Source organism: Oryctolagus cuniculus, chromosome 13, assembly GCF_051225735.1.
Source record: "Oryctolagus cuniculus isolate XC-2025 breed Fujian yellow rabbit chromosome 13, ASM5122573v1, whole genome shotgun sequence".
Lineage (NCBI taxonomy): Eukaryota > Metazoa > Chordata > Mammalia > Lagomorpha > Leporidae > Oryctolagus > Oryctolagus cuniculus.
The window spans coordinates 80,870,815-80,942,903 of NC_142879.1; the positions used below are offsets into that span (position 1 = coordinate 80,870,815).

The 72,089-nt window shown below is 42.8% G+C and overlaps 1 protein-coding gene, 2 long non-coding RNA genes and 1 pseudogene across 3 annotated transcripts; 2 read left to right on the top strand and 2 right to left on the bottom strand.

Moving 5' to 3' along the window:
• Nucleotides 1-19,579: 19,579 nt before the first annotated feature.
• Nucleotides 19,580-19,647, top strand: LOC138845109 (U6 spliceosomal RNA; annotated as a pseudogene).
• Nucleotides 19,648-32,012: 12,365 nt separating this feature from the next.
• LOC149122696 (uncharacterized) lies at nt 32,013-45,990 on the bottom strand. The gene is made up of 3 exons (XR_016219347.1): nt 44,963-45,990; nt 44,346-44,478; nt 32,013-32,678 (listed from the first exon to the last, which is right to left on the bottom strand). It is a non-coding gene; the product is annotated as an uncharacterized LOC149122696 (long non-coding RNA).
• LOC149122697 (uncharacterized) lies at nt 45,986-47,413 on the top strand. The gene is made up of 3 exons (XR_016219348.1): nt 45,986-46,373; nt 46,472-46,638; nt 47,052-47,413. It is a non-coding gene; the product is annotated as an uncharacterized LOC149122697 (long non-coding RNA).
• Nucleotides 47,414-57,786: 10,373 nt separating this feature from the next.
• LOC138844880 (AN1-type zinc finger protein 5) lies at nt 57,787-60,141 on the bottom strand. The gene has a single exon (XM_070054970.2). It carries the CDS (start codon nt 59,925-59,927, stop codon nt 59,286-59,288), a length of 642 nt encoding a protein of 213 aa, XP_069911071.1. The 5' UTR covers nt 59,928-60,141; the 3' UTR covers nt 57,787-59,285.
• Nucleotides 60,142-72,089: the final 11,948 nt, after the last annotated feature.

Here is a 72,089-nt window from a genome sequence, read left to right on the forward strand (position 1 = left end):
AATACAAAATTTGGGAAGGAAGAAGGCAAAGCCAACTCAGACCCAGAAAACATTTGGGAAATTGCCACACAAGAAACCACAAATCAGCTGAGGCACTCAAAACAATGACAGCAAGCCAGAAGTGGAGCAAGCCAACAGCTGTGCCCTGATTGAAAAAGAACCATCCTCTTGTGCCCTGAACTCAATATGCCAGCCTCAAAACCAAAGCTCACATCAGAAAATTCATGACAAACCATGATAAATAAGGGAAATGTGAAAAAGCCAAAGAAATGCAAGAGTCCTTTTTGCTATTTGGCTGGATTTAGACACAAAGAAACTGGCTGTTTCCAGATTCATCCCGCCCTTCCACAGACTGACTTTGGAATTCTGATTGTATTCACCTCAAAATCGCTCTCACACTCCATTTGGAGGGAATTAGAATCTGTCACCTCAGCAGAAGCGTTCCATGTCATTTTCCAAAACACAGAATCTCATCTTGGTTGTGTTGCCTATGGATTTCTAATCCTGAAAGGGCAATGCGCTGTGTTTTTTTTTTTTTTCTTTCATAATGGCTACTCTGTCCAAAATCTTGCTTGTATTGCATCAGAATACAAAATTTGGGAATAAGAAGGCAAAACCGACTCAGACCCCGAAAACATTTTGGAAATTCCTGTTAAGAAACCAAAAGTCAGCTGAAACACCCAAAACAATGACAGCAAGCCAGAATTTGAGCAATCCAACAGCTGTGCCCTGATTGAAAAAGAACCTTCCTCTTGTGCCCTGAACTCCATATTGCAGCAACAAAACCAAAGCTCACATCAGAAAATTCATTACAAACCATGATAAATAAGAAAAAAGAGAAAAAAGCCAAAAAATTTCAAGAATCCATAATGATATTGGGCTTGATTTATTCGCAAGGAAACCAGCTGTTCCCGGATTCATCCACCCCTCCAGCTGACTGCCTGTGGAATTCTGACTGAATTAACCTGAAAATCGCAGTGAAACTCAGTTTGGAGGCAATTAATATCTGTCACCTCAGTCAAAGTGTTCCATTGTATTTTCCAAAACACAAAAACTCACCTTGGTCATGTTACCTATAGATTTATAAGCTTCAAATGCCTATTTGCTCTGTTTTTTATTTCATAATGGCTACTCTGTCCAAACTGTTCTTTGCATTGCATCAGAATACAAAATTTGGGAAGGAAGAAGGCAAAGCCAACTCAGACCCAGAAAACATTTGGGAAATTGCCACACAAGAAACCACAAATCGGCTGAGGCACCCAAAACAATGACAGCAAGCCAGAAGTGGAGCAAGCCAACAGCTGTACCCTGATTGAAAAAGAACCATCCTCTTGTGCCCTGAACTCAATATGCCAGCCTCAAAACCAAAGCTCACATCAGAAAATTCATAACAAACCATGAAAAAAAGAAAAAAGAGAAAAAAGCCAAAGAAATGCAAGAATCCATAATGATATTGGGCTTGATTTAGTTGCAAGGAAACTGGCTGTTCCCAGATTCATCCACCACTAAAGCTGACTGCCTGTGGATTTCTGACTGAATTAACCTGACAATCGTAGTGAAACTCAAGAAACCAAATTTCAGCTGAGGCACCCAAAACAATGACAGCAAGCCAGAATTGGAGCAAGCCAACAGCTGTGCCCTGATTGAAAAAGACCATTCCTCCAGTACCCTGAACTCCATATTGCAGCCTCAAAACCAAAGCTCACATCAGAAAATTCATTACAAACCATGATAAATAAGGGAAATGTGAAAAAGCCAAAGAAATGCAAGCCTGTGGAATCCTAACTGAATTAACTGAATTAACCTGAAAATCGCAGTGAAACTCAGTTTGGAGGCAATTAATATCTGTCACCTCAGCCAAAGTGTTCCATTTTATTTTCCAAAACACAAAAACTCACCTTGGTCATGTTACCTGTAGATTTGTAAACTTCAAACACCTATTTGTTGTGTTTTTTATTTCATAATGGCTACTCTGTCCAAAATCTTGCTTGTATTGCATCAGAATACAAAATTTGGGAAGGAAGAAGGCAAAGCCGACTCAGAACCAGAGAACATTTAGGAAATTGCCACACAAGAAACCACAAATCGGCTGAGGCACCCAAAACAATGACAGCAAGCCAGAATTGCAGCAAGCCAACAACTGTACCCTCTTTGAAAAGGACCGTTCATCCAGTACCCTGAACTCCATATTGCAGCCAAAAAACCAAAGCTCACATCAGAAAATTCATTACAAACCATGATAAATAAGGGAAATGTGAAAAAGCCAAAAAAATGCAAGAGTCCTTTGTGATATTTGAAAGGATTTAGACACAAAGAAACTGGCTATTTCCAGATTCATACCCCCCTTCCACAGACTGACTTTGGAATTCTGATTGAATTCACCTCAAAATCGCTCTCACACTCCATTTGGAGGGAATTAGAATCTGTCACCTCAGCAGAAGCGTTCCATGTCATTTTCCAAAACACAGAATCTCATCTTGGTTGTGTTGCCTATGGATTTCTAATCCTGAAAGGGCAATGCGCTGTGTTTTTTTTTTTTCTTTCATAATGGCTACTCTGTCCAAAATCTTGCTTGTATTGCATCAGAATACAAAATTTGGGAAGGAAGAAGGCAAAACCAACTCAGACCCAGAAAACATTTAGGAAATTGCCGCTCAAGAAACCACAAATCGGCTGAGGCACCCAAAACAATGACAGCAAGCCAGAAGTGGAGCAAGCCAACAGCTGTGCCCTGATTGAAAAAGAACCATCCTCTTGTGCCCTGAACTCAATATGCCAGCCTCAAAACCAAAGCTCACATCAGAAAATTCATTACAAACCATGATAAATAAGGGAAATGTGAAAAGCCAAAGAAATGCAAGAGACCTTTGTGATATTTGAAAGGATTTAGACACAAAGAAACTGGCTGTTTCCAGATTCATACCCCCCTTCCACAGACTGACTTTGGAATTCTGATTGTATTCACCTCAAAATCGCTCTCACACTCCATTTGGAGGGAATTAGAATCTGTCACCTCAGCAGAAGCGTTCCATGTCATTTTCCAAAACACAGAATCTCATCTTGGTTGTGTTGCCTATGGATTTCTAATCCTGAAAGGGCAATGCGCTGTGTTTTTTTTTTTTTCTTTCAAAATGGCTACTCTGTCCAAAATCTTGCTTGTATTGCATCAGAATACAAAATTTGGGAATAAGAAGGCAAAACCGACTCAGACCCCGAAAACATTTTGGAAACTCCTGCTCAAGAAACCATTAGTCAGCTGAAACACCCAAAACAATGACAACAAGCCAGAATTTGAGCAGGCCAACAGCTGTGCCCTGATTGAAAAAGAACCTTCCTCTTGTGCCCTGAACTCCATATTACAGCCACAAAACCAAAGCTCACATCAGAAAATTCATTACAAACCATGATAAATAAGAAAAAAGAGAAAAAAGCCAAAAAATTTCAAGAATCCATAATGATATTGGGCTTGATTTATTCGCAAGGAAACCAGCTGTTCCCGGATTCATCCACCCCTCCAGCTGACTGCCTGTGGAATTCTGACTGAATTAACCTGAAAATCGCAGTGAAACTCAGTTTGGAGGCAATTAATATCTGTCACCTCAGTCAAAGTGTTCCATTGTATTTTCCAAAACACAAAAACTCACCTTGGTCATGTTACCTATAGATTTATAAGCTTCAAATGCCTATTTGCTCTGTTTTTTATTTCATAATGGCTACTCTGTCCAAACTGTTCTTTGCATTGCATCAGAATACAAAATTTGGGAAGGAAGAAGGCAAAGCCAACTCAGACCCAGAAAACATTTGGGAAATTGCCACACAAGAAACCACAAATCGGCTGAGGCACCCAAAACAATGACAGCAAGCCAGAAGTGGAGCAAGCCAACAGCTGTACCCTGATTGAAAAAGAACCATCCTCTTGTGCCCTGAACTCAATATGCCAGCCTCAAAACCAAAGCTCACATCAGAAAATTCATAACAAACCATGAAAAAAAGAAAAAAGAGAAAAAAGCCAAAGAAATGCAAGAATCCATAATGATATTGGGCTTGATTTAGTTGCAAGGAAACTGGCTGTTCCCAGATTCATCCACCACTAAAGCTGACTGCCTGTGGATTTCTGACTGAATTAACCTGACAATCGTAGTGAAACTCAAGAAACCAAATTTCAGCTGAGGCACCCAAAACAATGACAGCAAGCCAGAATTGGAGCAAGCCAACAGCTGTGCCCTGATTGAAAAAGACCATTCCTCCAGTACCCTGAACTCCATATTGCAGCCTCAAAACCAAAGCTCACATCAGAAAATTCATTACAAACCATGATAAATAAGGGAAATGTGAAAAAGCCAAAGAAATGCAAGCCTGTGGAATCCTAACTGAATTAACTGAATTAACCTGAAAATCGCAGTGAAACTCAGTTTGGAGGCAATTAATATCTGTCACCTCAGCCAAAGTGTTCCATTTTATTTTCCAAAACACAAAAACTCACCTTGGTCATGTTACCTGTAGATTTGTAAGCTTCAAACACCTATTTGTTGTGTTTTTTATTTCATAATGGCTACTCTGTCCAAAATCTTGCTTGTATTGCATCAGAATACAAAATTTGGGAAGGAAGAAGGCAAAGCCGACTCAGAACCAGAGAACATTTAGGAAATTGCCACACAAGAAACCACAAATCGGCTGAGGCACCCAAAACAATGACAGCAAGCCAGAAGTGGAGCAAGCCAACAGCTGTGCCCTGATTGAAAAGGACCGTTCATCCAGTACCCTGAACTCCATATTGCAGCCAAAAAACCAAAGCTCACATCAGAAAATTCATTACAAACCATGATAAATAAGGGAAATGTGAAAAAGCCAAAAAAATGCAAGAGACCTTTGTGATATTTGAAAGGATTTAGACACAAAGAAACTGGCTGTTTCCAGATTCATACCCCCCTTCCACAGACTGACTTTGGAATTCTGATTGAATTCACCTCAAAATCGCTCTCACACTCCATTTGGAGGGAATTAGAATCTGTCACCTCAGCAGAAGCGTTCCATGTCATTTTCCAAAACACAGAATGTCATCTTGGTTGTGTTGCCTATGGATTTCTAATCCTGAAAGGGCAATGCGCTGTGTTTTTTTTTTTTCTTTCATAATGGCTACTCTGTCCAAAATCTTGCTTGTATTGCATCAGAATACAAAATTTGGGAAGGAAGAAGGCAAAACCAACTCAGACCCAGAAAACATTTAGGAAATTGCCGCTCAAGAAACCACAAATCGGCTGAGGCACCCAAATCAATGACAGCAAGCCAGAAGTGGAGCAAGCCAACAGCTGTGCCCTGATTGAAAAAGAACCATCCTCTTGTGCCCTGAACTCAATATGCCAGCCTCAAAACCAAAGCTCACATCAGAAAATTCATTACAAACCATGATAAATAAGGGAAATGTGAAAAAGCCAAAGAAATGCAAGAGACCTTTGTGATATTTGAAAGGATTTAGACACAAAGAAACTGGCTGTTTCCAGATTCATACCCCCCTTCCACAGACTGACTTTGGAATTCTGATTGTATTCACCTCAAAATCGCTCTCACACTCCATTTGGAGGGAATTAGAATCTGTCACCTCAGCAGAAGCGTTCCATGTCATTTTCCAAAACACAGAATGTCATCTTGGTTGTGTTGCCTATGGATTTCTAATCCTGAAAGGGCAATGCGCTGTGTTTTTTTTTTTTTCTTTCATAATGGCTACTCTGTCCAAAATCTTGCTTGTATTGCATCAGAATACAAAATTTGGGAATAAGAAGGCAAAACCGACTCAGACCCCGAAAACATTTTGGAAATTCCTGTTAAGAAACCAAAAGTCAGCTGAAACACCCAAAACAATGACAGCAAGCCAGAATTTGAGCAATCCAACAGCTGTGCCCTGATTGAAAAAGAACCTTCCTCTTGTGCCCTGAACTCCATATTGCAGCAACAAAACCAAAGCTCACATCAGAAAATTCATTACAAACCATGATAAATAAGAAAAAAGAGAAAAAAGCCAAAAAATTTCAAGAATCCATAATGATATTGGGCTTGATTTATTCGCAAGGAAACCAGCTGTTCCCGGATTCATCCACCCCTCCAGCTGACTGCCTGTGGAATTCTGACTGAATTAACCTGAAAATCGCAGTGAAACTCAGTTTGGAGGCAATTAATATCTGTCACCTCAGTCAAAGTGTTCCATTGTATTTTCCAAAACACAAAAACTCACCTTGGTCATGTTACCTATAGATTTATAAGCTTCAAATGCCTATTTGCTCTGTTTTTTATTTCATAATGGCTACTCTGTCCAAACTGTTCTTTGCATTGCATCAGAATACAAAATTTGGGAAGGAAGAAGGCAAAGCCAACTCAGACCCAGAAAACATTTGGGAAATTGCCACACAAGAAACCACAAATCGGCTGAGGCACCCAAAACAATGACAGCAAGCCAGAAGTGGAGCAAGCCAACAGCTGTACCCTGATTGAAAAAGAACCATCCTCTTGTGCCCTGAACTCAATATGCCAGCCTCAAAACCAAAGCTCACATCAGAAAATTCATAACAAACCATGAAAAAAAGAAAAAAGAGAAAAAAGCCAAAGAAATGCAAGAATCCATAATGATATTCGGTTTAATTTAGCTGCAAGGAAACCGGCTGTTCCCGGATTCATCCACCCCTCCAGCTGACTGCCTGTGGAATTCTGACTGAATTAACCTGAAAATCACAGTGAAACTCAGTTTGGAGGCAATTAATATCTGTCACCTCAGCCAAAGTGTTCCATTTTATTTTCATAAACACAAAAACTCATCTTGGTCATGTTACCTGTAGATTTCTAAGCTTCAAACGCCTATTTGCTGTGTTTTTTATTTCATAATGGCTACTCTGTCCAAACTCTTGTTTGCATTGCATCAGAATACAAAATTTGGGAAGGAAGAAGGCAAAGCCAACTCAGACCCAGAAAACATTTGGGAAATTGCCACACAAGAAACCACAAATCAGCTGAGGCACTCAAAACAATGACAGCAAGCCAGAAGTGGAGCAAGCCAACAGCTGTGCCCTGATTGAAAAAGAACCATCCTCTTGTGCAATGAACTCCATATTGCAGCCTCAAAACCAAAGCTCACATCAGAAAATTCATTACAAACCATGATAAATAAGAAAAAAGAGAAAAAAGCCAAAGAAATGCAAGAATCCATAATGATATTGGGTTTGATTTAGCTGCAAGGAAACCGGCTGTTCCCAGATTCATCCACCACTAAAGCTGACTGCCTGTGGAATTCTGACTGAATTAACCTGACAATCACAGTGAAACTCAAGAAACCAAATTTCAGCTGAGGCACCCAAAACAAAGACAATAGCCAGAACTGGAGCAAGCCAACAGCTGTGCCCTGTTTGAAATACACCATTCCTCCGGTGCCCTGAACTCTATATTGCAGCCTCAAAACCAAAGCTCACATCAGAAAATTCATTACAAACCATGATAAATAAGGGAAATGTGAAAAAGCCAAAAAAATGCAAGAGACCTTTGTGATATTTGAAAGGATTTAGACACAAAGAAACTGGCTGTTTCCAGATTCATACCCCCCTTCCACAGACTGACTTTGGAATTCTGATTGAATTCACCTCAAAATCGCTCTCACACTCCATTTGGAGGGAATTAGAATCTGTCACCTCAGCAGAAGCGTTCCATGTCATTTTCCAAAACACCGAATGTCATCTTGGTTGTGTTGCCTATGGATTTCTAATCCTGAAAGGGCAATGCGCTGTGTTTTTTTTTTTTTCTTTCATAATGGCTACTCTGTCCAAAATCTTGCTTGTATTGCATCAGAATACAAAATTTGGGAAGGAAGAAGGCAAAACCAACTCAGACCCAGAAAACATTTAGGAAATTGCCGCTCAAGAAACCACAAATCGGCTGAGGCACCCAAAACAATGACAGCAAGCCAGAAGTGGAGCAAGCCAACAGCTGTGCCCTGATTGAAAAAGAACCATCCTCTTGTGCCCTGAACTCAATATGCCAGCCTCAAAACCAAAGCTCACATCAGAAAATTCATTACAAACCATGATAAATAAGGGAAATGTGAAAAAGCCAAAGAAATGCAAGCCTGTGGAATCCTAACTGAATTAACTGAATTAACCTAAAAATTGCAGTGAAACTCAGTTTGGAGGCAATTAATGTCTGTCACCTCAGCCAAAGTATTCCATTTTATTTTCCAAAACACAAAAACTCACCTTGGTCATGTTACCTGTAGATTTGTAAGCTTCAAACACCTATTTGTTGTGTTTTTTATTTCATAATGGCTACGCTGTCCAAAATCTTGCTTGTATTGCATCAGAATACAAAATTTGGGAAGGAAGAAGGCAAAACCAACTCAGACCCAGAAATCCTTTAGGAAATTGCCGCTCAAGGAACCAAAACTCGGCTGAGGCACCCAAAACCATGACAGAAAGCCAGAATTGGAGCAAGCCAACAGCTGTGCCCTGATTGGAAAAGACCATTCCTTCCGTGTCTTGAACTCCATATTCCAGCCTCAAAACCAAAGCTCACATCAGAAAATTCATTACAAACCATGATAAATAAGGGAAATGTGAAAAAGCCAAAGAAATGCAAGAGTCCTTTGTGATATTTGAAAGGATTTAGACACAAAGAAACTGGCTGTTTCCAGATTCATACCCCCCTTCCACAGACTGACTTTGGAATTCTGATTGAATTCACCTCAAAATTGCTCTCACACTCCATTTGGAGGGAATTAGAATCTGTCACCTCAGCAGAAGCGTTCCATGTCATTTTCCAAAACACAGAATCTCATGTTGGTTGTGTTGCCTATGGATTTCTAATCCTGAAAGGGCAATTTGCTGTGTTTTTTTTCTTTTCTTTCATAATGGCTACTCTGTCCAAAATCTTGCTTGTATTGCATCAGAATACAAAATTTGGGAAGGAAGAATGCAAAACCAACTCAGACCCAGAAAACATTTAGGAAATGGCCACACCAGAAACCACAAATCAGCAGAGGCACCCAAAACAATGACAGCAAGCCAGAAGTGGAGCAAGCCAACAGCTGTGCCCTGAATGAAAAAGAATCTTCCTCTTGTGCCCTGAACTCAATATGCCAGCCTCAAAACCAAAGCTCACATCAGAAAATTCATTACAAACCATGATAAATAAGAAAAAAGAGAAAAAAGCCAAAAAAATGCAAGAATCCATAATGATATAGGGCTTGATTTAGTCGCTAGGAAACCGGCTGTTCCCGGATTCATCCACCCCTCCAGCTGACTGCCTGTGGAATTCTGACTGAATTAACCTGAAAATCACAGTGAAACTCAGTTTGGAGGCAATTAATATCTGTCACCTCAGCCAAAGTGTTCCATTTTATTTTCATAAACACAAAAACTCATCTTGGTCATGTTACCTGTAGATTTCTAAGCTTCAAACGCCTATTTGTTGTGTTTTTTATTTCATAATGGCTATTCTGTACAAACTCTTCTTTGCATTGCATCAGAATACAAAATTTGGGAAGGAAGAAGGCAAAGCCAACTCAGACCCAGAAAACATTTGGGAAATTGCCACACAAGAAACCACAAATCAGCTGAGGCACTCAAAACAATGACAGCAAGCCAGAAGTGGAGCAAGCCAACAGCTGTGCCCTGATTGAAAAAGAACCATCCTCTTGTGCCCTGAACTCAATATGCCAGCCTCAAAACCAAAGCTCACATCAGAAAATTCATTACAAACCATGATAAATAAGAAAAAAGAGAAAAAAGCCAAAGAAATGCAAGAATCCATAATGATATTGGGTTTGATTTAGCTGCAAGGAAACCGGCTGTTCCCGGATTCATCCACCCCTCCAGCTGACTGCCTGTGGAATTCTGACTGAATTAACCTGACAATCACAGTGAAACTCAGTTTGGAGGCAATTAATATCTGTCACCTCAGCCAAAGTGTTCCATTTTATTTTCATAAACACAAAAACTCATCTTGGTCATGTTACCTGTAGATTTCTAAGCTTCAAACGCCTATTTGCTGTGTTTTTTATTTCATAATGGCTACTCTGTCCAAACTCTTGTTTGCATTGCATCAGAATACAAAATTTGGGAAGGAAGAAGGCAAAGCCAACTCAGACCCAGAAAACATTTGGGAAATTGCCACACAAGAAACCACATATCAGCTGAGGCACTCAAAACAATGACAGCAAGCCAGAAGTGGAGCAAGCCAACAGCTGTGCCCTGATTGAAAAAGAACCATCCTCTTGTGCCCTGAACTCCATATTGCAGCCTCAAAACCAAAGCTCACATCAGAAAATTCATTACAAACCATGATAAATAAGAAAAAAGAGAAAAAAGCCAAAGAAATGCAAGAATCCATAATGATATTGGGTTTGATTTAGCTGCAAGGAAACCGGCTGTTCCCAGATTCATCCACCACTAAAGCTGACTGCCTGTGGAATTCTGACTGAATTAACCTGACAATCACAGTGAAACTCAAGAAACCAAATTTCAGCTGAGGCACCCAAAACAAAGACAATAGCCAGAACTGGAGCAAGCCAACAGCTGTGCCCTGTTTGAAATACACCATTCCTCCGGTGCCCTGAACTCTATATTGCAGCCTCAAAACCAAAGCTCACATCAGAAAATTCATTACAAACCATGATAAATAAGGGAAATGTGAAAAAGCCAAAGAAATGCAAGAGTCCTTTTTGCTATTTGGCTGGATTTAGACACAAAGAAACTGGCTGTTTCCAGATTCATCCCCCCCTTCCACAGACTGACTTTGGAATTCTGATTGAATTCACCTCAAAATCGCTCTCACACTCCATTTGGAGGGAATTAGAATCTGTCCCCTCAGCAGAAGCGTTCTATGTCATTTTCCAAAACACAGAAACTCATCTTGGTCGTGTTCCCTGTAGATTTCTAATCCTGAAAGGGCAATGCGCTGTGTTTTTTTTTTTTTTTCTTTCATAATGGCTACTCTCCAAAATCTTGCTTGTATTGCATCAGAATACAAAATTTGGGAATAAGAAGGCAAAACCGACTCAGACACAGAAAACATTTAGGAAATTGCCACTCAAGAAACCACAAATCGGCTGAGGCAACCAAAACAATCACAGCAAGCCAGAAGTGGAGCAAGCCAACAGCTGTGCCCTGATTGAAAAAGACCATTCCTCCAGTGCCCTGAACTCCATATTGCAGCCTCAAAACCAAAGCTCACATCAGAAAATTCATTACAAACCATGATAAATAAGGGAAATGTGAAAAAGCCAAAGAAATGCAAGAGTCCTTTGTGATATTTGAAAGGATTTAGACACAAAGAAATTGGCTGTTTCCAGATTCATTCCCACCTTCCACAGACTGACTTTGGAATTCTGAGAGAATTCACCTCAAAATCGCTCTCACACTCCATTTGGAGGGAATTAGAATCTGTCACCTCAGCAGAAGCGTTCCATGTCATTTTCCAAAACACAGAATCTCATCTTGGTTGTGTTGCCCATGGATTTCTAATCCTGAAAGGGCAATTTGCTGTTTTTTTTTTTTTCTTTCATAATGGCTACTCTGTCCAAAATCTTGCTTGTATTGCATCAGAATACAAAATTTGGGAAGGAAGAAGGCAAAACCAACTCAGACCCAGAAAACATTTAGGAAATGGCCACACAAGAAACCACATATCAGCTGAGGCACCCAAAACAATGACAGCAAGCCAGAATTTGAGCAAGCCAACAGCTGTTCCCTGATTGAAAAAGACCATTCCTCCAGTGCCCTGAACTCAATATGCCAGCCTCAAAACCAAAGCTCACATCAGAAAATTCATTACAAACCATGATAAATAAGAAAAAAGAGAAAAAAGCCAAAAAAATGCAAGAATGCATAATGATATAGGGCTTGATTTAGTCGCTAGGAAACCGGCTGTTCCCGGATTCATCCACCCCTCCAGCTGACTGCCTGTGGAATTCTGACTGAATTAACTGAATTAACCTGAAAATCGCAGTGAAACTCAGTTTGGAGGCAATTAATATCTGTCACCTCAGCCAAAGTGTTCCACTGTATTTTCCAAAACACAAAAACTCACCTTGGTCATGTTACCTATAGATTTATAAGCTTCAAATGCCTATTTGCTCTGTTTTTTATTTCATAATGGCTACTCTGTCCAAACTCTTCTTTGCATTGCATCAGAATACAAAATTTGGAAGGAAGAAGGCAAAACCAACTCAGACCCAGAAAACATTTGGGAAATTGCCACACAAGAAACCACAAATCAGCTGAGGCACCCAAAACAATGACAGCAAGCCAGAAGTGGAGCAAGCCAACAGCTGTGCCCTGATTGAAAAATAACCTTCCTCTTGTGCCCTGAACTCAATATGCCAGCCTCAAAACCAAAGCTCACATCAGAAAATTCATTACAAACCATGATAAATAAGAAAAAAGAGAAAAAAGCCAAAGAAATGCAAGAATCCATAATGATATTGGGCTTGATTTAGTTGCAAGGAAACTGGCTGTTCCCTGATTCGTCCACCCCTCCAGCTGACTGCCTGTGGAAATCTGACTGAATTAACCTGAAAATCGCAGTGAAACTCAAGAAACCAAATTTCAGCTGAGGCACCCAAAACAATGACAGCAAGCCAGAATTGGAGCAAGCCAACAGCTGTGCCCTGTTTGAAAAAGACCATTCCTCCAGTGCCCTGAACTGCATATTGCAGCCACAAAACCAAACCTAACATCATAAAATTCATTACAAACCATGATAAATAAGGGAAATGTTAAAAAGCCAAAGAAATGCAAGAGTCCTTTTTGATATTTGGCTGGATTTAGACACAAGGAAACTGGCTGTTACCAGATTCATCCCCCCCTTCCAGAGACTGACTTTGGAATTCTGATTGAATTCACCTCAAAATCGCTCTCACACTCAATTTGGAGGGAATTAGAATCTGTCCCCTCAGCAGAAGCTTTCCATGCCATTTTCCAAAACACAGATACTCATCTTGATCGTGTTGCCTATAGATTTCTAATCCTGAAAGGGCAATTTGCTGTGTTTTTTTTTTTTTTTCTTTCATAATGGCTACTCTGTCCAAAATCTTGCTTGTATTGCATCAGAATACAAAATTTGGAAATAAGAAGGCAAAACCGACTGAGACCCAGAAATCATTTAGGAAATTGCCACTCAAGAAACCACAAATCGGCTGAGGCACCCAAAACAATGACAAAAGCCAGAATTGGAGCACGCCAACAGCTGTGCCGTGTTTCAAAAAGACCATTCCTCCGGTGCCCTGAACTCTATATTGCAGCCTCAAAACCAAAGCTCACATCAGAAAATTCATTACAAACCATGAAAAAAAGAAAAATGAGAAAAAAGTCAAGGAAATGCAAGAGTCCTTTGTGATATTTGGCTTGATTTAGACACAAGAAAACCAGCTGTTTCCAGATTCATCCACCCCTCCTAGCTGACTGGCTGTGGAATTCTGATTGAATTCACCTGAAAATCGCACTCACTCTCGATTTGGAGGAAATTAATATCTGCCCCTCAGTGGAAGGTTTCTATGTCATTTTCCAAAACCCAAAAACTCATCTTGGTCATGTTGCCTATGATTTCTAATCATCAAAACCCAGTATGTTCTGTTTTTCAATTTCATAATGGATCCTCGTTCTAAACCCTTGTTTGTATTGCATCAGAATACACAATTTGAAAAGGAAAAAGGCAAAACCAACTCAGACCAACAAAACATTTGGGAAAAAGTTGCTCAAAACGAAAAATTGGCTGAGGCACCCAAAGCAATGACAGAAAGCCAGAATTGGAGAGAGCCAACAGCTGTGCCCTAATTGAAAAAGACCATTCCTCTGGTTCCCTGAACGCCTTAAGCCAGCCTCAAAACCACAACCCACATCAGAAAATTTATTACAAACCATGATAAATAAGAAAATGTGAAAAATGCAAAAAAGAAAAAGAAATGTAAGAGTCCTTTGTGATATGGCGCTTGTTTTAGTACAAGGAAACCAGCTGTTTCCGGATTCATCCACCCCTCCCAGCTGACTGACTGTGGAATTCTGATTGTATTTACCTGAAAAGAGAGAACATTTATAAGTATATTGGGACTGTGGAACCTGTCATTTACCAATCACATGTTAGACTGAATCATAGACCAAATATAGGGAAGAAATCCTATGCATGTAAACCTTGTGGGAAGTCATTCAGTATTAAATTCTGCCATACCCTCCATCACAGCACTCATATTGTGGAAAACCCTCATGTGTGTAATGATTGTGTGGAAACCACTCACCAGAAGTCAGATCTCATTAGACATCAGAGAATTCACACAGGGTTGAAATCTTACAAATGTAATGACTGTGGGAAGTTCTTTGGCCAGAAGAAACACCTCATAAATCATCAGAGAATTCACACAGGTGAGAAACCTTATGAATGCAATGACTATGGAAAATCCTTTGGCCAGAAGGCAAAACTCATAAATCATCAGAGAATTCACAGAGGGGAGAAACCTTATGAATGCAATCATTGTGGAAAAGCCTTTGCTGAGAAATCAAAGCTCACAAAGCATCAGACAATTTGTACTGGGGAAAACCTTATGATTGCAACGACTGTGGAAAAACCTTTGCTGAGAAGTCAAACCTCAGAAAGTATCAGAGCCTTCACACCATGGAGAAAGCTTATAAATGAAATGACTGTGGAAAAGCCTTTGGTTCCATCCTTGCATACCAAGGATAAATCCCACTTGGTCTGGGTGGATGATCTTTCTGATGCATTGTTGGATTCAATTGGCCAGAATTCTGTTGCAGATCTTTGCATGTATGTTCATCAGGGAAATTGGTCTATAATTACTTTCTTTGTTGCACTTTTTTCAAGTTTAGGAATGAAGGTGATGTTGGCTTCATAGAAAGAATTTGGGAGAATCGCCTCTCTCTCAATTGTTTTGAATAACTTGAGAAGAATTGCAGTTAGTGCTTTAAATGTCTGTTAGAATTCAGCAGTGAAGCCATCCAGTCCTGGGGTTTTCTTGGCGGCGAGGGTCTTTATTACTGATATCATTTCCATCTGGTTATGTGTGTGTGTACGTTTTCTATATCTTTGTTGCTCAATTTAGGTAGGTTTTATGGATGGAAGGATGGTGGAAAGCCTCTTTGCTGTACTTCATAACTCATAAGATATCAGAGTATCCACACAGGGAATTTTCTACTTGACCTTTTTGTGCAAGTTATATCTCATGAAATATTAGAGAATTCACCAAGGGGAGAAATGCATGAATGTAATACATGTGAATAAGCCTTTGTGGTGCAAATCAGACCTCATCAAACATAAAAGAATTCTCATGGGGAGCAATTTTATGAATGTAATGACTCAGAGCCTTTTACCATAATTCAGCCCTCATTGTACATCATCAAATTCATATAGGGAAAAACTCCTTTGAAAGTAAAATCCCTTTAATTAGAAGCCATACCTCATACGACAACAGGGAATTCACGTGGGAGAGAAACCTTATGGGTGTAATGAGTGTTGGAAAGCTCTGCCCAAATCTCTCCTTATATCAGAATGCACAACATATATATCTAATGAATGAAATAAATGTGAGAAAGTCATTTCACATAGGTAATGCCTCATAATCCATCATGGAATTTGAACAAGGGAGAGACCTTAACAATATAATGAATGTGGAAGAGCTTTTCTCCAAAATTCATGTAAGTATTGTGACAAAACCTTTTGCTGGAAATCACATCCTATCCAACAGAGACTCATGTAAAGGAGAAAGCTTATAAATATTATTAGAGTCAGAAGTCAATGGTACATCAGAGAATTGACACAGGTGGTTTCTTAGGCGTATACTGATTGTGCAAAAACATTTTCTTTATTTCAGGCTTGTATAGATACAGAATTCACAAAAGGTGATAGTCTTTGCATGCTGTAAATACAATAAAACCTTTAGCCAGAAATTAGACATCAACAGACTTCAGAGAATTCATAAGGAACAAAAGTCTATGCAATGAATTTGGAAAATGTATTTCTGCTGTAAATCAGTTTTCAATTCCCATGAATAGACTCACAAATGAGAAAACATGCATGCATAGAAAAGTTTTGTACCATAAATTATCTCTAGATGGTAAACTAATATATCACACAAAAGAAAAATCATGAGTGTAATGGAATTGGGAAACCCTTTGCTATAAGGCAGATTTCCAGAAAGCTTAGCAAGATTACAGAAAAGTCTCTGAAAATGTAACATGTCTGAAAGATTTGTTGGCATCACAAACTGGAGGATAGCTCAAGTGCATGTGTTTTTGTGCCTGGCATCCAAATTGATATCTCTTTTTCTTTGATGAATTCCATGTTTATTTATTTAGCAGATTTAGAGACAAAGGATTCCTGTCCATTGATTTACTACTATATGCCCACAATTGCCATGGTAAGGTATATGGCAAAAACTGAGTGCTGGGGTCTGTGAATCTGATTCATCACTGATAACATTGAAGACATTGGTTCCTGGTTCTTATGCTGCTATGCATGGAAATGTTTCTCTAATTTCATTTTCAAATAGTTCATTGTTAATATAAAGAAATGCTTCTAATTTTTAAAATTTCATTGAAATAATTTGTGATGAATGTGTCCTAGTCATGCATTATTACAGGGTGTAGTGCAATATTTGCACACATTTATGCAGTAAAAAGTGATCAAGCTAAGCAACTACAGTTTTATTAAGTTTTTAAAGAGTTATTTATTTGAAAGACAGAGTTACAGAGAGAAGTAGCAGCAGAGAGAGAGAGAGGTCTTCCTCTGCTGGTTCACTCCCCAGATGGCCGCAATGGCCGGAGCTCTGCCAATCTGATGCCAGGAACCAGGAGCTTCTTCCAGATCTCCCACTTGGGTGCAGGGACCCAAGGACTTGGGCCATCTTCTACTGCTTTCCCAGGCCATAGCAGAGAGTTGGATCAGAAGAGGAGCAGCCAGGACTAGAACTGGTACCCACATGGGATGCTGGTGCTTCAGGCCAGGGTGTTAGCCCACTGTGCCACAATGCTGGCCCCCAAGCAACTACAGTTTCTAATTCTTCTCCATGATTTGAGACTACCAGCTCCTCTCCTTCAGTTCTTTACACAGAACCTAATATGGTTGAATGTAGTCATCTCATTATATTATGGAACACCAGAAGTTCTTTCTGCCTCTTTGATTTTTGATACCTATTATCCAATCCCCCTCTATCCCTAGCTGCTTCCCTTCTCAGCCTCTAGTAATCACAGTTCTGTGTTCAGATCCATTATCTTCTTTCACTTCCACATGTGACAAGGACCAGGTGACATTTGTGTTCCTGCTTCTGGCTTATTTCAATTAATTTAATAATATTTTGTTCTTTTTTTGTATCTAAAAGAGGTTGCCCTGTCCATTGTTTTTCACTGATGGACAGCTAGATTGGTTTCAAATCCTGGCTGCAGTGAACTGTGTTATAGTGGCTGTGTTATGGGAAAATTGCTGTATCTTTGATATGCTCTCCTCCTTTCCTTCTAATAAAATTTCCTTATTATATATAGCCAAGAGCAAGATAACTCTCACATGGTAGGTCAATTTTTATCTTATTTGAAATTTTTGTTATTTATTTGAAAGAGTTACAATAGAGGTAGAGACACAGAGAGGTCCTGCATCAGCTGGTTCACTCTACAGATGACTACAAAGGCCAGAGTTATGCCATTCTGAAACCTGGAGACAGGAGCTTCCTCTGGGTCTCCCACATGGGTGCATGGGCCCAAGGACTTGGGCCATCTTCTACTGCTATCCCAGGAGATAGCAGAGAGCTGTATTGGAAGAAGAGCAGCTGGAACTAGAACTGGCACCCAAATGGGATGCTGGCCCTTCAGGCCAGGGCTTTAACTCACTGCACAACAGCGCCGGCCCAATTTTTATCCTTTTTAAGAAATGACCATACTGTTCTGCATAACATCTGTACTAACTTGTGTTTTCACCCACCATATATGACGGTTTTCTTTTCCCATGTGCTCTCTAGCATTTGTTATTTTTTATCAGTTTGGCATAAAAATGATATAGTATTGTTCACGTTTTTGTGTATTTTGAAATCAGTTAATTTGTTTATTAAATCTTTATTATTTGAAAGGTGGATTTAGAGAGAGAGGGAAAGACATAGATAGCTTTCATCTGCTAGCTCACACCCCAGAGAGTTTCAACAGTTGAGCCTGGGGCATGCTGGAGTCAGGAGCTTCATCCAAGTCTCCCACATCAGTGGCAAGGACCCAAGTCCTTCGTCCATCTTCTGCTGGTTTCCCAGGTGTTTAGCAGTGAGCTAAATTGGAAGTGGAGATTCCTAAACTCAAAGTGGAACTCAGATGTTATGCTGGCCTCACAGATTGCAGCTTTCCCCACTTGGCCACAATGCCAGCCCCTCTATCAATTTAATTCCTCAAAAATAGCTCAGTAATGTTGGCATCTATCTCATTTTGTTTTTTCTCTGTTATTATTCAACTTATTGATGTCTTATTTTTGTTCACATTATTCCTCTCAATTGCTCTACCTGAGGTGAGTAGGGCTGCTGTGTTGCTTAAATGAAGTGTATGCTTTAGATTACTCATTTAATGAGTGCATGTCATTCACATAGCACTTCACTGAAGTTCTACTATGTCCCAAATCCTCTTCTAGGCACAGAATTTAGACCACTTTTCTCTTAGGCCCAGATCTTGCCTTTAACATACTACTTGGAATTTAGTAGCTCATGAAATCTGCAGACTGCATAAATGAATGAATATCTTAAGGGCTGTGCTTTTGTGGAGGAACTTCATAGGAGACTGAAGGAATAAAATAAATCAAAAGTATCCACAGTATATAGAATGTATACTATTTTACAAGTCACAGAGAAGAGGAAGAAGAAGGAAAGTAGTAAGACTAGAAAGTTTGTAGCAAGACTAACAGGCGCTGGTCAAGAACTTAATAAGCACATTAGGAAAGCAGTAAGGTTTCTTTTTTTTTGAGGAAAAGTTTTTATTTCTAGTGATGAAATTGGCAACAGAACATTATGAAAGTTTAAAATTACAAAGAGAAATTGTCTATAATTAATAGATTCAAAATTTGACAATCAGTGAATATCATTATTAGTCATTACCAACAACAGTTATTGATTTGAAAGGCAGAGTGACAGGAAGAGGGAACCACTGTTTCACTCCCCAGACACTTGCAATAGCCAAAGCTTGACCAAGCCAAAACCAGGAACTGGGAATTCATTCTGGATGTCCCATTTGGGTGCAAGGACCCAAGCACTTCTGCCATCCTCCGTCTCCTCCCAGGGTGCACACTAGCAGAAACTTGCCTCAAAGCAGAGAAGCTACCACTCAAGCCAGGCATTTGTATATGGGATGTGGGTGTGTGGTGCTGATAGCAAGCCCTCATAGATAAAAAAAAAAAAAAGACAAAGTTATTTCTATGCCAAGGAAATTACTCTGTAGTCTTTCTCTTATAAACTACGTATTGCTGAACCTAGATAATTTTTCCTTTATTTAACAATGACATGAAAATGTCAGTTGAGTTGGCTTTCCTGAAGACCTTGTTTCTTGAATATTAGTGGCTAGCTGAGATAAATTCTTTTCATCTCTTTCTCGCTTCGGCAGCACATATACTAAAATTGGAACGATACAGAGAAGATTAGCATGCCCCTGCGCAGTAAGGTTTCTTTACCTCCCTGTAGACTCTGCTCTCCAGAGGTGAACAGGGTCCTCTAAACCCACTTGCTGCACACACAAACACCTGAGTGTTGTATTCTCCCACAGGTGTTGGAGACTGATATGGTGCTCTGATTTATATTTACATAATGGCTAGTGACATCGGGCATATTCACATGTTTTGACCATTTACATTTCTTCTGAGAAATGTCTATTCAGATGTTTCTTCACTGTATTTTTTGGAGTTTTTCCAATTCATGTAAATGTTCTGGAAATCTGTAAACATTCAGAGTTTTAATTTTTCCTGCCATCTGTTCATTGTATCTACACTCTGATGTTTACTTTGTTGTGAAGAAGTATCTTAGTTGGATATACTCAAATGTCTCTGTTTTTATTTTTGTGACTATTGCTATTGGAATCTTACCCAAAAGCTATTGTGTGTTGACAATATTTAGAGTTCCCCTATGTTTACTTGGGTTTGGGTCTTATGATTACATTTTAATTCACTATGAGTTCACTTTCACATAGTGTAAGAGATGTTGGAGTCTCTTTTCAGGCTTCTACATATGGATAATCAAGTTCCTCTGCACCACTTGTGAAAGAGATTCTTCTTTCTCCAGTTCATTTTAGTTCCTTTGTTAAATATGAGTTGCTGGTAGAAATTTGGGTTTATTTCTATGCTACCAAGTCTTTTCCATTGAACTATGTGTCTGTTATTATATCAGTGCTAACACTTCTTCTTCTTTTTTTTTGCAGTTTATTTATTTGAAAGGCAGAGTTACAGAGAGGTAGAGGCAGAGAGAGAGAGAGGTCTTCCATCCACTGGTTTACTCCCCAAATGGCCACAATGGCCGGAGCTCTGTTGATCTGAATCCAAGTGTCAGGAGCTTCTTCCAGGTCTCTATGCAGGTGCAGGGGCCCAAAGACTTTGGCCATTTTCTACTTTTTTCTCAGGCTATACCAGAGAGGGGTATAAGAAGTGGAGCAGCTGGGAAACATACTGGCACCCATATGAGATGCCGGCACTGCAGACAGTGACTTTACCTGCTTTGTCATAGTGCTGACCCCTGTAATATGTCTTAAAATATGGTGTGATGTCTCCAGCTTTTTTTTGCTTTATAATATTGCTTTAGATGTTAAGCATCTCTCATGTTTCTATGTGAATTTTAGCATCATTTTTTCTAGCTCTGAGAACATCGTTGGTATGTTGATTGGGATTGCATTGAATTTGCAAATTGCTTTTGGTAGTATGGATATTTTGGTATTATTCTTCCCATTCACAAACATAAGTTTTCTGTGAGACTGTCAAAAAGCCTTGACAAAAATTGGACTTTATTACACAAAAATTCATCACTTTTTGGGATCATTTAAATCCATAATTTTGCACTAATATTTGATAAATCATTAAAGACTTTGAGCATTTTAGTAGGAGAAATTAAAATATTTATCAATTTCTTCAAATATTGTTTAGATGTGATATTCAAATATTGTTTAGAGCCATTGTCTGTATTCCCTCTAAATTAGGATCTTTTTGCTTTTTGCCTGTTAAACTTGTCCCTTGACTCAACAACCCTTTTTAATGTAATGTAAACTGAAAATGTCATTTCATAAGCTAAAAAAAATGACAAAGAAGGAAAAAGAAGGGAGGGAGGTTGAGTATATAATTATGTTCTCCGAATTTTTTCTATAAAACATATTGAATCATTTAAAAGCTAATTAAAATTAAACTCAAAATTGGACCATTATGACCAATATTTAAAACAAGTGATTAAAAACTGTAGATGTCTTCAATTTTGATTATCATTCTTCTTTAGAATATCTGAAAGAAATCCGGTTTCTCACTTTAAAATATACCAGTGTGTTAGAATTCAGTATTAAATCACTTTGTTTAAAAGTGTTATTTAATCTATTGCTTTAAGTAGTAATACTATGGCCATTGTAAAACAAAATCCTTATCATTTTTCATAAAACAGAAAGGGCCTTTAAAACATCATCACTAAAAATATTAAGAGACCTAAAATATAACATTCTTAAAACCCAAGTGATACCATTCAAAATTTTCAAATATGCAGGGATAGTTCGTGTCAAGTAACTAAATAATTGTTAAGTGTATATATGGAATAGCTTCTATAAATTCTTTTGGCAAGGGCTGGCACTGTGCCATAGTGGGTGAGGCTGCCACCTGCAGTGCTGGTATTCCATAGGGGCATCAGTTCAAGACCTGGCTGCTCCACTTCCTATCCAGCTCTCTGCTATGGCCTGGGAAAGCATTATAAAATGGTCCAAGTCCTTGGGCCCCTGCACCTGTATAGGAGACCAGGAAGAGGCTCCTGGCTCCTGCCTTCCAGTCAGCACAGCCCCAGCCATGGAGGCCAACTGTGGAGTGAACCAGTGAATGGAAGACCACTCTCTCTGCCTGTCCTTCTCTCTCTGTGTAATTCTGACTTTCAAATAATATAAATAAATCTTCAAAAAATTCTTTTGGCAAATAGATGAAGCTACTTGTTATACATTTCAAATAAATAGCAAACATACTAGAAAAATATATTGAATAAAATTTAAGCAACTCATAGCTATACACAGAAATTTCTCACCATAACAACATAGCAACCACTAAATTTCCAAATTCAATTTTCCACAACTTAGAATCTTTAACTCCAGAAGGAGTACAAAATTGACAGAACAGTGGCCTATGTATCAGGATACCTAATGCTAATACAGAATTATCCCTGCCACAACTTACCTATGTGACCTTGAACAGTTCACTTAACTTCTCTGGGCTTGGCATTTAGCATCCTCATGTGATAAAGGAGGCTTGGATAAGATCAGTTGTACTCTATCTTGAGACTTCAATGATCTCTCAGTTTCCAAACAGGCACCTTAAGGGAAAGTAAACCTTTAGATCAAAGCTTACATTTTTAAATATAAATATATTTTAAACTGTTTCTACAACTAGTACAAAACAACACATTCAAATGTGTACCATGCCACTTTTCAATATTTGGGAATAATTAATGCATCATTTTAGAGCATTGTCTTGAGGCCAGTGCTGTGGTGTACCTAGTAAAGCCACTGCATGCAGTGGGGGCATCCCATATGGAGGCCGGTTCAAGTCCAGGCTGCTCCACTTTCCATTCAGCTGTCTGCTATAGCCTGGGAGAGCAGTAGGAAGTTGGCCCAAGTCCTTGGGCCCCTGAATCTGCATGGGAGACCCTGAAGAGGTCCTGGCTCCTGGTTTCAGATTGGCATATCTCTGACCTTTTAGGCCATCTGGGGAGTGAACCAGCAGATGGAGGACCTCTCTCTCTCTCTCTCTTCCTCTTGTTCACTATCTGTGTAACTCTGACTTCCAAATAAATAAATAAATAAATCTTTTAAAAAATCAAAAGAATATTGTCTGGCACACAGTGAACCACTAAGTACAAGATATTATTAGTAATATTAGATGGAAATGTTGAAATAAACTAGGCAATAAGCCTTAAGATGCAAATTAATACCAAGAAATATAATCTCAAATTTCTGTGTTCAACAAGGTAGTCTCTTTTCACTACTAACTTTATACTAAATAAGATATTTTGATATTTTGTTAAGAGTAAATTTATCGGGGGCCAGCGCCGTGGCTCACTTGTTTAATTCTCCACCTGTGGTGCTGGTATCCCTTATGGGCAAAGTGTTCTAGTCCTGGTTGCTCCTCTTTCAGTCCAGCTTTCTGCTATGGCCCAGGAAGGCAGTGGAGGATGGCTCAAGTGCTTGGGCCCTGCACCCGGATGGGAGACCAGGAGAAAGCACCTGACTCCTGGCTTTGGATGGGCACAGCTCCAACTGTGGCAGCCATTTGGGGACTGAACCAATGGAAGGAAGACCTTTTTGATTTCTCACTGTATATAACTCTACCTGTCAAATAAAAAAATTATTAGTTTTTCATAAAAACTGCAGTATTGAAAAAGTTCCAAAATCACTCTAATTCTAAATGTCTGTGACTGCTAACTCATTAGCACATATTGCATTCTTTACATCTGGGTAATCATGACAATTCACTTTTAAATGATTAACAGATCTGCTGTTATATATAAATGCATGCTTTTCCGAAAATCATACAATAAGCAGGCTACATACTGTACTTCAAGTAAAACTGCCATATCCAGTCCTACAATTGTAAATAAGACAGTTTCAATTGTTCAGCATTATCAATTATAAATTCCAATCGTGTAGCAATACTCATAAGAATTTAGGGGGCCGATGCTGTGGAGTAGCAAGTAGAGCTGTGGCTTGCAGTGCTGACATTCCAATTGGGTGCCAGTTCAAGTCCTGGCTACTCAAATTACTATCCATCTTTTTAGGCAAGTAAGACTTACTATCCAGCAGTAGAGGATGGCCCAGGCCCTTGGGCTCCTGCACCTGCATAGGAGACCCAAAAGAAGCTGCTGGCTCCTGGCTTTGTATTGGCAGAGCTCCAGCCATTGTGGCCAAATGGGGAGTGAACCAGTGGTTGGAAGACTGCTCTCCCTCTCTCTCTCTCCTTCTCTGTGTAACTCTGACTTTCAAGTAAAATAAATGAATCTTTTTTTAAAAAGGATGAAATAAAAAGGAAGATGAAGATTACAAAATTGTTTAATTTTTTTAATAAATATAAATTTCCAAAGTACAGCTTTTGGATTACAGTGGCTTCCCCTCCCCAAAACATCCCTCCCACCCATAATCCTCCTATTTCCTGCTTCCTCTCCCATCCCAGAAGATTACAAAATTGTATGAAGGACATTTGTACAGTAAACAAATATACTGATTTCCAATGCAATATTTGAATACTTGAAGCCAGAAGGCTAAGTACTTCTTAGCCAAAATAACATGTTTTCTCCAGTGTAAAACCCATTTGCCATCCCAATACACAAAGGGATTTGGGGCAAGAAGGAAAAAAGAAGTCCACACATGCAGAAATTTTAAGCAAAACAAAATAGAGAATGTATTTAGTTTCATGAAAATCACACAAGAATTAATAGTATTCCACCCATTTGCAACAAATATTTTTAAGTTTAATGAATGAATGAATTTTCAGTTACATAGCAGAAAACTTCTACCCTCTCCCATAAAACTGAAAGAGAAACTTTTTAAAAGTAAAAACTGATGAAAGAATTCTGCAATACATGTTAATGTTAAGTAGCCCAGCAGAGTTTATTTAGAAATACAAACACACACACAGAAAATAAATACATTAAAATCTTACTGAATAGTCCAGTAATAGTTCAGGATCCAATATGTGTGCAAAAGATTCTGGATTTCCCAGTCACTTTGTATAGGAAATGATGTGCTTTGCTATGTAGCATGTACCTTTAGATTCCTGAACACCTCCACTTTGCTTCTTACCCTGAGTCCCAGCAAATACAGGAACACAGCTGTTGAGTCATTCATTTTCTGGATTTGGGAATATCAAAGAATTAATGAGTATAGAAAGTTGTACAGCAAAGACCAAGAATGTCCAAGGGAGGTCACGTAAATCAATTGAACAAGTCAAAATACTATGAATGTATACTGAATGCTCTGTTTTTAATATGTCTTACTTACCTAAAAAGACATGAGGGCTATTGCTCTCTCTCTTAATACAACTAAGGAGAAGATATCACCAATGCTCAAGAAAAATGAATACACAGCAGAGCTAATACAAAATCCCAAAATTCCAAAATAGAAAAACTGGATATGCACTCCTTACACACACCCTGAAGTGGCAATGAAGTAGAACAAATCTAAAATTAGAAAAAATTCTTTTTTTAAAGATTTATTTATTTATTTGAAAGTCAGAGTTGCACAGAGAGAGGCAGAGAAGAGAGAGGGGTCTTCCATCCACTGGTTCTCTCCCCAGTTGGCTGCAATGGCCAGAGTTGTGCCAATCCAAAGCCAGGAGCAAGGAGCTTCTTCCAGGTCTCCCACATGGGTGCAGGGGCCCAGGACTTGGGCCATCTTCTACTGCTTTCCCAGGCTTTAGCAGAGATCTGGATCCATATGAGCTGCCAGCACTGCAAGTGGTGGCTCTACCCACTATGCCACACCACTGGCCCTGAAAATTCTTGTCAAATTAAGAACATTTAACCTTTGTTTTAGAGTGCATTATTAAAATATCTAAACTGGGGGAATACATAATTTCTTTCTTTAGAAATCAGAAGAGAAAAAGAACACTTCAAGCCTACTGTGACACCACACAGAAGGAATGGAGAATCATGACCTCAATTAGCCTAGGGACAGAATAAAAGGGAGGGAAATAGGAACAACAGAATTAAGATGAATAAGCTTTGAGAGCTGAGGGAATCTGAATGTAAAGAAAAGGCATGCAGTTAACTGAAACAATAGAGATAAGTCTGAGAGGAAAAAACATTGTTAAGTCATATTAATGGGGCCAGAGCTGTGACTTAGTAAAGTAAAAAAAAAATCTCAAATTTGTTTTTAAATTATATAATTAAAAAAGATTAAAAAAAGATGTTCAATCTTAAGTCTCTACAGCATAAGATATACATCAATTTTCCCAGGTTCTATTTGCATTTATTAACAAAGTTTCATGGGTATAATCACTAAAGTGGCTCCAATAAGTCTTTTTATAAAAATTATTTTTTATTTTGACAGGCAGAGTGGACAGTGAGAGAGACAGAGAGAAAGGTCTTCCTTTTTCTGTTGGTTTACCCCCTAGTGACCGCTGCCGCCAGTGTGCTGCGGCTGGCACATGGCGCTGATCCAAAGCCAGGAGCCAAGTGCTTCCTCCTGGTCTCCCATGCAGGTACGGGGCCCAAGCACTTTGGCCATCCTCCATTGCACTCCTGGGCCATAGCAGAAAGCTGGACTGGAAGAGGAGCAACTGGGACAGAATCTGGCTCTCCCAGCAGGACTAGAACTTGGTGTGCCTGCACCGCAGGTGGAGGATTAGCTTATTGAGCCATGGCGCCTGCCTCCAATAAGTCTTAACCTGGGATGCAACTAAATTTAACAAGGATACTCAATAGGAATTTTAGAAGAATTCCAAAATATGTATCAGAATAAAAATACTTTACTTGGTACATCTCATTTTAACTATACTATTGTCTAAATTTCCAAATGTCAGATGTACTAAAAAAATCCCCAAAGCAGCAGAGTTGGTCCGACATGATGAGGAATAAAATAAAGAAAATGAGAATTCGCAGATCCCAGATTAAAATAACCAAGAAGGCCCAATAACAGAAAACTCAATGTCTTCATACACTAACATTTATTACCTCAGATTTATTTAACAAAAAGGTGATTATTCCAGCTACATCCCATTAGGTAGCCCAATTTTACCTGCTAAATCCATTTAAAAAAAGCACCTCATGATATATTACTAAAATCATATTGCTATATGCCATCCACCATGTCCACTGTACCTTATACCTAATGTTAACAGATTTGATGAAAATCAGTAGATAAATGATGTGTTTTAACCAAGTGTGGGAAATGTCTTTTGTTCAACGTTTTTCCAAAAACCCCTCAGTCTCAGTTTGCCTTCACATTGAAAAGACACTTCTGAGGTTTACTAATCAGTCCAGCTTCTTCGGGCCTCCCTCCAATGAAAGGGGCTAAAATCCATCAAAATAAACTCTAGGCACTGTCCTTGTGCTCCCTGTGACTTTTTCACTCTAGGGGCTCACAAACCTTCTAAATTCTTTAGATCACCTGTGATGTCCATTAGTTCTCAAAGACTATGATGCAAGTAATTTCCCCTCTTGGAACCTTGTTATTAACTGTGCTGTATGAGAAATGAAGTCTCCTACACACCTTGTGCTTACGATTCTCCAAACCATGTTGTCTGCTAGGACTTTGGCCATGAATATAGGACAGCAATACCTGAACATGATTACTGAGATCTCCTTAATAAAGGATAGACTGGGGCCAGCACTGTGGTGCAGTGGTGTAATCCTTTACCTGCAGTGCTGGCACCCCATATGAGCACCAGTTCTAGTCCCCATTTCTCCTTTTCCCATCCAGCTCTCTGCAATAGCCTGGGAAAGCAGTAGAAGCTGTTCCAAGTGCTTTGGTCCCTGCCAAAATGTGGGAGACCTGGAAGCTCCTAGCTCAGATTGGCCCAGCTGCAGACATTGCAGTCATTAGGGGAGTAAATGAGCATATGGAAGACCTTTCTCTCTGTCTCTTCCTCTCACTGTCTGTAAGTACACCTGTCAAATACGTAAATAAATTCTATATATATATATTTACATTTATTTATATATATTTATGTATATAAATATATTCATATATAAAATATATTATGCTTTATCATATAATATATTATATAATATATAATAATTATAAACAGATAATATTATATAATTTACTATAACTATTATATATATTATATATATATATATATATTATTGAGATGACTTCAATAGCCAGAGTGTGGCCAGGTTGAAGCCAGGAGCTCCTCCTCCAATGTGTGTGGCAGCAACCCAGGCACTTGGACCATCTTTCACTGCTTTTTCAATCCATTGGTATGGAGCTGGATCAGAAATAATTATATATTTATATATAAATAATTTCATATATAATATTTATATATAATTATATATTATATATTTATGATAATTATATGTAATTCCATATTATGTATAGAAATATATAATATATATTATAATATATAAATATATATACGATGGATCAAAATGCGGCATTCTCCATTTGGCAGAAGAGACAGGCTCCAATATCTACTGTCTATGTCAGTATGTCAGTATAATGCAGGAGGTAACCCCTCTACCAAATAAGAAAAGCTATTTCAGTTCAGCTGGACATCATTCTGCTGACTGTTGACCTTATTACTGTTAGTCTGGATGCTTTCATTGGTTGCAATCCAGAGACCCAATTTTCCCATAGATATAAACATCAGCAAACATGAAAATTTGGTAAGAAAAGCTTAAGCTCAGAGTTATGATTAATAACTATTTTAACAAAATTTCTCAGAACCCATCTAATCCAAACCTTGGACAATTGGGAGCTGTTGTACTTAGCCCACCCATAATCAAAATGGATTCTAAATCCTTCAACTGCAAGGAGAGTATCATAGACATTAATGCTCCAAACGGATCCAGTTCCCTGCTAATGTGTCTGGAAAAGCAGCACAGGGTGACTCAAATATTGGGGCTCCTGCACCCATATGAGAGACCTGGAAGAAGCCCCTGGCTCCTGATATCAGTCTGTCCTAGCCACAGTCATTGCAGCCATTTGAGGAGTGAACAAACCAGGAGGAAGATCCATCTCTCCCACTCTCTCTTTCTAGTGCTGCCTTTCAAATTCATAAATAGACCTTTAAGAAAGTCGATCACTTCAATAAATTTGCCATTGCTCAGTCATGATGACTTTTACTACCTTAAATTCTTTTTCAAAAGATTTATTTATTGGAAAGGCAGAAAGAGGAGCTGGTGGTCGTGGTGCAGTGGACAAAGTTGCTATCTGTTACATTGCCATCCTGTATGTGCACCAGTTCAAGTACCAGCTATTCCATTTCTGATCCAGCTCCTTACCAATGGACTGAAAAAGCAGGGAAAGTTGGCCCAAGTGCTGGGATGCTGCCACGCACATCGGAGGAAAAGCTCCTGGCTTCAACCTGGCCACACTCTGGCTATTAAAGTCATCTCAAAAATGAATTAGGTGGTGGAAGATTTCTGTCTCTCCCTCTCTCTGTAACTCTTTCAAATAAGTAATTAAATATTTTAATATGATAAAAAATGGCAGAGAGACACAGAGACAAAGAGAGAAGGAAAGAGAAGCAGAGAGATATCCCATCTGCTGGTTCACTTTCTATATGGCTACAACTGTGCAAGACCAGGTTTCAAGTCCCCATTGAGGTTACAGTTCTCCAAATTAGATGACAAGAAGGAAAGAATTTGAGCTATTATCCATTTCTTCCCAGGGATATTAACATGAAACTGATTTGGAAGTGGAGTACCCAAAACTCAGATTAGCACTGCAATATATGATGCGGGCACCTGTTGTGATGGCTAACAAATTGGAAAACCTAGAGGAAAAATCAACAGATTCCTGGACATACACAATATACCAAAATTGAGTCATGAAGACACATAGAAAAGCTAAACAAATCAAAAACCAAGACAGAGATTGGATGAGTAATAAAGACCCTCCCAAGAAAGAAAAGTCCAGGATCAGACAGCCTCACTATTGAATTCTACAAGTCTTTTAAAGAACTAATGCTTCTCAAACTATTCAACACAATTGAAAGAGAGACAATCCTCTCAAACTACTTCTATTAATCTGACAATGACTGATTCTATCATTTATTTATACATAATGTTGAGAAAATCAGAAGTATTTGTTAGGACTTCTGCTAAAATGCACTAGATTTATAATTTTTAAATACATCTTTCCTAGATGTAATGCAGTCCTTTGCTACTTTAGAGTATCAGAAATTCTAAATGTTGGACTGGTGCTGTGGTGGAGCAGGTTAACACCCTGGCCTGAAGCTCCAGCATCCCATATGGGGGCCGGTTCAATACTCAGCTGCTCCACTTCTGATCCTGCTCTCTGCTATGGCCTGGCAAAGTAGTAGAAGATGGCCCAAGTCCTTGGGCCCCTGTACCGATCTGGGAGACCTGGAACTAGCTCCTGGCTCCTGGCTTCGGATCAGCACAGCTCTGGCAGTTGCAATCAATTAGGGAGTGAACATCAGATGGAAGACCTCTCTCTTTCTCTCTGGCTCTCCTCTCTGTCTGTAACTCAACTTGTAAATAAATAAATAAATAAATCTTTAAAACAATTAAGAAATTTAAAAAGGGAAAGATTTTTAAAAGATGTATTTATTTATTGTGAGGCAGAGTGACAGATATAGAGAGGAAGAGAAAGAGAGGTCTGCTATCCACTGGTTCACCCCTAAATGGCCAGAATGGCTGGAGCTGGGCCGATCTGAAGCCAGGTGCCAGAAGCCAGGAGTCAGCAGCTTCCTCCAGGTCTCTCACATGGGTGCAGGGGCCCAAGCACTCAGGGCATATTCCACTGCTTTCCTAGGCCATTAGCAAAGAGCTGGATTGGAAGTGCAGGAGCAGGGACTCAAACTGGTGCCCATGTGGGATGCTGGTGCTGCAGGTGGATGCTTAATCTACTATGCCACAGAGTGGGCCCAGGGAAAGGTTTTAGGAAGACATCTTTCATGTAGACTAGGCTGCAATATTGCAAGGTAAGGTTTAGCTTTTATTTCCACACATCAGTATTCATCTTTTAGCAACTATAAATACTGAATATCATACATATAGACATAAATATAGGTAACTGCAGATTTTGTTGTCATTCTTTCTAATTCTCTTTTAATGTCTGCTAATAGGCCATCTTATGGATTATTATATTGATGTTACCTTTACACAACCATCAGGCATTTCCACTGTTGAATGTGTTTATGTGTACAGGTAGTTTTGTTTGTGTGTACATGAATGCACATTTGATGGAGATAGCACTGACAGTAATACTGTGAGAACTCCTAATGCTGATTTCAAACTTTCTGTCCTCCGCAGAGATGGCTGTCATTGAAGTAGACCACAGGGCCCCTTTGCTGTTGTGGACTGAAATGTGCCTCCCTAAAACTCAAACACTGAAGTGCTAACCACCAACATAACTCTACCTGAACAAAGTGCTTTTAAGCAGATCAAATGATAGATGTGTCTGTCACATCAGAGAATGGCTTCTGGAAAAATCGAGCCTATTAGCATCTTGATCTGATATTTTCAAACTCTACAACTCTGAGAAGTAAAATTCCATGATTTAAATCATATTCTCTGTGGTATTTTCTTAGCAAATTAATATATCCTCATTTCTGCTAGCATTTTCTGCTGTCATCTAGAAGGTCCCTGTGATTAGCAGAGAAATATAGAAAGTAAAAACTATGATTTTAGATTACCAAGTATCTACTAACATAAAAAAGATATCCCAGAAGCAACCTACTACCATCCTCCAGGACCCAGAAAAAAAAAAAAAAAAAAAAAAAAACAGGAATGAGTCAAGTTGTGGGGCAGTAGAAAAGTGAATAATGAAAGATCACAGCAGAAGTAAATAAGGAAGGGTTTGATGCTGTGGTGTAGTAGGTTAATGCCTTGTCCTGCTGTGCATGCATCCCATATGTTGTTGCTAGAAGACCAGGTTCTCCACTTCCAATCCAGCTCCCTACTAATGCACCTGGGAAATTGGTGGAAGATGGACCATGTTCTTGGGTGCTGGCACCCACATGAGAGACTTGGAAGAAGCATCTGGCCTTTCAAATAAAGAAATCTTAAAAAAATAGAAGCAGTGTTAGCACTGTTGGAAAAACAGACACATAGTTCAATGGAAAAAATAGGCAGCTGAAATAAACTGACTTTTCTACAGCCAACCCCTATTTAATAAAGGAAATAAAACAAACAGGAGAAAGAAGAATCCCTTTAGCAAATGGTTTAAAGGAAAGTGATTATCCATATGTAGAAGCCTGAAAAGATACCCCAACACCTCATACACTATGTAAAAGCAACTCAAGGTAAATTAAAAGTCTAAATATAAAACCAAAACCTTGAGAGCTTGTTTTGAGGTTCTAGCAGGGGAGCGCAGCTACTCGTATACCCTTGACCGAAGACCGGTCCTCCTCTAGCGGGGAAGGTCGTCCTCTTCGACCGAGCACACAGCTTCAGGAGGGACGCACGTGGATTGGTGAGGGAGGAAGGGGACACCCGCCTAGCCAGCCAGATCAGCCGAAGCAACCCTGGCGATCAATGGGGTGACAGATGTCGCAGCCAGATCGCCCTCACATCCTGAGTTCATGCCGGAGCTGAGGGAAAGAAGCAATGCCGTCGGATCTGGCCGCTCTGCGGGAGTCTGAGGAACAACTCGCACCAGGTGGCCGCCGTTCCGTTGTCATGGGTAAAGGAGACCCCAACAAGCTGAGGGACAAAATGTCCTCCTATGCCTTCTTCGTGCAGATGTGCCGGGAAGAGCACAAGAAGAAACACCCTGACTCTTCGGTCAGTTTCACAGAATTCTCTAAGAAATGCTCGGAGAGATGGAAGACCATGTCTGCAAAGGAAAAGTCCAAGTTTGAAAATATGGCAAAAAGTGATAAAGCTCATTATGACAGGGAGATGAAAAATTACGTTCCTCCCAAGGGTGCTAAGAAGGGAAAGAAAAAGGATCCTAATGCTCCTAAAAGACCACCATCTGCCTTCTTTTTCTTTTGCTCTGAACATCGCCCAGAGATCAAAAGTGAACACCCTGGCCTGTCCATTGGGGACACTGCAAAAAAATTGGGTGAGATGTGGTCTGAACAGTCAGCCAAAGATAAACAACCATATGAACAGAAAGCAGCTAAGCTAAAGGAGAAATATGAAAAGGATATTGCTGCATACCGTGCCAAGGGCAAAAGTGAAGCGGGAAAGAAGGGCCCTGGTAGGCCCACAGGCTCAAAGAAGAAGAATGAACCTGAAGATGAGGAGGAAGAAGAGGAAGAGGAAGAAGATGAAGATGATGAGGAAGAGGATGAAGATGAAGAATAAATGGCTATCCTGTAATGATGAGTGTGGAGTGTGCGTGTGTGCTCAGGCAGTTGTTTTGCTAAGAATGTGAATTCAAGTGCAGCTCAATATTAGCTTCAGTATAAAAAAACTGTGCAGATTTTTGTATAGCTGATAAGATTCTTTGTAGAGAAAATACTTTTTTTAAAAAATGCAGGTTGTAGCTTTTTGAGGGGCTACTACATACAGTTAGATTTTAAAGCTTCTGATGTTGAATGTTCCTAAATATTTAATGGTTTCTTTAATTTCTTGACTTGTGTATGGTAGCACAGCAAAGTTGTAGGAATTAGTATCATTTGTAAATTTGGATTTTTTGTTAGGATGTTGCATTCTGTGTTGTTTTTTTTTAAAAAAATTTGTAATAAAATTATGTATGTTAAAAAAAACCCAAAACCTAAGTAAACATATGAGAAACTGTAAAACATTAGCATAGACAACAGTTTTGGGTCAGATTCCAAAAGCACAAGTAACAAAATAAAATATACAAATTTGAGCATATCAAATTAAGATACATCTTCATAACAAAGTAATCAACAGAGTGAAGATACAATGGACAGAATGGCAGGAAACATTGAAAACTCTGACTATGACAAAACATTGATAGCCAGAACATACATATATAGAACTGGAAAAACTCCAAACAAGAAGCAAAATGTACACGTAAGAAATGGGCAATGATCAGAATAGATGTTTCTCAGAAGAAGAAATCTCAATGGTCAAGACATAGATGAACATGCCCAATATCACTAGCCATTAGGGAAATGTAAATCAAAACCAATAGCAGACTCCATCTGTGGGAGAAGACAATGCTTGGGTTTTCATTTGTGCAACAAGTGGGTTTAGAGGACCCTGTTCACCATTAGAGGGCAGAGTCTACATGGAAGTAAAGAATCCTTAATACTTTCCTAATGGGCTTGTTGAATTCTTGACTAGTGCCTATTACCTTTGCCACAACCTTTCCAGTCTCACTACTTTCCTTCTTCCTCTTCTCTATAGCTTGCAAAAACAGTATATCTTCTATATACGGAGGATACTTTTGTTTTGTTTTATTCCTTCTGTCTCATGATGTTCCTCTAAGAAATCACAACCCTCCAAATATTCATTCATTTATGCAGTCTGCAGTTTTCATGGGCTACTACATGGCAAAGTACTAGGTTAAAGGAAAGGTATAGGTCAGGAACTGAGCAAAGTTCACAATGATGTAGCCATTGGGGAAATGAACCTGATGGAAGACATCTCTCTCTCTCTCTCTCTCTCTCTCTCTCTCTCTGTCTCTCCTCTCTCTGTGTAGCTCTGATTTTCAAATAAATAAATAAATCTTTAAAAACTAACTAAATAAATATACTAATAACCTGGTGGCAACACCTTTCTATCAGAACATGTGAAGCACTCAAACACAGTTTGTCCCAGAAAGTCAGCCATAGTTTTCAAGGGCACATCTTCTACTCCATTTGTGGACACCTCTGTGTGGCGTAAGGGGTACTTATTTCTTCCATTCTTCTTTCTTACCACTCTCACAGTTATAACTTCTATTGATGCTTCCACAGAGCAGTCTTTATGAAATTGTAGAACTAATATCCTCCCATTTCAAAAATGTCATGGGTTTAACCACAGAACCCAAAATAAGACAAGTAACTGGCCTTCTTAATTACACAGTGTGGAATGTAAGATTCTCAGTGGATCACTGGGTAACTGTAAAGTACTGGGCAGAGAAAAAGATGTTACTTATCTGTATTTATGATGTTGTAATTCTCCACTTTATGCAAACTCAGATTAAAAGGGCTCCAGTTAGTGGGCAACACTGTTGCATAGTGGGTAAAGCTACTGCCTGCAGTGTCAGCATCCTATATGGGTGCCGGTTGGGATCCTGGCTGCTGCACTTCCCATCCAGCTCTCTGCTGTGGCCTGGGAAAACAGTAGAAGATGGCCCAAATCCCTCATCTCCTGCACCCACCTATGAGACCTGGACAAAGCTCCTGGCTTCTGGTTTTGGATCCAAACAGCTCCAGCCATCCATCTCTGCTTCTACCACTCTGTAACTCTGCCTTTCAAATAAATAAATAATTATTTTAAAAACCAGCTTCATCCCAGAAGAAGCTCCTGGCTTCAGACTGGCACAGCTCCAGCTGTTGCTGCCAATTGGGGAGTGAACCATCGGACAGAAGACGTCTCTCTCTCTTTCTCTCTCTCTCCTCTCTCTGTGTAACTCTTTCAAATGAATAAATAAATCTTTAAAAAAGTAGCTCCAGTTATTGACAACACAGTAGACTTGCATTAATTTTAGTTCTCTTCTTATTTTGCAAAGGGATCAGTGGCAGGTCAAAACAGTTGACAGCCTTTCTAACAGGAGAAGAAATAGCTGAAGACAGAATATGAAAAGCAGCCAAATACATCATCAAAGAAAGAGAAGTGGACCCCATCCAACACAAACCTTTAAAAGTGGATGCTCACAATTAACGAGTGAAACAGCTGCCCACTGAAATCTTATCTAGGGAGGGAAGATGTCCTAAGTTCTGCTTCTGTAAACTCCAGTCATAAAGCTATCCTAATAAATCTGTCCCTGGCATCTCTTTTACAAACATACTGGACCCCCTGACCATTGGAAATGTGGACCTAAGTCATGAAGGCTGCCATTTAAACCCACCAATGCTGTAACAGCTAAGAAACTTGAATTTGATGCTCAGTTCTCAGGAAATCATTCCAGCTGAGCCTAGGTCCATTAATAGAAACTCCTTGGATCCTCCACTGTCTCTGTGCCTGTTTGAAAGAAGGGAGTTTTCCCACCCCAGGTTTCTGGAACAGCTTCAAATTCCACATTGGAAAAATCTGATAATTAATATGAGAGGGATCAATGCACACTTCACACTGCTCCCCACCAGGAAGATGAGGTGCAAGATGAGAGCAGTGGGGCAGATCCTAGTCAGATCCTCCTTCCCACCCCTCTGCTGCCCCAGGCTCCCTGCTGAAGGCCACCCAGCCCCACCCTGCAGGAACCAGCCCAGGAAACATCAAGAGGCCTGGCCAGACTGCATTCTGAGACCACCCACAGTGGGAACCCAGCTTATTTAACTGTGGAGAGCCGGAGTCTTTCTGCCTTCCTTCCCTGTGTGTGCATGTTCCCAGAATGCTTCCCCCTCTCTCCTGTAACCACTAAATAAAGCACATTAGGGACAGTTTGGGTGAGGTCCTGCAGGAGAGATTCCAGGCACTGGGAGCCTGGGAAGTGGAGGTGGGAGACAGAACAGCCCAGGTCCCAGTCCTGACCTCGGGGGAAGCTGCCATGATCGATGGCACCCTGGCACCCACCCTTCTCCCACACATGTCCCCGCCCCTTCCTGCATGCCAAACCTGCAGCAGAAAGTCCCTGGAGCAGGTACCCTTTCTTCCGGACACGCGGGGAGCGATTCGGGGAGTGGCGGGAAGAGACTCCCTGGTAAGTGGGACCCACAGGTGGAGGATGAAGAGGGAAGACGCAGCAGGAGGCAGGCTTAGGGTGAGCACTTGGAAACTGCCTGGGATTGCACGTGCAGAGCAGGAAATGGAGTAAATGCCAGAGAAGGAGAAGCACAGCCCCCAGGGCTGACCCTGATCAGGGAATGAACTCCCTCTGTTCCAACTCAGGCCCCAGGGAATGGCAGCAGCATGCGCATGTGCACAGGCATTCAGAAGGCATAATACATCCTAGCTCCTGGGAACTCTGGGAAATGGAGTACAGGCCGCAGCATCCCTAGAGACACCAGCTGACCCTCCCAAAGGCTGTAGTCAGGGCTGGGTGCCCACAACCAGAGGGCCTTTGCTTTTATTCAGTCCCTCCTTCCTTTCCTTCCCCCCACCAAAATCTCAGGGATCAGTTGCTTTCTTCCTTTCCTGAATCAAATCTGAAAGAGTGACACTCACTGCTGCTAACTGACCCCAAATCCTGGCTCCCTCATAACCTCTGTCTCTTCCAGAAAAATCTTATTTACTACTTTGGCCCTAGAAATCATAAATGACTATGATAGAATGTAGCTTTTAACAGAGGTGTAGAAGGCATGGTTTAATATCCAGTTTTGAGAATACAATTTTCATTTGTGTTTTATTGATGTTTATAGTTCTTTTAAGATTTATTGATTTATTGGGAAGTCAGAGTTACAGAGAAGGAGAGGCAGAGACAGAGAGAGAGAGAGAGAGAGAGAGGTTTACCATCTGCTGGTTCACTCCCCAATTGGCAGCAGCAGCACAGCACTGACCCCTTATAGTTCTTTTCAAATCATTTTAAACTGTCTTTTTATTCATCTAGTACAGAGACAGAAGAATGGACACAGAGCTAACATAGCTGCGTATTCAGAGACAGGTTAAGGGGTTAAATGCCTTATATCATAGCATTTATACCTTAGATTAATTCTGGGGACAGTATTATCTGGAGTTTACAAAATAGAAACTGAATGGAAAGAGCTTAGAAAAGCATGGTGTTTTTTAATATCATAAAAAAGTCTAAGTTAAGGGCCAATCAAGGGGCCAGCACTGTGGCATAGCATGTAAAGCATTGACATTCCATATGGGTGGAGGTTGAACCCGGCTACTCTGCTTTCGATCCAACTCTCTGCTATGGCCAGGGAAAGCAGTGGAAGATGGCCCAAGTCCTTGGGCAGCTGCATCTGTGTGGGAGACCCAGAAGAAGCTCCTGGCTGCTGGCATCAGATCAGTACAGCTCGAGCCATTGTGACCAATTGGTGGGTGAACCAAAAGATGGAAGATGTCTCTCTGTCTCTCTCTCCCCTTCTACTCTGTGTAACTCTGACTTTCAAATAAATAAATAAATCTTTTTTAGAGAGCCAATCAACATATAACACTAGCTTAAAAATCTTTTCTCTTGGGTCTCAGTTTTTAAAATCTGATTTATCAAAAGGAAAAAATGTGAGTGAGATGAAGAGTACCTACAAAAATAATTTACTTTAATTATTTACTGTAATAATTTACTGTAATGATGTACTGTAATTTACTGTAATATTTTACTATAAAGAACCACATAGGATTATAACTTGTCTAGAAAACAAAGGAGATTCAAAGTTGCTATTATTTCATGGTTATTTTTTCTTATTTTTAATATCAAGATAGTATATAAATATTATGCACTCCTAGGTATTTGTGTGTTGTTTGATATGTTTTATTTTTTAATCAGAAATTCAAAGAGATAACTGGGTAACATGGAGTTCTGTGTTTCTGATTACTTCTCTCAATTAGAGATCATGGGATTAGAGTTAGTGCTAGATTAAGAATGCTTCAATCTTTATCCACTGACTTCACACCAGCATTTACTATGTTAAACAATATTCTTTGGGTAGATGGCTCTTTCTTGCCAGACTGTAAACTTCATGGGTTCTAGAAACATATTTGCTTTGACACTAAAACTCAGCATCTTGACAGTCAGTCTTTTAGTTGAATAAATACATGATACACAAAATAAATATTTCTGCCCCTCAAGAACTGCCTAAGAGAGAAGAAAATAGAAATCAATTTGATGACTCTCAGTATTAGGTGAATATATAATTTGTCATTCTGACATAAGCCTTGTCATAAAAAGGGCATATGAATAATCACACAGAGTTGAAGTGTATGAACACCTAGGGCCAAGTGGATTAAAAGTTCAGCCTAGCTATGTAAGGCATTCCATGTCAATAGGAGAGGAAGGAGGAAGAGGGGAGGGAGTGTAGGTGGGAAGGTGGTTATGGTGGGAAGAATCACCATGCTCATTACTTAGCAGCAAAGAGAGAATCTGTGATCATTTGTTGCTTAAGAAAGGGTGATAGGCATTATTTAATTAAAATGCAGGCATCACTGTTCTCCTGTCTCTGAAATAGGAAGTCTATAACTCAGAATTCCTTGCTGTTTCATCAAAAACAATTCAAAACAAAAACCTAATTAAGCATAAGTGGAAGTTGTGCATTAGAAGTCTATTCTAATCTCTAGGAGGTTCAGGGGTTGGAAAATTCATCTAAAATCTTGCTGCCAAATGTCCCACACATTTTCCATGAACACTACCCTTAAGCATAAGCTTTTTTTAAAAAAAGATTTATTTATTTGAAAGTCAGAATTACAGAGAGAGGAGAGGCAGAGAGAGAGAGAGAGAGAGAGAGAGAGAGAGAGAATCTTCCATCTGCTGGTTTACTCCCCAATTGGATGCAATGGCCAGAGCTGAGCTGATCCAAAGCCAGGAGCTAGGAGCTTCTTCCAGGTCTCCCATGTGGGTTCAGGGGTCCAAGGACATGGGCCATTTTCTACTGCTTTCTCAGGCCACAGCACACCTGGATTGGAAGTGGAGCAGGCTGGACTCCAACCGGTGACCGTATGGGATGCTGGCACTGTAGGAGGCAGCCTTACCTGCTATATCACAGCACCAGCCCCCATAAGCCCTATCTTCTGCAGAACCAGCACCCCAGACACCAGCCACCACATAGCATCCCATGGCACATTCAACCCTGGCAATGTTCTGCAGCTCTTGCTCCTCTCCACTTTCACTGGAAGAATCTGCAACTCCTTGTTTTCATGCAAGTAATTCTGATTCAGATGATGCCCCTGACACAATTGGCTGGTAAGTGCCATGGCATGTGTCCACGGCCTAGCTAAATGCAAAGCTGGAACATTTTAAACTTTTCACTGCCATGGTGAGACACGGACTCCATCTAATGAAGTAGGGGATTTTTCAGGGAGTCTAGAGAATCAAATATGACAAAATGACAAATCTTAACCAAAGAGTGCCATGGTACAGATGAAGAGAACCCCAAATGTATTTTTCTATCTTTTCTTTTCTGAGTTAAGTGCCTAAAAACAAAGCCAATGAGGGTTAAACAGACCCATTCTGAAAATTCCTTAACAACTTCATTTTCATCCAAATTAATATATTGCTTGAAGAAAATAAATTTTACATAAATGAAAATGCAGTACCACAGACAATTGTACAGAACATAGCCCTTCAGTTAGCTTCACACCATCTGGGTCCATTAATGTGTTCTTCCAGAACCCAAGCTGCAGTACAATAGAACCACAGCCTCTGACATTCCTCCTCCACCCTGATGGATCTTGGGTTTTCCTCCCACCTCCCCTCTCCTGTGAATACATCAGTAGCAGGATAAATGGAATCCAAAGATATGATGATGTTATTTAACATGGAATAAACATAGTGTTTTAGTCAGTACAATCCTCAATACTACAATAATAATTCTGAGTTCACTGACTATGAAACTAAGTATATGAAATCTATTCCTAAGTAATCGTACTATCGAGAGCTGAATGTAGACTTTCAGAGGGAAAGAAACAGAGAATTGTGTAGACATGTGTATCTCTATAATAGAGATTTACCGCTGTACTTTATAGACAGTACACTATGTTTGTATTTTCTTTTTTTTTTTTTTTTTTTTTTTTGCAGTCTGGAATAGTTTATTACATCCAGCTTTTCACTTTGGAAATTTTATGATTAGACACTAATATACAACAAATTTTGAATCCTTACAGACAATATAGAGCACCCTAGGCCCTCCCAAGCGCAGAAAACAGACCAAGAGCTCATAGACTAGCTGCAACTGCAAGAAGCAGATGAAGATATCATCAGAAAGATACATATTCCTGCAGTGTGGCTGCTGAGCAGTTCTGCCCTTATGGATCTCCTCTCTGTTTCAGATCATTAAAGAAAGTTACATGCTTTCTGACATTTCTAAAGATTTCAATAATGAGAATCTAATATATGTTCACTATGCTAAGAGCTTCAGAACAGTCCAAAGATGTGGGCCATCTATTGCTTTCCCAGGCCATAGCAGAGAGCTGGATCAGAAGAGGAGCAGCTGGGACTAGAACCGGAGCCCATATGGGATGCTGGCACTTCAGGCCAGTGCTTTAACCTGCTGTGCCACAGCACTGGCCACAACGTAGTATTTCTAATAGAAGAGATGGTTAAGTCATTAACTCCTCTAAAATACAAGTTAAGTATTAGTTTTGAAACTCTGATTCATTCATGAGAAAAACAAAAGGTTAATTTTCACTCTTTGCTTCTGGGTATGTAAATTTTCTTCTAAGAAATTAATCATGACTTTTACATCTCAGACCCTATTATGAGTAAGTAGAGAATATTGTGGGGTCATACGCTCATTCTATCAAAGGAACATTTCTCCAATTAAAGAAAACATTATGGGCATCCCATATGGGCACTGGTTGGAGTCCTTGCTGCTCCACTTCTGATCTAGCTCCTGGCTATGTCCTGGGAAAGCAGTAGAAAATGGCCCAAGTGCTTGGGCCCATGCACATGCATTGGAGAACTTGAAGCTCTTAGCTCCTGGCTTCAGATCAGGGCAGCTCCAGCCATTGCAACCAGCTGGGGAGTAAACCATCAGATGGAAGACCTCTCTCTCTCTCTCTCTCTCTCTCTCTCTGTGTGGGTGGGTGTTTGTAACTCTTTCAAATAAATAAACAAATCTTTAAAAAAAAAGCCAGGGGTCAGGGAAATTTCATCCAGGTCTCTCACTTGGGTGCAAGACTCAAGGATTTCTACCATATTCTACTGCTTTCCCAGTATGTTTTCAGAGACCTGCATCAGAAGTAGAACATGCAATGGGGCCCATAGAGGATGCCAGTGCTGCAGGTGTTGCTATAACCCATTTTGCCACAGTGCTTGCCCCGTAACAATTTTTAATTCCTAGGAATTAACAGGGAAGAAAGAAGTATGGCAGGATACCTTTTTTAAAAAAATATTTTATTCATTTGAAAAAGTTATATGGAGAGGTAGAGAGTGAGCTGATCAGAAGCCAGGAGCCAGGAGCTTTTTCTGGGTCACCCACATGAGCAAAAGGGCCCAAGGACTTGGGCCATCCTCTACTGTTTTCCCAGGTGCATTAGCAGGAGGCTGGACTGGAAGTGGAGCAGCTGGGACTCTACCAGCACTCATATGGGATGCCTGTATTTCAGGCCAGGGCTTTAACCTGATGTGCCACAGTGCTGGCTCCAACAGGTGACCTTTTACTCTCAATAATCTCTTCTTGGTATTGGCAGCAGTTTGTAATTTTTTGTTTATTTGCCTTCTTCTTAATCTATATTTTTAAAAAAATTACAAAAAGTTCCAGCACCCTGAGAACCTCCATCACAAGGGCATACAATCAGATGTTTGTCCAGAAAAGGGTGGTGTAGATGCAAGGTGGAAAATGCAAGGTGAGTTGATTCATCTTTCTCAGGCTGTGGTTTCCATGGGCAACTTTTACAACCAACTGCCTTATTTGTTCCTCTTCCACAGAGTGGAAAACATGTTAAGTCATCCTATTTAGCCAAAAGCCAGTGGCAGCACTTCAATACGTCATCAATCCAGGGACAGCATTGTGGCACAAAGGAGTAAGTTGCCAACTGCAACAGCAGCATGCCTTATGGCACTGCTTTGAGACTCACCTCCTTCACTTCTCGTCCAGCTCTTTGCTTGGGAAAGCACCAAAGATTGCCCAAGAGTTTGGGTTCCTGCACCCACATGGGGGACTGGGACAGAGTTCCAGGGTCTTGGCCTCAGACTGGCTAGCCCCAGCTATTGTGGCCATCAGGAAGTGAGCCAGCAGATGAAAGATAGAGATCTCTCTCTCTCTCTCTCTCTCTCTCTTCCTTTTACCTAAACATACATTACATACATAAATGAAGATGCATCAATGTAGCAACTTTTTGAGGAAAAGTCTTCTGATTATTGCAGGTATTGTCTCAATGCATAAAAATATTCAGACACAAAAATTATAAACTGGTTTATATTTATATTTCTCAACCACATACTTTTCAGAAAAAATTGTCTGCCACTCAGCATCAGGTATCAGTCTGAAAGCATTCATTAAAAAATCAAGTAATTTTACTAAGCACAAAAACCTCTAGTATAGACTGCATATAAACCAGTGGCTTCCATGGGTATACACAGATTGATTTTTGTTAATTTACAGGGATCACTGCACTTCCCTGGCACGGAGCTGTCTGAAGAGTTTAAACGCTGATGGGTGTGGCATTATTTCTGATATTTGCTTATTATCCAGAGTGCATTTATTCAATATCTATCATGAACTCCACACTCTCTATATAAATCTATTTTAAATATGTTGATATTTAATGGTACTTACACACTTACAAACTGAGCTAATCCTCCTAACTTCTCTCTGGAATAGCTATGCCTTTGGCATTGCCTTTTTTCACACATATGGAAATGCATAATATGCTTCTGTATGGTACTTCAGAATTTATAAAAGGCTTTTCAGGTTAGATTTACATAACATCATGTGAAAGTGGCCAAAGGACACAGTCTTCTCATTACAGAGGGGAGAGGTATGAAGTCACTCTCCGAACAGTTATTCAGATTCTGTCAATCAGGTTCAGAACCTTCTTAGGTATCAGATACACATCTAGATTTTTTCCCTACTGTCTCTTTGTCAGAATTCCCAGCTTATGAGTGAACTTCAGTCTGAATGAATGCTATTATTCAAGGTTCTAAGTGAAAAAGTTACTGAGGTTTGTATTGGTGAGTAAAGCATGTATCTAAATGTTACTTGTATTTAATAATAAGTATTGAATCATGAAACTGAATATAAGATCATGCAAAATTTTAAGATGAAGAGCATATATTTAAAACCACATTCTTACATTTTGCAAACCTGTTGAAACACCTTACTGGAGCATGTGTTTGGCATAGTGGTAAAGCCTTCCACATCCCAGTCAGAATGCCCAGGCCTCAAGCCCTAGCCCTGCTTCTGCTTCTGGCTTCCTGCTAACAGAACCCTGGGAGGCAGCAGCTGATGGCTCAAGTACTTGAGTCCCTGCCACCTGTGTGGGAGACCCACACTGAGTTCCTGGCTTCAGCCTGACCCAGCTCTGGTTGGTGCAGACATTTGAGGAATGAGCAATAAATGGAAGGGCTCTCTCTGCCTTGCAAATAAACAAAAATAAATATACAGACATTTACTTAAGGTGTCTTGTTCACATCTAAATGATTTCCCTTTTCACAGTAAAATGCCTAACTGTCCTCTTTAGTAACAATGCATGTTTTGCTCTCCATGTCCACTCCTGAGCTCCAAGTACTGGCAGCTCACCCTAACATGCTGACTGGTTCCAATGTTCAAGTACTCATCTCCCATTCTCTTTTGGTGGGTCTACCGGAAAGAAAGGAGAGTATCTACAGTAGTTAATATCTTACTGTTGCTCTTGCTGTCCACCTGCAGGCCTGAAGGATGATCAGCTGAATACACACTGTGATGTTCTGGACGTAGTTTCCAAACTTCAGTCACTTTGCAGCGGAGGGACTCTGTCCTCGTCAATCACCTGATAGCCTGCAGGAGTAGGGAGAAGCTGTGTTTGAAGAATTCACAAATACAGTGCATTGAAGCCAACCACTACCACCCCCACCACACCCCTACTTCAGGGTTCTGGCAAATCCCAAACCAGGAGTTTGGGACCAGCAGTGGTTCAGGAGGTGACCTCAACTCCTTACTCTGAACAGCTCCAAAGTGCCTGGTGCACCCAGCGGGAGCTCAGCGCCTCGACCTCCCGCCCTCCTGCCCTTGCCACCAGGACGCCCGGGTCCCAGAGCCTCCAGGAGGCCTGCAGCAGACCCGCAGGTCCAGGCGCACTGGGTTGTGCATCCAGAGCAAACCCAAAATACAGGCCCAGCTCAAGTGTCACCTCCCCACAAAGTCTCTGTATCCTACTCCCTCCCGGAAGGCTGTGGGCCAGCACTCAGAACTGGGAGTCGCGGCATTTGGGGTTCACTCATGCTCCCATGAAGGAAGATGCCCCATGGGAACCCCGCTCCACCTGTGGGCAGGGCTGGGGAAGGAGGGCCGAGTCAGCCTCCACCCTAGGACTGCAGCCTGGGAAAGTCCAGGGCCCCAGCGCCCTTGCCGGGCATGGGGTCTCACTAAGTGTGCTCTGAGCCAGGGCCTCAGCCATCAGCAGCTCTCTTGCTTCCAGAATCTGCTGCAGGACAGCTCAGGCTCCGCCCAGCGGGGGAACCTCGGGCCAATCCTTCCTGCCCTGGGGCAGGACCAGTGCTGCCAGACCCGCCCCATGTAGGCTGGCTATAAAGGCGGTGGTCATTGTTGGCAGCTGGTAGTTGCGGTGTAGGCCGGTGATGTGGGTCGTTTAGCTTCTTGGCTGTTTTGTACCTTGGGGCTAGAATGCAGGTGGAGGCCCCAGAGTCAGGAGGGTCAGGAGAAGAAGAGACAGACCTGGTGAGTGCGACCGCCCACCTCTCCCACCGGCCCTGCTGGCTGAGGCTTGCAGCACGTGCTGCACTTGGGGAAGTAATGAAGGCCAAGTCTCATCAGGAAAACCAAGTGTGCGGTGCTGATTTACTCACTGACACAGCATCTGTGTGGTCTGCATGGGCAGACAAGGGGAAAGGTTTCGTAGGAGGGCGCTGTTGGCACACTGGGCCGCATGCAGCTGCCTGCTATAGGCATCCAGGGCAGCAGAGTCCTGCAGGGTCCCTAGAGTCCTGGCCATGCTGTGCCTTCCATCATCCACCCTCCTGCACTGATGCTGGGGGAAGTGCTTCTGCGGTTCATATCTCATTGGAATCCATGGTCATTTTCTCATGATGGGCTGATCTCACACAGTGACAATCATGGGACAAATCACTATTCTGCAGCATCTTCCTACCAGGAGCATTGCAGGTAGACAGGGGGCAACGGGTGACCAATGGCACCTCCTGTGCATGGTCTCTGGCCCATCCAGGACCGAAGGTGGAAAGGAAAGGACAGGAGCCGGCTCAAGGCAGTTCTGCTGTGGGTTCCATCAGGTGCAAAATGTCTCCTGATTGCGGTTAACCTTGCAGGGAAATTGTCTCCTTTTGTGGGCCAGAGACAGCATCTGCTTTATTAGCTGTGCAGTGTATTGATAATTAAAATTTGGGCAGTCCTATCTTTAGTCCTCAGAGCGTAGTTACATTCTGAGGAACTGAAGAAACTGCTCAGTACTTCGGGGCTGAGTGTAATATTAGATGGGCAAGCCTGTTGTTGGCTTTTGGTTTATAGCTATTGGGCAACTTTATTTGGTAAAAATGCATTCAGGCTCAGTAGTGTATTCAAGGATAACCACTTAGTGAATTGTCTTTTTTTTTAAGAATAAGAGTATTGAAGACCAGGTTGAGCTACCTATGGCAAAACTCCACCATTCCTGGGAAGGCCACAATTGGCAAGAAAAGCAGGTAGCAAGCTTTCATCAAGTAAGTTGAGATTCCTGTGTTTGCAATCTGAAGAGCTCACTGCTGAGCTGGGAGGGGAACTGCTCTGAGCACAACTCATTAGAGAACTGCTCTTGCAGACTTTCCCCGAAGGAAGCACTGTTGTGGTCAGAAGCATTCCAGGAGCTGCTGGCCAGCAATTGTGAATTAGGCTTGAATTGAATCCATTGCAAGTATCACAAGAGTGCAGAAAGGCTGTGTCCTCAAATCAGCAGCTCACCAGGGAGAATTTGACTTAACCTAGAAGGTCTGTTTATCTCCATTTATTTCTCAGCATATTCACACCAGGTGGGGAAGATAAATCAGCCTTCAGCTCTGCAATGGCAGTGCTCTTGGTTGAGGCTGAGGATGCTTTTCATTGCATGCAGTGTTTGCAAGAGACTTAGTTCCCTGAGGATTTATGCCTCTCCTGTAAATACATTTTTGGCATTAAAACAAACTGAAGTATTTCTGTTTTAGTACTATGGAACCAACTGAAGTATTTTACCTACAGGCATCTTTGTCTTTAAAGAGCTAAATCCGCAGGATTACAGGGTTGAGTAAAAACTAGAGAATAGCTAATCCTAGTACTAGAAAAGCACAAGGGATTATTTGATCATTAGTTTCCTCATATTCCTCATGTTTCTTTTTATTTTTCTACCTTCTCTTCCCTACATACAGATGGTCTGGCTGTATTGGAGGCTTTTCTAAAAACTGAATTCTGTGAAGAAAATATAGGCTACTGGCTGGCTTGTGAAAACTTCCAAAAATGATCCACCCACCCCAGAACCATCCTTATATGCAAGAAAAATATATACACTCTTCTTAGAAAAAGGCCCAAAAGAGGTAAGACACAATTCCTCATTTCAGCATAAAGAGTACACTCTTGACATCAAGATGCAGCAAAAGAAGTAAAGACATAAGACTAAAGCAAGGGCCAGGGAATCTGAAAAGCTTCCTCTCCTGGTGTCCTGTCTTTCAAATAAGTCTCCCCAGACCTGGCAGGTGGAGCTCATCACACATTACCGCTTCTAATTTTCACTTTCAAAGAGCAGAGCCCCCTTCTCTAACAAAGGATAATGAGTGATCTTTGTCTCAGATGAACATGCTTTCAAACCAAAACTCTTATTATCCAAAATATAAGAGAAGCTATGACTCCCAGCTTTACAACTGCCTGGAAAAGGGTGTATTGCTTGATGGAGAATAACTTTCTGAAGTTGTATTTATTTGCAAGGCATAGTTACAGAGAGAAAAAGAGAGGGAAAGACAGAGGTCCATCTGCTGACTCACTCCCTAAATGGCCACAATGGCCAGGGCTGGGCCAGGCTGAAGCCAGAAGCTTCCTCCAGGTCTCCCATGTGGGGGCAGAGGACCAAGTGCTTGGGCCATTCTCTGCTGCTTTACCCAGCAAGGAGCTAGGGAAGAAGTAGAGCAGCTGGGAGTCAAACTGGCATCCATGTGGGATGTTAGTGCTGCAGGCAGCAGTGTAACTTGCTATGCCACAACACCAGCCCCCAGAAAGAACTCTTATCCCTGGTCTTTCTTTTGAGTCAGAATGCTCCCAGGACTTGTGTTGAAAACCAGAGATCACCACAGAACCCCATGAGAAGAAAAAGGAGCCCCAGAGTAGAGGACATGTTCTGTTTCCTAAGGCAGAAGTTTTTGACTGCCAGAGACAAACATTCAGTTCAGCCTGGGTGTTTGGGAAACATCCCTCACAACTGTTGATTCCAGTTCAGGTAGTAAATCAGGAAGCTGGTGACTGTCCAGGAGATGCCTGTATCAGAACAGCTTCCACCACCGTGAAGACATAGGCAGGAAATACGTGGTCTATTTGGGGTGGGTCTCACTGGAAAAGCAGGACTCTGAGATGGAAGATAATGCAATGGAATGCTGTTGTTCTAGACTCACTTAAAATCAATAGGTCTGGGATTCTGTGGCCTTAGCTACCTAGCTCTACATCTTTCCTTAAATCCATCCACATTACCACATGGTTTTAATTCTAGGTTTTAAGTCCAAACTAATGTAACATGTTTATTATGTAGAATCATCCATTCTATTGTTGTGTATTGCTGAAGCTGAAGTGATGTTTGAATTGTTAAATGGTATATAAAATAGTGAGTGCTCATGTGTAGAAAACCACAGTGGCTGTTCCAGTGCCAAAAACTCTTGAAGGCAGTTAAGCTTTGAAGTGGTCTTTGAATATTTGAATACATTTATTTTGATAACTAATGTCATTGAATACTCAGAGTCCAGGTGTGAGTTGATTTGATTTTGGTAACTGGAAATATGACCAACATAAGATCTTTGTAGTAGAGAAGAAGCATGCATTACTGAATCTGTTCAGGGATCACAAAGTGAGCTGAATTGACCAGTTTGGGGTGGAAATCCCTAAGGCACGACTGGGCCTGGGCCGGGCTGCTGTCAGTGGGGCAGAAGGAGAGGGGAGATGCCTGGGACCTGTGGGCCAAGGCTGCAGGTGTTCCTATTGGCCCCTGGTCACCCGTGGGGCCTCAGCCCCTCTCACAATGGAACCGCACATGCACCTCAGATCGTTTTTACCCCTAATTCCACTTTAAAGAAAAGTTTATCAAGGCTGGCACCATGGTTTGGGGGTGCAACCAGAACTGCAGGGCCTGCATCACAGTTGCTGATTGAAGTCCTTGCCGCCCAAATTCCTGTCCCACTCCAGCCAACAGGTGCAGTGGTGATGGACAGGTGCTTGGACCCCACACCACATGGGAGAACTGGAAGGGGGCTCATCGGCCTTCAACCTCACCCAAACATTGGGGGATCAAACCAGCAGATGGAAGACCCCTGTCTCTATGCCTTTCAAATAAATCTCTTAAAATAAATAAAAAAGAAATGCAAAAATAAAAAGAACCAGCTAAATAGAAGTGAACTGTATGGAGACAAACACCAATATTACATTACTCAACTCTCCACTGCTCCAATGAACAAAGAAGACAAATAAGAGGGATATAGGCCTCCCCTTTTTTGTTATGCTTCCCTTGGTTCTAACTAGCATGGGCTTGCAGAAAATGCACAAGGAATCCATTCTCTTCTGTGGTCAATACATGATCTCAGAATTTCCCTTATTCATTTGCCTAACAGATTTTGATTATGTTACTCTAAGGAAAGGGAAGGCAACAAAACTGCCCTTTTCCCCCATTTTAAAAATCTATTATTTATTTGAAATGCAGAGTTACAGAGAAGTGGAAGAGACAGATCTTCCATCTGCTGGTTCACTTCCCAAATTGGCCTCAGCTGAGCCAATCTAAAGCCAGGTGCTTCTGCCAGGCCTCCCACATGAATGCAGTAGTTCAAGCACTTGGGCCACCTTCTGATGCTTTCCCAGGCACATTAGCAGGGAGCTAGATTGGAAGTGGAGCAGCTGGGACTTGAATCAGCACCCATATGGGATGCTGGCACAGCAGACCATGGCTTTACCCACTGTGTTGGTACTGTGTGTGTGTGTGTGTGTGTGTGTATGTATTTTTATTTCAAAGACTCATTTATTTATTTGAAAGGCAAGGTTAGAGAGGGAGAGACATAAGAAAAGAGATCTTTCAACCTCTGGTTCACTCCCCAAATGTCCACAACAGCAGAGGCTGGGCCAAGCCAAAGCCTTGAGGCTGAACAGCAGATAATCTTTAGTTATTAATTTAAAATGAATAGGCTGTAGCTGGTGCTGTGGCATATAAGGTGAAGCCACCACCTGCAGTCCTGGCATCCCCTATGGGCACTGGTTCATGTCCCAGCTGCTCTGCTTCTAATCTAGCCCCCTGCTAATGTGCCGGGGAAAGCAGCAGGAGATGGCCCAAATACTTGGGCCCCTGAATCCATGTGGGAGAACTGGAAGAAGCACCTGGCTTTGGATTAGCCCAGCTCCAGCTGCTTGCAGCCATGTGGGGAGTAAAACAGCAGACAGAACATCTCTGTCTATTTCTGTGTCTCTCTCTATAATTCTGTCTTTCAAATTAATAAATAAATCTTTAAAAAGGGTTTATTAACATATACTATAATCCAATCCAGGAACAGTAAGAGAAGCATTAAATATTGCTACCTATATTTTTATTTATTTTTTATTTTTTTTAATTTTTTAAACTTTTATTTAGTAAATATAATTTTCCAAAGTACAGTTTATGGATTACAAAGGCTTCCCCCCCATAACTTCCCTCCCACCAGCACCCCTCCCATTTCCCACTCCCTCTCCCATTCCATTCATATCAAGATTAATTTTCAATTATCTTTATACACAGAAGATCGATTTAGTTTATATTAAGTTAAGATTTCATCAGTTTGCAGCACACAGAACATAAAGTGTAAAATACTGTTTGAGTACTAGTTATAGCATTACTTCACATTGGACAACACATTAAGGACAGAGATCCCACATAAGGAGTAAGCACACAGTTATTCCTGTTGTTGACTTAACAATCTGACACTCTTGTTTATGGCATCAGAAATCTCCCTGGGCTCTAGTCATGAGTTGCCAAGGCTATGGAAGCCTCTTGAGTTCACTGAGTTCGATCTTACTTAGACAAGGTCATAGTCAAAGTGGAAGTTCTCTCCTCCCTTCAGAGAAAGGTACCTCCTTCTTTGATGGCCTGTTCTTTCTACTGGGATCTCACTCACAGAGATCTTTTATTTAGGTCCTTTTTTTTTCTTTTTTGCCAGAGTGGCTTTCTGCTGCTCCTCCGCACGCGGAGGAGCCACACCAGACCGGATGCTTGTTGTTCCCTTTTTTTACAAGTCCTTTCTATAGTAAAGTAAGAATAAGTAAACAGCAAACTCCCAAAGCAAGAATGAGTAGAGAGAAGTGAGAAAGAACAAAGTAACGAACTTCCCCACGACTTTCCAACGCACTCTCCAACCAACCCACACCACCATGCTGTCTCTCTCCTCCTATATAGTCCTCTCCACCAATCCGTGCTCTGCTACTCACACGCCGAGCGCGCCGCTCTCCTCCAATCAGGAGCGGCTCTTGCAGCTTATCAAGTTGGTAAGGGGCAGCTGGGTAGAAGCTGTACGCTCCTCTCCCAGCACCACATTGTGGGAGAGCAGATGCATAGAATAAGTCTTAATTCCAGTAACAGTATAGTCTGAGTTGCTCCCCACAGATCCCCCTTTCTTTTTATTTTTTTGGCGTTGATACGCGCCTGTGTAAAGTTCAGCGTGATCTTCATGCTATTGACTGTCTTGTTTGTCGTGCTACTTCAGAGTTCGTTGAAAAATGTCCCATATTCAAGATCCCAGGGATTGGTTATTCATTGTTTTTCTTCCTCAAATAGAGTTTTTTTCTTCTAGCTCTTCTGCTGGTAGGTTTACCAACCGAATTCTTCTCTCAGGGGTCCATATTGGTTGTGCCGCACCCTGTGGAAAAAAACAAACGGCGCCTCGTATTCTTCTGAGTAAGGGGAATGGGCCTTTCCATTGGTTGTCCTGTAAATCCTTCCACATTACCCACTGTATTGATTCCTTATCAGCTGATTGAGCATGCATTTCTGCAGGTGTTTTACCGTTCTTTTTCTTGTTCAAAAAATTAATTGTATAAAGAGCTAGGGCCAAGGCATCCTTGTTGGATGTGGCCATTTCCCCTATTCCCCCTTTTTGTTTAATTATTAAATTTTTTAAATATAAGTGAGTGCGTTCTACCACAGCTTGCCCTTGTGGATTGTATGGAATACCGGTAATATGGGAGATTCCGAATTCTTTCAAAAATGCAGCAAAACGAGTTGATGTATATGCTGGGCCGTTATCCATTTTGATCACATGAGGAACTCCCCAGGCTGCAAAAGCCTGCAAGCAGTGTTGGATTACTTGTGTACTCCTTCTTTATTCATGGCTGTGGCCATAACTACACCTGAATATGTATCTACAGTGACGTGAACACAGCTTTGTCGCCCAAAAGAGGGGATATGTGTAACGTCCATCTGCCAGATATGTCCTGGTTTAAGGCCACGGGGATTGGCTCCCGCAGGAATCTTTGGAACTATGGTAACAACGCACTTTTCACAGGATCTAATAATATCTTCTGCTTGCTTGCGGGGAATATTAAATTTAAAACTTAAAGTGTGGGTGTTAACATGCCATTTAGAGTGATATTCTTTAGCTTGTTCCAAAGCGGTGCATGCAAGCAAGAATCTTGAATAATGATCTGCCATCATGTTTCCTTGAGTAAGTGGGCCAGGTAAATTAGAATGAGCTCTTATGTGGCCTATGTAAATAGCATGCTCTCTTTGATTTAATAACCCCTGATTTTCACTTAAATAAGAATAGACTGAGGAGGATTTAAGAATAAGGCACTGTGTAGCAAGCATCTGAACTGCATTCACCACATATGCACTATCAGACAAAATATCCATGGGTGCGCTCTCTCTGCGTAATACTGTTGCGATAATAGCTAATTCTGCATGTTGTGGAGAAGGGGATGCTGTTAAGACAAAATATCGTTGATTGTTAAATATAGCTGCTCCTGTTCCGCCTTTAGCTCCATCCGTAAATATGGTAACTGCCCCTTGAATTGGATCCCTTCGCACCTTCTGCACCCGTTTTATTGAAACCTGTGTGCAGAAGTTAACAAATGGATGGCGAGGGTAGTGATTGTCAATCTCTATTTGTAGAATGAGAACTATGTATGCCCATTGCCAGCATTCCCTTGTAAAGGCTTCTACTGCCTCTTGAGCAAAGGGAACTACACATCGCTTTGGAGTCTTCCCCACCATTTCTGTCACCTTTTTTATTGCTGTTAATATCAAATCAGCCACCGCTATGCCTTGGGTGTATAGTACACGCGGTGCATGTGAATGTGGGTATACAAACAACAAGGGTCCTCCTTGCCAAATGACTGCGAAGGGATACAGCTGTTCCATAAAAATTAATATTTCTAGGGCTTGTTGTGGATCACATCTTTCAATCTGCATTGCTTTAATTTGTTTTTCGATTTTCTGTAACGCCAAGCGGGCTTCTTTTGTCAATCTACGAGGGGAATCAAGCTGGGCATCTCCTTCTAAAATATTGAATAATGGCATCATATCTTCGGTGGTTAATTTACAATAGGGCCTCAACCAATTTAAATTGCCACATAATTTTTGGAAGTCATTAAGGGTCTGCAACCCATCTATTGCAATTTCAAATTCTAATGGGGTCACCTTTTCAGAAGTTACTTAAAGCCCTAAGTACTGTACTACTTCCCCTTTTTGTATCTTCTCTGGCGCTACTTGTAACCCAACTTTTTCCAAATATAATAGCAGCAGCTTATATGCTTCCATAAGGTGACTTTCACTTTCAGCCGTTATTAACAAATCATCCATGTAGTGTAAAATTTGTACTTTTGGGCACTGTTGTCGAACCGGCTCTACTGCCTGGTCAACATATAGCTGGCATATGGCAGGACTGTTAGTCATTCCTTGGGGAAGCACCTTCCATTCATATCTTTTGTCGGGACCTTGATGATTAATGGAAGGTACGGTGAAAGCAAACCTCTGAATGTCTTGTTCATGTAGAGGTATGCTAAAAAAGCAGTCCTTCAGATCGAGTACTATTAATGGCCAATGCTTTGGGATCATAGTAGGAACCGGGAGTCCGGGTTGTAATGCCCCCATGGGTTGCATCTGCTGATTAACAGCCTGTAAATCATGCAACAACCGGTATTTCCCCGATTTTTTCTTTATCACGAATATTGGCGTATTCCATGGGGAGGTTGATGGTTGCAAATGGCCTGCCTCTAATTGTTGTAACACTATATCATTTACCGCAGCCAACTTTTCCTGGGTAAGGGGCCACTGTGGTATCCACTTTGGCTTGTTGTCCAGCCATGACAATGGCAGCGGCTGCATCTCAGTGGCCCCCACGAAAAACCCGTGTCCTGTCTTTTAAAATCGCCTTTGGGCTGGGCTAGGTCCCTTCTGCCTTCTCTGGAGCCTAATCCTCTCTCCTGATATCCCTTTTTATACATAATACGCCGTCCTGTAGAACTCTCCAATTGGTCCTCATTTGTTAATGTCAGTCCCAATTGTTCTAAAATGTCTCTTCCCCATAATGTGATGGGGAGTGCACTAACATAAGGTTGCACATTTCCCTTGTTCCCTTCTTGATCCTGCCAATGAAGCACCTGAGCACTTCTTGATGGTGTCATGGCCGCACCTAGGCCTACTAAAGTATTATCTCCTGGCTGAAGGGGCCATGACTTCGGCCAATCATTTTCTGAAATTATACTTACATCTGCACCTGTATCTAGCAGGCCCTGAATCGACTTTCCTCTAATGGTTAAGGTCCACAGAGGTCGATCTGCTAAAGATAGGGACAAGGCTGCAAATTTCTCCCCTTGGGGTCCATGAACATCCTGTGCTCCAATCATGATCAGCATTTGAGCCACAGGTTCTTCTGGCTTGATTTGAATAATACCCTTTGTAGATTGTATTAGCACTTTTAACTTATCAAAAGGTAATTGAATGACTCCGGTAATGACCATTAGGCCTCTTAAAGCATTTGTTTCTTTTCCTATGATTATTCCAAGTCCCTTATGCTCCGCTGAAATTGTTTCTGCCCTCACCTCTATGGCTTGTGGCCCCATTTGAGGTGTTAGTACTGAATATTCGGTGGCTCGTAACTCTGCGCAGTAAATATTTGGTTTTTGTATTGTTGGGACCGTGGCACCCACCGATTGTTTTGGCCCCAGGGTGCAGGGGCCCACATTCCGTTTTTTTGCTGTTGTCCATATACACCTGATCTTCTTATGGGGCCCGGCTCATTTGGCATCTTCAGGGGATTGCCTGCGCTATTCATTTTAAAGTAACATTCACTGACCCAATGATTCCCTCTTCTACAGCGTGGGCAAAGGCCTGGTCTTCTCGAGTTCTCTATGCCCTGCCGATCTCGGGCTGGAAATTTCGCCCTACATTCCCTCATTAGATGCCCTTCTCGACCACATCTAAAGCATTTTCGTCCCCTCATTTTCTGTCTAAATTGTCGGGTTACAGCTACTGCAGCATGTGATCCAGAAGCTACATCATCCATGACATCCCTACAGATTTTCAAAAAGGTAGGGATGTCTTTATGCTGCCATTTTCTAAGAGCTTCACGACATGTTTTATTGGCCTGTTCATACGCCAATCTTCTGACTAAGGGCATTGCTTCTTCCACAGTTTCAAAAATGTTTCCTGCTGCTTCCATTAATCTGTTCACGAAGTCGCATAAGGTTCAGTAGGGCCCTGTACTATCTTAGTTAGGCTGTGTCTTATTTCTCCTTTTCTGGGTATCACCTTCCAGGCTCTTCTTGCTATCTCTCTCACTTGTAAGAGGACAGCTGTTGGTAATCGGGCCTGCTCATCGGGATTGGCAAATCGCCCTTCTCCATTTAACATTTCCTCATCCCATGCTTGATTCCCTGCTTGATAGTTCTGCTTTGAATATTCTCGCGTGAATTCTTTATAAGCAGCTAACCATAAGAGGAAGTCACCCCCGCCCAACACCGCCTTTACTAAGTTTCTCCAATCCTCGGGTATTAGGCCTTGCTGCCCAATGTTATCAAGGATTGCCTGAGTGTAACTTGCATGGGGCCCATACAATTGTACTGGTTGTTGCAACTCTTTAAGTAATTTATGGTCAAGAGGCGTCCAACCCCTGTTTCCCTGTTGATCCTGAATTACAGGAAACACCTGGCCTGGTTCCTGGTACTGCTCCCAAGCAGGTTTTCTATAAACAGCTCCCCTTTGCTTGCTTTCGGTTCTCGGCCTTTCTATCTCCTCCTGCATACCTACTCCCTCCATCACTCCTTTTTCCTCCTCCCACTCTTCTTCAATCTCATGTGGAAAAAAGGGGCTTTTCTTTACAGGAGGAAACTTTGGTAGTACTAATGGGCGATACCGGGGTGGTGATTCATCCTTTATGGTTGAATTTGCCAGCCTTGTAGGGCCAGGATATATTCTTGGCATCTCTCTCGGGGGCAAGGTTCCCTCTTCAGCTTCCTTCTCCCCCACGTAAGCTTCCTGGCTCTCTAAATCCTTCTTTGATTTTCTTCTCACCTGTTTGTTACAATAGCTGCTCGCCTGGCTGCCCTGCCATAATTCTTCCTGCAATTCACTCCCCTCATTAAGCAACAACTCGATCCCTTCCGTGGGGTCCTGAAGCACCTGATCAACGAGTTGCCACAGCTTCAGCACTTCTATCGATTCCCCAGCCTCACGTAATTTCCGTCCCACCTGCCTCCACTGCTGTAGAAACCAGGGGGATGTCTCCACAACTGCTCTTACGAATGCATGAATTTTCCTGCCCCCTCGTTTCCCTCGCTTAGAAGAAAAGCTGCGAGGAGGTGGGGAGTAGGAAGAGAGAGAAACCACATTCAGCCCACAATGGATGATCTTTAGGGAGAAATAGAGAATGGTGCCTAGCAGGAGGAAGAGGTAGCCAGTGGGCAAAGAGTAGCCAAAGAACTCCATTGTCTGTACCGTCTGTGACATGTTGGAGCGGTGGGCGTAATGGAAGACTGAGTCTCCCAGACGTTCCCAGTTAATACCTCTTTCCTAGCTTCTAATTTTCTTCCCCCATGGCTTTTTTCCTGGGTTCTAACTAGCTTTTCACCGGCACTCTTTCCGTCCGGCCTTCCCCTAGGCTCTTTGCTAGTCTCTCTCTCCGGTAATTTCCCACTTCTTCCCGTTTTTTCCCTCCTAGGTCTCCTATCTGAGTCACGGCACCATTTGCTGCTCCTCCGCACACGGAGGAGCCGCACCAGACTGGACGCTTGTTGTTCCCTTTTTTTACAAGTCCTTTCTATAGTAAAGTAAGAATAAGTAAACAGCAAACTCCCAAAGCAAGAATGAGTAGAGAGAAGTGAGAAAGAATGAAGTAACGAACTTCCCTGCGAACTCTCCAACGCACTCTCCAACCAACCCACACCACCATGCCGTCTCTCTCCTCCTATATAGTCCTCTCCACCAATCCGTGCTCTGCTACTCACACGCCGAGCGCGCCGCTCTCCTCCAATCAGGAGCGGCTCTTGCAGCTTATCAAGTTGGTAAGGGGCAGCTGGGTAGAAGCTGTACGCTCCTCTCCCAGCACCACATTGTGGGAGAGCAGATGCATAGAATAAGTCTTAATTCCAGTAACAGTATAGTCCGAGTTGCTCCCCACAGCTTTCCATACCTAAAATACTCTCATGGGCTCTTCAGCCAGATCTGAGTGCCTTAAGGGCTGATTCTGAGGCCAGAGTGCTGTTTAGGACATCTGCCATTCTACAAGACTGCTGTGTATCGCACTTCCCATGCTACCTATATTTTATATAGTCTAAGTATTGTATAAACTAAAATATACAACACTAGGAGTATGCTATCAGTAATTACACTACCAATCTCAGTGATTATAAATAAGAATTTTAGCAGCTATACTGATTCTTAACAGTGATTCAATGTTTCTGTTTTTTTTTTTCCCTCTGTACATGGCTTTTATTATTTACATAATACAATAGAGCATCAATGCTGAATAGCATGATTATGTGCAATACATAAATATGAACTATCTGTACACATCTGTAGATCTAACTCCAAACTAAGATACATAAAATTGAAAGCAAAATTGAACGCTTTAATAAAAACTAGGACTGAACACTGCAATAAATCAGAAGTAGTGCCTTGTGTACATACTTAACTATTTACAGATGAAAACAGGCATTACCACAACACTAATCTAACTATACTCATTTATATATAAAAAACACAAGTTTCATACATCACAAAAAACCTTCCATTGTAACACAGAAGTGGTATTACCAGACAAGCATCAGTGAAGTATACTGCCTTTTCTAGTTGTTATTGTACAATGCTGTAGATAATGCAGCCCATGCAATACACCCAAGAACACTAGAGTCCTACACCCAAGTACAATTAATATGATAAAGCAGCCCTCTGCAAGTGGTGCTGGATACCACTAAGAAGTCTATTGCAGCCATGTTGGTTATGATTTTCCATGCAGAAGGGTACAGTTACATTAAGAACTGAAGTCTTTAAAAAAGCTTTAAACATTCTTTCTTGAACCAAAACATTCAACAAAAGATGCACATGAAAATTAACTGCTCAGATACCTTTGCAACTTAAAAAAATTCAGATGCATGTTACTCAATAGAGCTGCTGTATGTGAAAACCAAACAGGTTTAATTTCTTCTTGTAATTAAATTAATCCTACTGCAGTTCAGTGCTACACATTTTTAGCAATGAGAAGAATGCAGACATCTTCTAGTGCGAGCCAGCACGATAAGCTTCAAAGAGTATCTCAAGACCCTGCTATTGGCTGATGTTTTACTTGTAAGCACTTGCGATGTTTACCTTTTACAGAATGTCTTATTTGACAGCTTTTAGAAGACCAATTTAACCGGGCTTACATATGGCACCAAATACAGGTTTCACAGAAAGCAAAGTCTGATCCTCTTGTTTTCTTCCTGCTTCCAAAGAACATGTGGAAATTAAGAGGGTGAAGTAGAACTATGGTAGAAGTAGACTGCCAGTCCTTTTCTGGTGTACCATTTTTTTAAAAAATACAGGCACATAACACTAGCCAAAGACTATACCTTGATTACATTCCCAAAAGGCAGATATGCTGCAAACATGCAGAGATTTTGTTAATGTTGTTTGGCACACGGGAACTAAATTTTGTCCCTATTATCTGTGTGTATCATTTTGCTGTGTAGATTTTCATCCAATTCTATTCAAGGGAGGGCATATACATTTTGTAGGGCTGTATCTATCCAATTCTGCCTGCAACAAACACCCAAACATCCTAAAATATTAATTATAAGACAGACAAGTGTAAAGTAAAACTCTGGAGAACATCAAAGAAAAATGGCCATGCATCTGCTCTTTAATGTTTTCCTACGATATATTAAAATAAAAACAAAGTTTCAGTCTCTTCACAAGTAGTAATTTATATTCTCTGGATTTTTTCAGCCACAACAACTGGATTCTCTTTCCTGATTTTTGCTGCAGCTTCTGCTTTATAATCATAAGGACAGTTGTGCTTGTCAGAATAACGGTGAAGTCCACAAAACAAATTTCCACATCGGCAGTCAAACCCTGTAAGGCCAACTTTCTTTCTACACATGAAACATCTGTTCTTCTTTGGTTTGGGTAACTCAGGAGCTTTTTCTTCACTTTGAGAAGTACTGGGCTGAGAAACTGATGGACTGGGCTGAGTGACAACTGGCTCTGACACCTCTGTTTTCGGGGTAGTTATTTTGTCCTCTCTTGAAATGCTCATTTCTGTCATTTGCTGAGTTACAGGCAAGGCAGCCACAGGCACATTTCTTGATTTTTCAGATGTGCTACCAGCAGCACTTTCACAGTTGTTTAAGCTAGCGTCTGCTCTTTGTACAGATGCAGAGTCTGAGGTAGGACTGTTGGAACCACTAGCTGTCCCCATTGGGCTCATTCTGCCACTATTCTGCTGTCTCTGAAGATGCTCTTTGTAGCAAACAGAACACATTCCATTTGTCCTAGGATTCCCATAAAAGCCACATCCTGTGCTACACAGCATAGGCCCTGGAGTCTGGTTAGTCTCCTGAGCCATATTTTCCTGCTTGCGGGGGGTCCGAACGCAGCAGCCGGGCTCGCGCGCGACGCCGGCGCGGGGAGGCCGGGTCGAGGCCGCCGGGAAAGGGAGCCTTCCGGGTTGCTCTGGAGCCGCCGCCGCCGCAGGCCGGGAGCGGGTTGGAGCCGCAGGCGGAGGTGGCGCCGCCGCCGCCGCCGCGGGATCCTCCTTTGTTCCTGCAGCAGCGCCGAGCGTGGCCGGGACACGCCGGAGCTCGGGAAGTGGGAGGAGGAGGAGGAGGAGGAGGAGGAGGGAGGCGAGGGGGGGCCGAGGAGGAGGCGGAGGGAGGACCACAGGCCGCGGCGGCGATCGCTGCTCACGGCGCTCGCCTGTCGTCGCCTCACGCCTCCCGGGGAGACCGGCCGGGCCGACGAAGGGGGCGAGCGCAGCGAGGGGCGGGCGCCGAGAGGGCCCGCGGATGGCGCTGCCTGTCGCTCACCGCCACCTCCCGCGAGGCTGCGCGGCTGCCGGCAGCGAGCGAGCCCACGGACGCCGTGCACGCAGCTGTGCGGTCCGGCCGACCCAATGTTTCTGTTTTTAAATTAAAAAATGCCCCTGAACTTGAATGTTTCTGTGTAGCTCCTAATAGAACTATAAGCCTTAGAAGTTCTATGCTGTTTAACATTTCATCTTCGGTGCCAACTTGATTTTTACACTGCCAGTTTATAAAACACTTCACAGTCATGTGAACCTTACCATAAGATAGGACTGTGTAGAATAAATCCTTTAACTACAAAGACAATCTTATCTCACAAGGGAGGAAGATCCAGAGGGGTCAAATGACTTGCTAATGTCACTTAGCTCTGTTGGCACAGAAACAAGGAAAGCTCTCAGCTTCCTGCCACCTCCCCTTACACCACCTGCCTCAACTAGATGAGCCTGTAATTTTAAGGACGCTCAGGCCCCATGAGTTTAAATGAATTTTTCAAGGTTACATGACAAGTACCAAAGCCAGAAGTAAAAATTATTGCTTCCATCTTTCTCTTCCTTGTCCACAATGGAAGTTTGATGTACACTTATGCATTATTCAAATATCATTTACAACCAAGAAGCATTATTTTTCCCCAAAAATAACAATGACACTACTTTTTCCATTGAGGAAGTTATTTTAATGGATCATGCAAACATACTTGTTTTGTTTTTTACTTTGAGATGCAAAGAAATGAACAAGTAGACAGAGAAGTGGTATTCACCCTCTAGTTAACTGCTGAAATGTCCACAGCAGTCAGGGCTGGCCCAGGAGCAGGGAACCTAATCATCTGAACCATCACTTGCTAGCTACCAGGGTCTACATTATCTGAAAGTTGGAGTCAGGGAATCAAAGCCAAAAACTCCAATGTGGGACACAGACATCTGAACCATAAGGCTGCACCCTGGCTTCCAGACTTGTTTTTTCACCAGTCCTCTGAAAATTAAAGTTAATTACAACCTGAAATCCAAGACTAAGTAGTCCTCAAGTGTGTGTGTCTATGCAAGTTTATGCATGAGAGTTACTTAGGTTGCCCAAGAGTCTGCAGTTTAGAGAGAACAGAAGAGTGAAACATGTGTCAGAGGATGTCAGCATTGGAGAGGTGGCTGTGCTCTAGTCAGAGGCTGAGGAGGACAAGTCCACAGAGAGCAGCAGCACCAAGGGAGAATGCTATACTAGCAAGTAAGGAGAAAAAATGTTGAAAAACAAATATGTGAAAAGGATTTATTTATCTGGAAGACGGAGTTATAAAGAAGGAGAGACAGGGAGGGGGAGAGAGAGATCTTCCATCTGCAGGTCAACCCACCAAATACTCACAATGGCTGGGACTGGGTCAGATCAAAGCCAGGATCTGGAACTCCACCCAAGTCTCCCTCATGGGTGGCAGGGACTCAAGAACTTGGGTTGTCTGCTGCTTTCTCAGATGCATTGGCAGAGAGCTGGATGGGAAGTACAGCAGCTGAGACACAAACAGTGGCCATATGGGATGCCAGCATCAGTGGCAACAGATTATCCTAATGCATCACAACACTGGCTCCAACAAATGAACTTAGGTAATTAAGTCCAAATGCCAGGGAAACATCAGATAAAATGCCAAGGATGAGCATTGTGGTGCAGCAGGGTAAACCACTACTTAGGAGGCATACCTCATTCTTAAGTATGAGGATGTCTTTTAACCACTTTTGTACAAGAGAGTACAAGCCAGAACACCATAGCATCTTCCAGATTCGGCACTGCCTGTTCTCAGGGGGGCCCCCACAAACTCCTGTGGTTCCCCTGGGCAGTTTGTTTTGGCTGGAGCCAGCCAGAACCCTGGGGTCATTGGAGTAGGAAATGGGATTAAAGGATTTCATGCTGCAAAACTGCTCCAAGCCAGTTTTTTCACTGAGAGACAGAGACCCAGAATGACCTCCCCGGAGCTCACAAGACCATGCCTGGACACCTGGCAGGGAAAAAGTTGGAAAAAAAAAATCCAGATTCTGGAATCTTCTGGAGCATTCTAGAATATTCTAGAATTTTCCCAGAATGTCCTAGAGATTTTGTAGGATGTTCCAGAATGTTCCAAAATGCCACCTAGTGATCCTAGGGTTATTCTGGGATGCAGGTCTGAGTGGAAATTCCCCAGCCAGGTGCGGCGGGTGTCCTGGTGCTGTGCCCAGCCCGGCTGACATTTACACAGCACACATAGCCTAAGCACCTGCACACATGGGAGGAGAGTCAATGGGGTGTGGCCACTCCAGGACATCCTGTGCTGATCTCTGGGGGCCGTAGTAATTTCCAGCCCATCAGAAGAGGTCCTTGGCCCCCCAAGATGGTCACCGGGCAATCTGGAATGTTCTAGGACATTCTACAAAAATCTAGAAATACTGAGAACATTCTAAAAAATTCCAGGACCCCCAAAGACTTTCACTGCATGTTCTGGGAACATTCTAGAAAATTCTGAGAATATTCACCATTGTTTCTAGAACATTTCTAAAACCCCAATGATGCCTACCTGGTGTTCAGGAAAAATTCCAAGAACATTCTGGAAACATTCTGGAAAAATTTCTGAGAGCATTCTTGAAAATTCTGAGTGTATTCTAGAACGTTTTAGTAAATTCTATGACCCCTGAAGACACTCAGCAGGTATTCTAGAAAAAGTTCTAAGAACATTCTAGAAAGTTCTAAAAAAACTCCATAAAATTCTAGAATATTCTAAGACCTGAGAAACTCTCGCCTAGTGTCCTTGAAACATTCTAGAAAATTCTGGAAAATCCCTAGCCCCAGAGAATCCATAATGGAAGCTCCTGGAAGCTCCTGGAACATTCTGGAATGCCCCGGGACCTCATCCCATCCCAGTGCCAACCTGGATGTTTGCACAACCTCAGCCCTGCCCACTTCTCCCAAGGCCTGGCTATAAAGAGATGCCTGGTAGCAGCCGGTTCCAGACGACGAAAAGACGATGATGAAGGCTCTCATTCTTGCCCTTGTGGTGGGCGTGGCCTGTGCCCAGGTATCAATCACTCGCATCATTTGTGCAATGTTCCATAATGTCCTAGAATGTTCCAGAATGTTCCAGATGATTGCAATAGACTCTCTAGCAGGCCCTACGGGAGCAACTGGAATGTTCCAGAATATTCCAGGATGTTCTAGAACACATCCAGACAATTCCACAATGTTCTAGAATGTTCCAGAATCTATCCAATTTTGTTTCTAACAATTCTAGGATGTTCTGGAATGTTCTAGAATCTCTCCCCCAGAATATTACAGAACATTCCGGAATGTTACAGACAGTCCCAGTAGACTCTAGCAGGCCCTAGGGAAGCATCCAGAGTGTTCCAGAAAAATTCCATAATGTTCTAGAATGTTCCAGAATGTTCTAGAAAATGCTTCTGGAACTTCCCAGCATGCCCCAGGATGTCCCAGCATGCTCCACAATGCCCTGAAACATTCCACATGTTCCAGCATGCCCTGGCACACCCTGAATGCCCACCTCTCCCCCTGAAGTTGAAGGCCAGAACTACTTCAAGTTCCTGGTGCAAGAGAATGGCCACATCTTCTTTCTCAATCAGAATGTGGGCACCGATGGCACTGCCACCTGCGTCACCCTTACTGCTGGTGAGCCCCCTGCACACACATGTGGATACAGCCAGCACCTGCTAGAAAGAGAGTCTGACCCTGACTGTATACACAGACCCTGAGTGTATGCAGCCAGTCCAGAGCTTGACCCTGACTGTATACATGGATCCTGAGTGTATACAGTCGGCTCCTACTAGAGACACACATTGCAACCTGAAAGCCTGACCCTGCTGTATACAGTTAGCACCCACTAGAGAGAGATACATTCTGACCGTGACCGTATACAGTCAGTGCCTACTATGCAGAATAACTTTGACCCTGGTGCATCCTAGAGGGGCTTGGCCAGCTGTATACTGGTGGCACACACTAGAGAGAGAGCCTGACCCTGGCTGTGTTCAGGCAGCACCTACTAAATACAAGATCCTCAACCCCAGCACACCCTAGAGGGGGACTCGGCCAGCTGTATACAGTCAGTGCATACTAAGTAGATCCCATCCTGTCCGGGGTGGGCTTGGCTGACTGTATACAGTCAGCACCCACTAGATGGGGCAAGCACATACAGTCAGCACCTACTAGATATCTGGGGCAGGTTTTGCTGAATGTATACAGTCAGTGCTTACTGAACAGAACCATCCCAGCCCCATCCTATCCTGGGTGATTTTGGTTGACTGTATACAGTCAGCACACACTAGAAGGAGCCATCCTGACTGTGACTGTATACAGTTGGTGCAGACCCAGTGGTAGTTAGTGGGCACCCTCTAGACAGAGGCACCCTCGGTGTACACAGCACGGAGCCCATGCTGCCTGAGGTGCATCTGGCTGGCTGTATACAGTCAGCGCCCACTAGACAGGGCAAGTGTATACAGCTGGCGCCACCCACAGCCCAGGACCAGGAGCTGAGCGATGAGCACCTGGCACAGTTCTTGGTGTTAATGAAGGAGAACGGGATCCCCGGGAGAACATGGAGTGTGTGGCCAGCATGGGTGAGCTGGGGGTGTGTGTGGCCAGTGTGGAGGGTTCATGGCCAGGATGGGCATGGCTGTCATGAGTGAGCCAGGGGTGTGGCCAGGGTGGAGGCATGGCTGTGAGCTGGGGGCATGGCTGACATGGATGAGAATCAGGTGTGGTCTGGGTGGAGGGGAATGAACTGGTGGGTGTGGCCTGGGTGGAACATTCCAGGGGGTTCCAGAAAAATCTAGAAAACTCTAGAACGTTCCATGGAGCCACCAGGCCATCCTGTGCTGACTCAGCCAATTTCTCCTCCCTGACAGACACCTGTCCCCAGTGATGATGCTGACGCCCAGGTGAGCAGTGTGGTGCCAGCCAGTCCTCACACCTTCCCAGGGGAACATTCTAGAGTGTTTCCGAAATATCCCAGAATGTTCTAGATGTTCAGGCAACAGGAATATTCTGGAACATTCCAGAGCATTCTGCGACATTTCCAGAATGCTCCACATTTTTTTCTCATCCCCAACAGGTAAAAAGCCAACGTCTCCCTGCCCCTCACTTGCAATCTCTGCTGGAAGCTTCTGGAATGTTCTGGGATGTTTTCAGAATGTTCCAGAATGTTCTGGAATGTCCCATAAGCCTCTGTCCCCAGCTCGCTCTCAGTTTCTCTTTCTCATTGATGTCATAAACTGATTGCACACGACTGTGGATTCTGTGGTCTCTCTGGAATGCTCCCACATCTGGCTCCCAGAGGCCCTTGGGGCCCCCATGTCTGGCTCAGAATCCCCTGGGAGAAGCCACGCCCTCACTTCTGGCTCCCAGAAACCCCTAGGTCCCCTACTCCAGAGCCATCTTCCCCACCACCCACACCTTGTGGGAACATGGGGTTGGGGATCAGGACTATCAATCACCATAGCCCTGCCCATTTCCAGGCCCCAAGCCTGCACCAGGGGCTGCATTGGTGTCTCTAAAGCTCCATACGGGTCTCCATCTGGGTCTCAAAGGCTCCATATGGGTCCCCAGGGGCTCCATACGGGTCTCTAGGGCTTCATCCGGGTCTCCAGAGCTCTATCCAAGTCCCCATGGCTCCATCCATATCTCCAGGGGCTCCATCCAGATCTCTAAGGCTCCATCCAGGTCTCTAGCAGGTGCATGGGCCCACCAGGAGCTCCATCCAGGTCTCTAGGGCTCCATCTGGGTCTCGGGGGCTACAACCAGTTCTCTAACAGGTGCACAGGGCTCCATCCGGGTCCCCATGGCTCCATCCATATCTCTAGAGGCTCCATCTGAGTCTCTAGCAGGTGCCTGGGGCTCCCAGGAGCCCCATCTGGGTCTTTAGGGCTCCATCTGGGTCTCCAGGGGCTGCATCTGGGTCTCTAACAAGTGCACAGGGGCTCCATCTGAGTCTCTAGGGGCTCCATCTGGGTCTCCAGGGATCCATCCAGGTCTCTAAGGCTCCATCTGGGTCCCCAAGGCTCTACCCATATCTCTAGGGGCTCGATCTGGGTCTCTAGGGGCTCCATCCAGATCTCTAACAGGTGCATTGGGCCCCAAGGAGCTCCATCCAGGTCTCTAGGGCTCCATCTGGGTCTCTAGCAAGTGCCTGGGGCTCCCAGGAGCTCCATCCAGGTCTTTAAGGCTCCATCCGAGTCTGCAGGAGCTCCATCTGGGTCTCCAGGGATTCATCCAGGTCTCTAAGGCTCCATCTGGGTCCCCAAGGCTCTACCCATATCTCTAGGGGCTCCATCTGGGTCTCTAGAGGCTCCATCTGGGTCTCTAGCAGGTGCCGGGGCCTCCCAGGAGCTCCTTCCAGGTCTTTAGGGCTCCATCCAGGTCTCCAGGGGCTCCATCTGGGTATCTAGGGGCTCCATACAGGTCTCCAGGGCTCCATTGGGTCTCCAGGGGTTGCATCCAGGTCTCTAGCAAGTGCACCGGGCCTCCATCTGGGTCCCCAGGGCTTCATCCAGGTCCCCAGCAGGTGCCCAGGGCCCCCAGGAGCTCCATTTCCAGTCCAGCTGGAACCCTCCCCCCAAATCTGGGGACCCCCAAGGCCCCTGGGCCAGAACCGTGGAAAATGCAGAGACTGTGGGAACATGGCTAGGCAACTCCATGAAGGCATCCTCCACGCCTCTGGCTTTCTCTCGTTGCTAGGCAACCCCGTGCAGGCTTGCCCGGGGCTGCGGGGCTTAACCCAGTTGCTAGGCAATCCCTCAAAGGTGCGTTCAGGGCCTCTGGCTTAAGCAAGTTGCTAGGCAATCCCACGCATGCACACTAATTATTTAATTATTTTTTAAATTAATTTTAAAAGAATTTTAATGAATTTTTTTTTTAATTTTTTGACAGGCAGAGTGGGCAGTGAGAGAGCGAGACAGAGAGAAAGGTCTTCCTTTGCCATTGGTTCACCCTCCAATGGCTGCTGCCGCCAGCGCGCTGCGGCCGGCGCACCACGCTGATCCGATGGCAGGTGCCAGGTACTTCTCCTGGTCTCCCATGGGGTGCAGGGCCCAAGCACTTGGGCCATCCTCCACTGCACTCCTGGGCCACAGCAGAGAGATGGACTGGAAGAGGGGCAACTGGGACAGAATCCGGTGCCCCGACTGGGACTAGAACCCGGTGTGCTGGTGCTGAAAGGCGGAGGATCAGCCTAGTGTGCCGCGGCGCCGGCCAATTTTAATGAATTTTTAAATGGAATTTGAATGTCTTTTTACATTTTTAATTTTTACTTAATTTTTAATTTTTAATGAATTTTTAAATGAAATTTTTAAGAAATGTATTTTTAGATTTTCTGATGACAGCCATATTGGAGTCTGGCAAATTCTCGTTCTGACATCAGCAGCAGAATGTTGGATCCTGGCAAATTCTCATTATGACAGGAATGACAGGCATCTTGGAGGCTGGCAAATTTTTCTGACAGGAGTGGCAGCCATGTTGGAGTGTGGCAGTGTGTTTTCTGATGTCAGTGGTGGCCATCTTGGATTCTGGCAATTGTTTTGACAGGAGCTATAGCCATATTGGATCCTGACAAATTTTCTCTGACAAAAACTCAAGGGAGTCCCTGTAAGAAAAGGTGTCTTTCAGACCCAGGACCAATTTGCTGACAGAAACTTGTATGAGAATTAAAATGTTTTTCCTGAGTGACAGGTCTATTCTGAGTGATGGACAGGTTTCTGAGTGATGGACAAGGGTGATTGGGTGATGGACAGGTGTCCCCGCCAAGAGCCCTGGGACCCCCAGAGACCCTCAGAGACCCCCAGAGATGCTGAAAGACACTGAGAGAACCCCAGAGACAACTGGGACCCACAGAGACCCCCAGGGACCAACAGAGACCCTCTGGGAAGTGACTATAAGAACCTGGAAGTACACCAGAAGTACCCAAAAATGGGTATAAACAGAACCAAAGTGACTGAAAATGGGTATACAATGGCCGGAAGTGGACCGGAAGTGACTTAGGAACCCAGAAGTAGACTAAAGTGAGTCTGAGAACCCCGAAGTGACATAAATTAGCTGGAAGTTAGTGACTGTAGGAATCGGGAAGTTGACTGGAATTGACTCTGGGAATGCAGAAGTGGACTGGAAGTGGGTCTAGAATGACCAGAAGTGGGTTTAGAAAATTGAAAGTGGACCAGAAATGAATGCAAAGAGGGGAGGGAAGGAAGGAAGGGATGAGTCATGCTGAGACTCCTGCTGAGTCATCAGGAAATTCTGCTGAATCATCACTAGCACACACCTCGTGAGCCATCATTATACATACCCACTTAATCCTCATTATCCCAGACCTGGTGAGTCATTGAGAAACTTCTGCTGAGTCACCATTTTATACCTGCTGAGTCATCATTACCTACCAGGCATCCTTACCCACAAAGGTAGACAACTACACCTGCCAAGTCATACTCTTAGGCCAGTGAGTCGCACTTCTAAAATTGCCGAATCATGCTTCCAGACCTCCTGAGTTGTGCTTCTAAACTTGGTGAGTCATGCTTCAAACATGAACCCTAACCCGAATCCCATCCCCACCCTAACCTTGACATCAAACCTAACCTGCTGAGTCATGGCACCAGGCCAGCTGAGTCATGCTTCTACCCCTAAATATAACCCAAGGTTGCAAGGAAGGAAGGAGGGGCCCCTTGCACCTGCTGGGACTGGATGGAGGTCCTGAGGACCCCATGCACCTGCTGGAAACCAGGATGGAGCCCCTGGGGACCCAAATTGAGCTCTGGAGACCCAGATGGAGCACTGGAGAACCAGATGGAGCCATGGAAAACCAGATGAGGCTCCTAGAGACTGTATGGATCCCTGTGCACCTGCTAGAGACCCGGATGGAGCCCTAGAGACCTGGATGGAGGCCCCGGTGCCTGGATGGAGGACCTGGGGACCTGGCTGGAGGCCTGGAGACCCAGATGGAGACCAGATCTGTATGAAGGCCCTAGAGACTGAATGGAGCCCTGGGGACCCAGATGGGGCAATGTATACCTGCTAGAGACCAGGATGGAGTTGCTGGGGACCACCCTATCTCTCAGGACCCCTTGACAGGGCTCAGGTCTCTAAAGAGAACATGTGGGGACCAGGTAGGTGGTAATGATGAGTCAGCAGAAATTTCATGATGACTCAGAAGGTATGGTAATGATGACCCAGCAGAAATTTCATGATGACTCAGCATAAATGGATGGTGCTGACTCTGGAGTGAGGAAATGGATGCACAGGAGGAAGTGGTGGCCCTTTGTGAACTTCTGGCTGTGGGAGACCCTGAGGAAGTGTGCTCCCAGCACTGAAGGATGCAGGATCTCTGTACTTGTGAACTCCAGATAGCTGGGTCTGGGGAGAGTGCAGGGGTGACCTGTGCAGGCCCTGCTGCAGCCACCCTGGGACCTTGAGGCCAACCCATGGGTGCCACAGGGCCCCTCAGGGTCTCTCCCAGCCAGTGCTGTGCCAATCCTCCCTTCTTATCGCTGGCTCTCAACTGATTCTGGGATTTTTCCAACCCGGAGGTGGGGGCACCAGACCAGAGGTCAGGGAATGGTGGGGGGTGAGGGCCACCAGGTACCCCGTGCACCCTGTGGGAGCCAACCCACGACCCCACCACATGGCTGTGGAGGAAGGCTGGCTGCAGGGTTTCTGGAGGCCCCAGGGCTGGGAGTGAACCCTAGTACACACGCCTGCTGGAGGGCACAGAGAATGCAGCTACTCCCCCTCAGTGTGCCTGCCAAGGGTGGAAGCAGATGCTGAGCTAGTCTTAGAGCACTGCTCTCTCCAGTCCTGTTATCCATGGGTTCTCAGTCTGGGAAGACAGGTTTCAAAGTGTTTTCAGAAGACTTGGCATCCTAAGAACTGCTGGAAACTCACAGTCAGCAGTCAGTGTCATTCTAGAGCAAAGGTGCATTCGATGTGAATAACCAGGTTTGTGTTTTGAGTCTGCAATCCTTTCAGTCTATATGTTAGGTCCCTATGTTGTTACCTGTTTCCAAGTGATTGCAAGACATTGCTGTGAAAATTAAAAAAAAAAAAAAGAAGTGATAGGAAATAAATTGAGATATTAAATTTTGTGTTTTTTATTTTTATTTTTTGGCAAAGTTAGACAGTGAGAGAGAGACAGAAAAATCTTCCTTCTATTGGTTCACCCCCCAAATGGCTGCTACAGCCAGTGTGCAGCACTGATCCAAATCCAGCTGCCAGATACCTCCTCATGGTCTCTCATATGGGTGCAGGGCCCAGGCAGTTCGGCCATCTTCCACTGCCTTCCCAGGCCACAGCAGAGAGCTGGACTGCAAGAGGAGCAGCCAGGACTAGAACCCGGTGCCCATATAAGATGCTGGCACTACATGTGGAGGATTAACCAAGTGAGCCACGGCACTGGCCCCAATTTTGTGTTTTTCCACACCCCCTGGTCCCTCAGTCTTCCAGAGGCAGTCACAGATTTTGTTATGATTATCTGTACTTCTTACTTCTAAAGTAGGCTTTACAGACACATATTAGCCTCAGAGACAAGGAGTCTGTCACGTGGCATCTTTAAATGGTGGTTGCTCAAAGGGAGGCTTTATCATGACAAACAGACAGTGGAGAAGTAAAATTCTGATGCCTGAATGGCCTCCCTAGACACAGTCTTATTCCATGTGCCTTCATAAGTCTCCATCCCCTGTGTCTCCAGCACCTCTTTTTAAAAAAGATTTATTTGAAAATTACATAGAGGGCCAGTGCCATGGCTCACTAGGCTAATCCTCTGGCTGTGGCACTGGCACTCTAGGTTCTAGTCCTGGTTGCTCCACTTCCAGTCCATTTCTCTGCTGTGGCCCGGGAAGGCAGTGGAGGATGGCTCAACTTACTTGGACCCTGCACCCGCATGGAGACCAGGAGGGAACACCTGGCTCCTGGCTTTGGATTGCCACTATGCACTGGCCGTGGCAACCATTTGGGGTGTGAATCAATGGAAGGAAGATCTTTATCTCTCTGTCGCTGCCTAACTCTGTCCAAAAAAACCCCATGAAATTTAATATCTCAAGTTATTTCCTTATCACATAGAGGGAGAGACAGAGGCATAGAGAGACAGAAAGGGCTTCCATCTTCTGGCTCACTCCCCAATTGGTTGCAATGGCCAGGGTTGGGCCCATCTGAAGCCAGGAGTCAGGCCTTTGGAGCTTCTTCTGGGTCTCCTACGTGGGTGGCAGAGGACAAAACAGTAAGGCCATCTTCCACTGCTTTCCCAGGTCTTTGGCAGGGAGCTGGATCTGAACGGGAACAGCCAGCATACAAATCAGCACCCATATGGAATGCCAACATTATAGGTAGTGGTGTAACCCACTGCACCACAATGCCAGACCCTCCATCACATCTTTCCTTGAGTGTCCATCTGTGCCTGCATCCCAAGCCAGCTGTCAGGTCCTCCAGCCCCTCTGCATGAAGCCGTGATCTCCCATCAGTTATCTGCATCTCTACTCCGGAGTATTATCCTGCTACCCTGGAGTGACTTCATAGCCTGAGCCTTCAGCTCATGGCAGCCTTCAGATACCTCTCTGCCCTTTGCTTGAAGTCATTGTCTTCCTTGGGCTTCTAGATCCCCTATGACTTCAGCCTCGGCTTTTTTCTTGTGTCCCCATGCTAAATGCCTGCACCCTAAACATCTCATGTGTCTTCATCTCCTGTTCTCTTCCCAGGGTCTCCATGCACTTTGAAGG

Coding starts and splice junctions, on each gene's coding strand:
- LOC138844880 (XM_070054970.2), bottom strand. CDS start 59,927: ATGGCTCAGGAGACTAACCAGACTCCAGGGCCTATGCTGTGTAGCACA.